We start from the raw sequence: 72,089 nt of genomic DNA, 5'->3' as shown, positions 1-72,089 counted from the left end.
TACGACGTACGATTCTCAGCAGGATCCCTGATCGCAGCTGCGTGTCAGACACAGCGATATCGTATGGATATCGCTGGAACGTCACGAATCGTGCCGTTGTAGCGATCAAAATGGCACTGTGTGAAGGTACCCTAAGGGTAAGTGTGATCTGCTTGGTACTATCACCATTTCAGAACATGAGAAACATTATTTTACTTTTTTGGTTATATTCTGTACTACACAATTTGGTACAGTGGCATGAAAACGTTTGAGCACCTCGGGTCAAAAATACTCCTATTGTGAACATTTAAAGAGAACCTGTCAGCAGGATTGTGCACAGTAACCTACACACAGTGTCAGGTTTTTGCTGTTATACTGAATAAAATGATACCTTGGTTGATGAAATCCATCTTATGGTTGTTTCTTAATCCTTACTTTCAGTTTCAGTTTTGTGTTAATGAGATTCTCGTGCCCTAAGGCGGGGTCGATGTATGTGGTGCTCTGATTACATATTCATAATGCAGACAGCTGATAGGTCACTGATCCCTCACTGACCTGCCCCTTAGTTTACATAATGAATACCATCACATACTGAATAATAAAGAAAAGGTTCTGCAGGCAGGCACCGGCCGTATCTCCTGAGTTGCAGAATAATCGCATGTTTACTGTGCACTTATTCCCTTTTGCTTATTTAATTGAACAAGAAAAAAAGTCAATTTGAAAATGGTCTTGGAGGACGAAATCTTCTTTTCTCTTCTCCAGCAAGATGGCACCGCCAGTGCCTGCACAATAGCAGCTATCGGAAGGGTTGAGCGACTTTTCCTTGTTTGAGGTTGAGTCGGGTTTCGCGAAGAAACCCGAATCTCTCAACAGTCGAGTCGAGTGAAATTGGCCGATCTTCTTGAAAAGTCGGGGTCACGGGAACGGCCGAAACACAAAACCCAATGCAAGTCAATGGGAAATCTATATATTTTTATATTTACTTCAGTGCGATATAGCAGAAAAGCCGGTAATTCAATTGCCGGCTTTTCATTTCTCCTTCCTAAACCCGACATGATATGAGACATGGTTTACATACAGTAAACCATGTCATATCCCCCTTTTTTTGCATATTCCACACTACTAATGTTAGTAGTGTGTATGTGCAAAATTTCGGCACTGTAGCTATTAAATTTAAAGGTTAAATCGTGGAAAAAATTGGCGTGGGCTCCCGCACAATTTTCTCCACCAGAGTGGTAAAGCCAGTGACTGAGGGCAGATATTAATAGCCTGGAGAGGGTCCATGGTTATTGCCCCCCCCCCTGGCTAAAAACATCTGCCCCCAGCCACCCCAGAAAAGGCACATTTGGAAGATGCACCTATTCTGGGACTTGGCCACTCTCTTCCCATTCCCGTGTAGCGGTGGGATATGGGGTAATGAAGGGTTAATGTCACCTCCTTGTAGATTGTAAGCTTGCGAGCAGGGACCTCACCCCTAATGTCACTGTTTAAATTGTCTTAACTTGTACTGAATTTATTGTCTGTACATGTCCCCGCTTATTGTAAAGTGCTGCAGAATTTGTTGGTGCTATATAAATAAAAATTATTATTATTATTATTATTATAAGGTGACATTAAGCCAGATTAATAATGGAGAGGCGTCAATTATGACACCTATCCATTATTAGTCCAATTGTCTGAAATGGTTAAAAAACACACACACATTATTACAAAGTCTTTTAATGAAATAAACACACAGGTTGTTGTAATATTTTATTGCTCTCTCAATCCATCTGAAGACCCTCGTTCTGTAACAAATTAAAAATAATAAACCAACAATATACTTACCTTCCGTAGATCTGTAATGTCCCACGATGTAAATCCATCTGAAAGGGTTAAAATATATTACAGGCAGGAGCTCTGCTATAATGCAGCTATGCTCGTGCCTCTAAAACCCCGGGGAATGAAGGTAATGTAGGTCAATGACCTATAGTTACCTTCAGTCATGGTGATGCGCCCTCTGTTGGATGTCCTCATATGACCTCGAGCGTGGGAAAAATTTTCAGAAAAGTTCCCAGGCTCGAGTTCATATAAGGACATCCAGCAGAGGGCGCATCACCGCGAATGAAGGTAACTAGAGGTCATTGACCTACATTACCTTCATTCCCTGGGGTTTTACAGGCAGGAGCACAGCTGCATTATAGCAGAGCTCCTGCCTGTAAAATATTTTAACCCCTTCAGATGGATTTACATCGTGGGACGTTACAGATCTACGGAAGGTATGGGATATTGTTGGTTTATTATTTTTAATTTGTTACAGGTCGAGGGTCTTCAGGTGGATTGAGAGTGTAATAAAATATTACAACAGCCTGTGTCTTTATTTCATTAAAATACTTTGCAATATTGTGTGTGTGTTTTTTGAACAATTTCATACTATTGGATTAATAATGGATAGGTGTCATAATTCACGCCTCTCCATTATTAGTCTGGCTTAATGTCACCTTGCAATAGCAAGGTGACATTAACCCTTCATTACCCCATATCCCACCGCTACACGGGAATGGGAAGAGAGTGGCCAAGTGCCAGAATAGGCGCATCTTCCAGATGTGCCTTTTCTGGGGTGGCTGGGGGCAGGTGTTTTTAGCCGGGGGGGGCAATAACCATGGACCCTCTCCAGGCTATTAATATCTGCCCTGAGTCACTGGCTTTACCACTCTGTTTGAGAAAATTGCGTGGGAGCCCACGCCAATTTTTTCTGCGATTTAACCCTTAAATTTAATAGCTACAGCGCCCAAATTTTGCACATACACACTACTAACATTAGTAGTGTGGAATATGCAAAAAAAATGGGGATATGACATAGTTTACTGTAGGTAAACCATGTCTCATATCATGTCGGGTTTAGGAAAGAGAAATGAAAAGCCGGCAATTGAATTACCGGCTTTTCTGCTATATCGCGCTGAAGTAAATATATATATATATATATATATATATATATATATGTGTCTCTATGATATATATATATAAAAAACGAAACCCGACTTTGGAGCGAAGATCGCCGACCTCTGACCCGATCCCACAGTGGGATCGGGTCGGGTTTCACGAAACCCGACTTTGCCAAAAGTCGGCGACTTTTGAAATTGGCCGATCCGTTTTGCTCAACCCTAGTGCTGACCTGACACTGTGTGTAGTTTACTATGCACAATCCTGCTGACAGGTTCCTTTTAAGCTAGTTGAAGATGAAATGATCTCTGGTAGGCCTAATGATAAATATTATTATTATTATTATTTATTTATATAGCACCATTTATTCCATGGTGCTGTATATGAAAAAAGTGGTTACGTACATTGTTATAGATAACGTTTACAGTAAACAAATTTACAATGACAGACTGGTACAGAGGGGAGAGGACACTGTCCTTGCGGACTTACATTCTACGTATATTACACATTTCCTTTGTATTTTAGGCAAAAAAATATAAATATTTTGATCTTTTTCATGTTAAAAATTACAAAAGGTCAAATGGGCAGATGTAAAAGCTTGGGCACCCTGCCTGCATAGTATCTAGAAGCACCCCAGTTTGGGCACCCTTTGAGATTTGTGTACTCAGATAACTTTGACAAGGTTTCAGACCACAATTAGCCTCTAAAGGTTCTGTCTTGCTCACTATCATCATTAGGAAACGCAAGGAGATGAAAATTTCCCAGATTTATAAAAATCAGAAGATCAGAAGCCGTGGGTTCTTCTGAGCAGCTGCTTAGCACTCTGACAATGAAAATTGTGGAGGCTAACAAAACAAAAGAAAAATATAAGAAGATAAAGAGTTTTCAAGTTGCCCTTTCTTCAAAATGTAATTAAGAAATGGCACTTCACAGGAAGAGTGGAGGTCAAGATAAGTTCTGGAAGACCAAGCAAAATCTCAGGATTGCTCGAGAAGCACATCAGAACCCCCGCTTGACTGCAAAAGACCTTCGGAAAGATTTAGCAGACTCGAATTGTGATTAGTGTTGAGCGATACCTTCCGATATTTGAAAGTGATGGTATCGGCCGATACCGGCAAAATATCGGATCTCGCTGAACCCGATACCAATACATGTCAATGGGACACAAATATCGGAATGTATCCTCGATGGTTCCCAGGGACTGAAGGAGAGGAAACTCTCCTTCAGGCCCTGGGATCCATATTATTGTAAAAAATAAAGAATAAAAATAATAAATATGGCTATACTCACCCCTCCGAAGGACCCTGGCTGTCACCGCTGCAAGCGTCCGCCTCCGTTCCAGAGAGTGAAGGACCTTCGATGACATCGTGACCGCTCACCTGACCGCGATGTCATCGAAGGTCCTTCACTCACTACATTCTCAGGAACGGAGGCGGACGCTTGCAGCGGTGACAGCCAGGGTTCTTCGGAGGGGTGAGTATAGCCATATTTTTTATTTTTATTCTTTATTTTTTACATGAATATGGATCCCAGGGCCTGAAGGAGAGTTTCCTATCCTCTAGACCCTTGGAACCATACGTACCGCACACTCCGATACCGATTTCCGATATCACAAAAATATCGGAACTCGGTATCGGAATTCCGATACCGCAAATATCGGCTGATACCCGATACTTGCAGTATCGGAATGCTCAACACTAATTGTGATACAGTGTTCTACTGTTTAGAGACACCTGTACACCTGTACAAATATGACCTTCATTTTTTAAACAAGTTCTGTAGACCGATAAGATTATTATAGAGTTCTTTGGCTACAATGATCAAAATTATGTGTGGAGAAAGTCAGAACTTGAAGAGTCAATTTACATGATTCTTACAAATAAATAGATTATCAAAAAAGTGACCCCCAAAATAATGGAGAGGAGCAACAAATCACTGTGAACCCCGGAGCTTATTTGATGATGTGCGTGCTCTGACCACGAATGTGGATGTCAGCTGTATCTTATAGGTAATTTGTATAGTTGGGGGGCTACATCTAGTAATACAAGCGATAGCACAAGACTCGCATCCCAGAAGGGACTTTGAACATGTACAAAACATGATCTACCGATCAATAACCGTGTTACTCCCGAACGCCCTCGCCTATTGATTGGTCTCAGCTGTGTCTAAAGAATATTCTAGATGAACTCTACATTTAATATACTTCTCCTATGAGGAGGAGGGAAACAAATCATGAGTTTGAAGCAACAATGTAGCAACTGTAACATTGTGAAAGAGACAATCTGCCGGTATTACCATTCTAAATTTCCTGTTATTTTACTTTATTCTCATTCCGAAATGGCTGGTAGCAGGAACTACTAGCAAATGGAGATACGAGAGGCTCTGGGGCTTACGTTTTTTTCTTTGCATGTATTTGGGGCTAAAAATCGTTTTTGAAACAAGGTTTTATTCAACTTTGTTGTGATCTTTGGTCATAAATCAGCTGAGAAGAGGACAGAAAAACACATAAAAAGTTACAAACTCTCCATCGGATCATCTCAGTTAATTCATTCTGCGGCAATAGACCATGCCAGCACAGAGGCTATAGACGGAAAATGAAATGATGTAAAATACATTTTTTTTAATGAAACCCATTCATAAAAGTGATTTTTAATCCCAATTAGAAACATTTAAGTAAAATGAAAACTATCTTCAAAGGTGAACGACCTATGTTAGAACAATGTATATGTTAATTTTGACAATTTATTTTTGTATTTGGTGCTTGGTATTTCTAAGACCCCTTTGCTTAAAATATTCTATTTGCATCCAGAGCTGCACCAAATAAGTTGTTATGTCCCTTTTAGCTCTAAAGTTTCACAATCCCTGATTCTGACACTCTTTTCAGTTTTGTGCTGCGTCGTGCCATTGCAGAGATATTCACATTTGTTTCTTCTGGAGGGCATTATGTGAAATCTCAGGTGATAGAGCAACTGGATGTTTCTTCTGTCTTTTCTGGGGTGTGTGCTTTTACTACTTCTTCCAAGACGGTACCAATCACAATTTGGCAATTGATTTAGCAGCCTAGCAGTGTCCAGCATCACTAAGCTGTGATTGACAGTATTTGGGAGCGTAGGGGTGAAAGCACATGTTCGGGTAAGACCGCAAGGTACCCAACCAATCACTAACTTTAGGTTCTAAATATCCCCATCTGAATATAGCAGAGGCAGAAGCTGCGCTCCATCCATTCTCAGTGGGAGCACTGGAGATACCCAAGTGATGCCCTCAAGACACTTGCGATGCTAAAGCAAAAGCCCAAATTTTTTTGGGGGGGAGGGGGCTGTGATCTTCCGACATGGTAAAAATGCTCCAGAAACAATTGATGTTTTAAAAGTGACTTTAGATTTTTTTTTTTTTATCTTGAGGCGTTCATTGCTGTTTTTTTTACATCAACATCATCAAAATTGTGCACATAGGTTTATTAATTTTGCGCAAAATTGAAGATGTTATAATTTTGTTTATTACATTTTTTTAGGTTTTAGGAGGAAAAATGTTGCATGATCTTTTTAAATTTCATAACATAGAAGAAAAATGATGGCACTCACCAACCAGTTAAAATGTATTCTTTTATTACAAAAGCTGAATTTCCTAAGAAGAGGGCAGGTGTGTATCAAAGGAGCACAGCCGGTCAATGGCCGTTTCGCATTGAGATATGCTTCTTCTGGCCTTCAATAAGTGAATACTTTTTAAAAGATTGATGAGTGCTGTATTTTTTTCTATACTATGGACTTTTTCTTTCCTAAAATTTAATTATCAAGCTCAATCATAACTGTTATCTCTTATTTTTGTTTGTCAAAGGCCTTATTGAGCAGTGCCGAATGTTTTTTTTCTCTGTGTAGGACTGATCTTAGTGGTGCTGACCAGAGATCAGGCAAAAGTGTCTAAGTGCTTTCCGATGTCTGCTCTACTTTCTACGACTCCTTTTGTCCTGTGGTTTGCGCCAGTGGTAAGGTAAGGTATTATCGGCACAGCTTTTCAGTCATGAGTAAGACTGCCTACTGCAGTCGAAATGCATCAACTGGGTCATGTCGACCATATAAATTTTTCTTTGTATGCACAATATTTTCTTTTGAAAGATGGGAAGAAAGGGAGGATCCTGTTGAGCCGGACTCCAATTTTTTCTGTTTTCCTTGGTGTGGGGCCGGGGTGGGGCCGGTGTCTGGGCCCCAGGTGGATGAGCGTGGAGCCGCTGGGTGAGCTGGAGTTACGTTTTCATAAAGTGGTATACAGGACCTATACGCTGCTCCATACTCATGCCCTTAGAGACGATCTTATCGCACATAATAAATCTAACCCGTGTGTCCATCACCAGATGTCGTTCAGCAAAAGAGGTTGGAAATGCCACCTCCACTCATCAGACGGGCACTGAAGACACCGACACCTGCAAAGGGATCAAACTAGGAGCGAAGGAGGAGAGGAGGCACCGTGTGCTCTTATCGGGTCTAGTCAGGGGTCGCTGGGCAGTTGTTATATTATCTATCCAGCTAGTTACCTATTTTTAATGTACAGTGTCTCCTTCCTTTCTTCACTATCTATGTATTTACAAAAAAAGGCAGCACTCCAAGAGAGTAGAATAGAAAATGAAGTGATCTATTGACCCACAGTTTGTGCGACATGTCAGCTCTTTATGGTGGCTGAAATGTAGCAGAAAGCATGGGTGAATAATCAGGCTTGCTTCTTTAAATATCTATCTATCTATCTATCTATCTATCTATCTATCAATCTATTATCTATTTATTATCTATCTATTTATCTATCCATCTATCTATCTATCTCTCTATCTATCATCTATCTATCTATTATCTATCATCTATCTAGTATCTATTAGCTATCTATTATCTACCTATCTATTATCTATCTATTATCTATCTATCTATCTATCTATTATCTATCTATCTATCTATCTTTCTATCTATCTATCTATGTATCTATTATCTATTTTCTATTATCTGTCTATCTATTATCTATCATCTATCTATCTATCTATCTATCTATCTATTATCTATCTATCTATTATCTATCTATCTATCTATCTATCTATCTATCTATCTATTATCTATCTATCATCTATCTATCTATCTATCTATCTATCTATCTATTATCTATCTATTATCTATCATCTATCTATTAGCTATCTATTATCTACCTATCTATATATATAATTGTCTAGGGGTTTTTCCGTCTGTCTGTCTGTCTGTCTGTCTGTCTGTCTGTCTTTCTGTCTGTCTGTCTGTCCTGGAAATCCCACCTCTCTGATTGGTCGAGGCCGCCAGGTCGACGTGCACAGCATTGACGTAGAAATCCCGCGTCTCTGATTGGTCGAGGCCGCCAGTCAGCGACGAGCACAGCGACGATGATGTCATAAAGAATGTAGACATCCCGCGTCTCTGATTGGTAGAAATCCCGCGTCTCTGATTGGTCAAGGCCTGGCGGCCTCGACCAATCAGCAACGGGCACAGAGACGATGATGTCATAAAGGACGTAGAAATCCCACGTTTCTGATTCTGCGACGGGCACAGTATCGATGTAGATGTCATAATGGTTGCCATGGCGACGATGATGTCATAAAGGTTGCCTTGACCAATCAGCGACAGGCACAGTCTGCCGCGAATTCTGGAATCATCATTGTCCATATACTACGGGGACATGCATATTCTAGAATACCCGATGCGTTAGAATCGGGCCACAATCTAGTCTATTATATATCTAACTATTATCTATCTATCTATTATCTATCTATTATCTATCTAACTATTATCTATCTATCTATCTATCTATCTATCTATCTATCTATCTATCTATGTATCGTTTATCTATCTATCTATCTATCTCTATCTTTCCATCCTCCTCTATCTTCCACTGCTGCTGACAATAAAGCTTGATTTTCCCTCCCATTCTTTCTTCTTGAGTATCACTTGTTACAATATAAAGGGGGAAGATCTGCAGCAGCTGCTGGAACAGTGGGGTGACGTCTGCACATCAAAGACCCAACTTCCACCCTCCTCCACCTCTAATTTCCTTTAATTCATCATGCCCCATATAGAGAGGCGCTCTTCAGAAGCAGCTTCATACGATTATGTACAAGGAGGATAAATCGACTTCCCGTGTGTAATGCCGGCTGTGTGGATGTAACAGGCAGCTGATATCAGGAACGTCATGTATCTCCTGTTTCCTTTCACTGATCCTTAACAGCCTATTTTCAATACATACATAAGTACATACCTTCCATCCGCGCATGTGCAGGGCCAGCCGGGATTATGCATATCACATACCTGACCACTATTCCCAGGGGAGACCATAGAGAATCCTCGCAATGCGCAGCGTGTGCGCTGGGAGGACTCACAAGTCGGCAGTCACACAGAGTGACAGCAGACTTTTCATTTTAGACCAGACAACCCCTTTAACTGTTGAATGCATAACACATACAGTATGTACTGCCATTTCATGCTCCTCCATCAGCTTACACATTGCCTCTGCTGCAGATTTCAGCTTTCAGCAGAGTCATCAGCATTTAAAGGTTGTGGGAGAATGAATTGATTTAATTTGGATATACAGCAGCCATCATTTGTGCCATCACCAACATAGAGAATTACAGAAAGCACCCCAAAAAAACAAAGAGGTGACACAGTACCGTCCCAAAATAGAAACTCTAATAGCAGTCACATAATTAAAGTCATATGAGCCCCCACCGACATATTGGTCACATGTACAGGCTCCTATAATAATGTCCATCATCCTGGCCCCCATCCTGTAATATTGTTTTCAATTCTGTTATAATGTAAAATGTCTTGGCTTCCACCTTGTCATAATGTTCCCATCCTGACCCCTTCCTTAAATAATGTCCACTTGTCTTGCCCCCAATCAGCAATAATGTTCCCCATCCTGGCCGGGTCCTGTAATAATGTCTCCCGTCCTGGCCTTTCCCTGTAATATTGTTCCCCATCCTGTAATAATGTCTCCTGCCCTGGCCTTCATTCTGTAATAATGTCCTCCATCCAGTAGTATTGTCCCCCCCGTCTTGACCATGTTCTTTAATAATATCCCTCTTCTTAATATATATTTTCCCTTGTCCTAGCCCCTTTCTTTCATAATCTTATTCATCCTTTTCTCTAACACATTTAGAAAAGTAAACTAAACGTTTCTTCTTACCTGTCATCGCTCCCACAGGTGGATGCATCCTCTTCATCCTCTGTAACCAATGTAGGTGGGTTGGCGGTGACTGTCCCTGACATCATGTACCGCTCGAGATGGGCACGCCGACTTTAGCTGCTGGCGTCCAATTGGCCTGTAGCACATATAATGAATCGGGTGCAGAGAGCCTGTGTCTCTCTGCATAGTAATATGTGTTAGGTGTCGAGTTCCCGCGGTTGCGCAGGGGCAATCTCACACCATGTCCTCTGCGGTCTCCCATTCTTCCTCAGCCACACAGGAGCCTGCTCAGCAGAGATATCGGTCCCAGCATCTGGCTCAAGCTGATACTGTGCGTCTGGTTACTGCTGCTGTCCCAGGTTCAGCCATTGTAACCAGCAGTGATCAGCGGCGAGCAGATGCTCCAAGGACTAGGTCCTGCTTTTCGTCTACTGAGCATGCCCGTGGGCCGACCTCTCATTGGAGGCCGGAGGTCACATGCTGAAGTCCTGTAGTGGCTCTGATTGGACCACTGGGAAGGTCCCGTAAGGCTGTTTCTATAAAAGGTTTGCTTGGCCATGCACTAATATAAACCTGACTAGGTGTGTGAGTGCTGTGTGTTTGAGACTGGTGAAAGCTCCTCAATGTTCCCAATCCCCTTGGTTGTTGTTTGGGCATTAGTGTGAGTGGAGCAAACCGTCAGCGCCATATCTAGGTGGCACTGCCGTGTTAATACCACCAGTCAGTGTAGGGTGGGAATTCCCACTTGGACTCTGCATCTGACTCAGGGCGCCCTAAGGCGCGGGCTCAAAAGCCACCGAGGGTCAGAGCGAGTCCAATCACCAGTTTAGTGGGGGTGATTCAGAGGGATTCCACTGGCGTCTGTCAGCTGCATCCTGTCACTGCTAACAGGGCACAGCGTACCGTTAGCGACTCTGTGAAACAACAGAGTTTGCTTCCATTCACACCGGGTGAAGTTTAACCCACGTGTGCACAAGCGTTCATCCGCCATCTTGTTCTGCCATTACTTAACAGCAGGTCCCATCTCTGCAAAGTGGACACCGGGCTGCGAAAGCGCCTTATATCTCTCTTAATATCATTTGGTAAATTCCGCTAGCCCTAACAATATGTTTCACATGTATGTGCATCCTAGGACAGTCTCTTCCCCTGCACGGGTCCTTGTAACAGTTACTGCAGCATTTTCTACATCTGTTCCAGTCCCTCAGTCCCTCATGCATAAGTATGATGCTGTTGTATACCCCAAGTCTCTGTCCCGTATTATCATATATGGGAGATATATGTATCTAAATGTACCAAAATTCAAGCCCAAATTGAGCCCCAAAAAATGGCTTTTGCATTTGCTATTGGTTTCAGAAGCTTCTTACATTTTTTCTGACAAGTGCAGTGGAAAGTAAAGCTGAGAAGACGTGGCTTAATTAAGGTGGGTTTCTTTAAATATAATGTAACTAGCTGAAGAGCCCGGCGTTGCCTGGGCATAGTAAATATCTGTGGTTAGTTATAGCACCTCACTTCTCTTATTTTCCCATCACGCCTCTCATTTTCCCAATCACATCTTTCATTTTCCCCCTCACACCTCTCATTTTCTCCCTCACTCCTCTCATTCCCCCCTAACACTTGTCATTTCGACCTCACATCTGTCATTTTCCGATCACTCCACTATTTTTCCTCACTTCTCTCATTTTGCACTCACACCTTTTCATTTTCACCTCACACCTCTCATTTTCACCTCATCACCTCAGTATATACATGTTTGTCATCTCCCTTATATATAGTATACACCTGTATGTCATCTCCTGTATATAGTATATACCTGTATGTCATCTCCCCTGTATATAGTATATACCTGCTGTGTGTCATCTCCCCTATATATAGTATATACCTGAATGTCATCTCCTTCTATATATAGTATATACCTGTATGTCATCTCCTCCTGTATATAGTATATACCTGTGTGTCATCTCCCCTGTATATAGTATATATCTGAGTGCCATCTCCTCCTGCATATAGTATATACCTGCATGTCATCTTCTATATATAGCATATACCTGTATGTCATCTCCTCCTGTATATAGTATATACCTGTATGTCATCTCCTCCTGTATATTTATGTACCTATATGTCATCTCCTCCTCTATATAGTATATACCTGTGTGTCATCTCTCCTGTATATAGTATATATCTGTGTGTCATCTCCCCTGTATATAGTATATACCTGCTGTGTGTCATCTCCCCTGTATATAGTATATATCTGAGTGCCATCTCCTCCTGCATATAGTATATACCTGCATGTCATCTTCTATATATAGCATATACCTGTATGTCATCTCCTCCTGTATATAGTATATACCTGTATGTCATCTCCTCCTGTATATTTATGTACCTATATGTCATCTCCTCCTCTATATAGTATATACCTGTGTGTCATCTCTCCTGTATATAGTATATATCTGTGTGTCATCTCCCCTGTATATAGTATATACCTGTGTGTCATCTCCTCCTGTATTAGACCTCGTTCACACGTTATTTGCTCAGTATTTTTACCTCAGTATTTGTAAGCTAAATTGGCAGCCTGATAAATCCCCAGCCAACAGGAAGCCCTCCCCCTGGCAGTATATATTAGCTCACACATACACATAATAGACAGGTCATGTGACTGACAGCTGCCGTATTTCCTATATGGTGCAATTGTTGTAGTTTGTCTGCTTATTAATCAGATTTTTATTTTTGAAGGATAATACCAGACTTGTGTGTGTTTTAGGGCGAGTTTCGTTTGTCAAGTTGTGTGTGTTGAGTTGCGTGTGGCGACATGCATGTAGCGACTTTTGTGAGATGAGTTTTGTGTAGCAACATGCGTGTAGCAACTTTTTGTGTGTCGAGTTACATTTGACAGGTTAGTGTAGCAAGTTGTGTGCAGCAAGTTTTGCGCATGACGAGTTTTGCGCGTTGCGAGTATTATGTGTGATGCCTTTTGAGTATGTGCAAGTTTTGTGTGAGGCAACTTTTGCATGTGTTGCAACTTTTGTGCATGTGGCAATTTTTCCACGTGTGCAAGTTTTGCGTGTGGCGAGTTTTTCATGAGGAGAATTTTGCACTTGTGGCGAGTTTTGCAAGAGCCTAGTTTTTGCATGTGGCGAGTTCTGCGCGTGGCGAGTTTTGAGCGGCGACTTTTGTGTTTTGACTTTTATGTGGCGAGGTTGGTGTATTTGTGGTGAAATGTGTGCTGAGGGTGGTATATGTGTTCAAGCACGTGGTAGTGTGTGGCGCATTTTGTTTGTGTTCATATCCCCGTGTGTGGTGAGTATCCCATGTCGAGGCCCCACCTTAGCAACTGTACGGTATATACTCTTTGGCGCCATCGTTCTCATTCTTTAAGTCCCACTTGTTCACATCTGGCAGCTGTCAATTTGCCTCCTACACTTTTCCTTTCATTTTTTCCCATTATGTAGATAGGGGCAAAATTGTTTGGTGAATTGGAAAGCGCGGGGTTAATATTTCACCTCACAACATAGCCTATGACGCTCTCGGGGTCCAGATGTGTGACTTTGCAAAATTTTGTTGCTGTAGCTGCGACGCTTCCATCACTTTTCCTTTCACTTTTTCCCCATTATGTAGATAGGGGCAAAATTGTTTGGTGAATTGGAACGCGCGGGGTTAAAATTTCACCTCACAACGTAGCCTATGACGCTCTCAGGGTCCAGATGTGTGACTGTGCAAAATTTTGTTTCTGTAGCTGCGACGCCTCCAACACTTTTCCTTTCACTTTTTTCCCCATTATGTAGATAGGGGCAAAATTGTTTGGTGAATTGGAAAGCGCGGGGTTAAAATTTCACCTCACAACGTAGCCTATGACGCTCTCAGGGTCCAGACGTGTGACTGTGCAAAATTTTGTTGCTGTAGCTGCGACGCTTCCAACACTTTTCCTTTCACTTTTTTCCCCATTATGTAGATAGGGGCAAAATTGTTTGGTGAATTGGAACGCGCAGGGTTAAAATTTCGCCTCACAATATAGCCTATGACGCTCTCCGGGTCCAGACGTGTGACTGTGCAAAATTTTGTGGCTGTAGCTGCGACGGTGCAGATGCCAATCCCGGACATACACACATACACACATTCAGCTTTATATAGTAGATATACAGTTAGGTCCATATATATTTGGACAGAGACAACATTTTTCTAATTTTGGTTATAGATATTACCACAATGAATTTTAGACAAAACAATTCAGATGCAGTTGAAGTTCAGACTTTCAGCTTTCATTTGAGGGTATCCACATTAAAATTGGATGAAGGGTTTAGGAGTTTCAGCTCCTTAACATGTGCCACCCTGTTTTTAAAGGGACCAAAAGTAATTGGACAGATTCAATAATTTTAACTAAAATGTTCATTTTTAGTACTTGGTTGAAAACCCTTTGTTGGCAATGACTGCCTGAAGTCTTGAACTCATGGACATCACCAGACGCTGTTTTCTCCTTTTTGATGCTCTGCCAGGCCTTCACTGCGGTGGTTTTCAGTTGCTGTTTGTTTTGGGCCTTTCTGTCTGAAGTTTAGTCTTTAACAAGTGAAATGCTGCTCAATTGGGTTGAGATCAGGTGACTGACTTGGCCATTCAAGAATATTCCACTTCTTTGCTTTAATAAACTCCTGGGTTGCTTTGGCTTTATGTTTTGGGTCATTGTCCATCTGTAGTATGAAACGACGACCAATCAGTTTTGCTGCACTTGGCTGGATCTGAGCACACAGTATGGCGGCTCTGAATACCTCAGAATTCATTCGGCTGCTTCTGTCCTGTGTCACATCATCAATAAACACTAGTGACCCAGTGCCACTGGCAGCCATGCATGCCCAAGCCATCACACTGCCTCAGCCATGTTTTATAGATGATGTGGTATGCTTTGGATCATGAGCTGTACCACGCCTTCGCCATACTTTTCTCTTTCCATCATTCTGGTAGAGGTTGATCTTGGTTTCACCTGTCCAAAGAATGTTCTTCCAGAACTGTGCGGCTTTTTTAGATGTTTTTTAGCAAAGTCCAGTCTAGCCTTTCTATTCTTGATGCTTATGAGTGGCTGCACCGTGCAGTGAACCCTCTGTATTTACTTTCATGCAGTCTTCTCTTTATGGTAGATTTGGATATTGATACGCCGACCTCCTGGAGAGTGTTGTTCTCTTGGTTGGCTGTTGTGAAGGGGTTTCTCTTCACTATGGAGATTATTCTGCGATCATCCACCACTGTTGTCTTCCGTGGGCGCCCAGGTCTTTTTGCATTGATGAGTTCACCAGTGTTTTCTTTCTTTCTCAGGATGTACCAAACTGTAGATTTTGCCACTCCTTTGACCGCATGTTTACTTCACAGCAAAACCTTCCAAATGCAAGAACCAACTCCAGGCCTTTTATCTGCTTAATTGAGAATGATATAATGAAGGGATTGCCCACACCTGTCCATGAAATAGCCTTGGAGTCAATTGTCCAATTACTTATGGTCCCTTTAAAGACAGGGTGGCACATGTTAAGGAGCTGAAAATCCTAAACCCTTCATCCAATTTTAATGTGGATGCCCTCAAATGAAAGCCGAGAGTCTGAACTTCAACTGCATCTGAATTGTTTTGTTTAAAATTCATTGTGGTAATGTCTGTAACCGAAATTAGAAAAATGTTGTCTTTGTCCAAATATATATGGACCTAACTGTACAATAAAATTCTGACAAACAATTTTGTCGCAAAGTAAGACAACTAATAGGTTTAGTATAGGTTTTGAATAAATATCTATTTATCAAACAGCATGAACCACTGTGATAAATAGAGAATATTTTTGGGTTTTCCAGTCCAGTCCAAGTTTTCGCTGTTTAAAAATTAGACAATAATGATAATTTGGCCACATTATATCTCGAATACACCGAATTTCACTTTACATTATTCTCCAGTTTAATACACACTTTTTATTTAATGCATATAAAATAATAACAAAAACACTTCGTAGGCAGGATAGCCAAGACATGAGGATGGTCTGTGTAAAGAAGACGCTGCAATAATGTACAGCAGTTTTAGATGATTTTAGTATAGCTTCAAGAAAGCTACAGCTGCTGATACCTCTCGATACTTCTACTTATTCTCCTTCCGATTCTCCTCTCAGTTCTCCTTCTGAAATTCCTCCCGATATTATTCCCAGTACTCCTCCCACTAGTCCTCCCACTAGTCCTCCCAGATGTCCTACTGATATTCCTCTGCATAGTCATTCCAGTGCACCTACCAGTACATCTCACAATAATCTTTCAGGTTCTCTTCTCAATACTCTTTCAAGTACTTATCCTTCACTCCTTCCTGTACCCCTCCCATTACTCCTCCTGTTTCTCCTCCAAATACTCCTTCAAGTACTCCTACTTATACTCCTCCCATTACTCCTCCTGTTTTTCCTCCCAATACTCCTTCAAGTTCTCTTCCTTATACTCCTCCCATTACTCCTCCTGTTTCTCCTCCTAAAACTCCTTCAAGTACTTCTCCTTATACTCCTCCCATTACTCCTCCTGTTTCTCCTCCCAATACTCCTTCAAGTGCTCCTCCTTATACTCCTCCCATTACTCCTCCTGTTTTTCCTCCCAATACTCCTTCAAGTACTCCTCCTTATACTCCTCCCATTACTCCTCCTGTTTCTCCTCCTAATACTTCTTCAAGTGCTCCTCCTTATACTCCTCCCATTACTCCTCCTGTTTTTCCTCCCAATACTCCTTCAAGTTCTCTTCCTTATACTCCTCCCATTACTCCTCCTGTTTCTCCTCCCAATACTCCTTCAAGTGCTCCTCCTTATACTCCTCCCATTACTCCTCCTGTTTTTCCTCCCAATACTCCTTCAAGTACTCCTCCTTATACTCCTCCCATTACTCCTCCTGTTTCTCCTCCTAATACTCCTTCAAGTACTCCTCCTTATACTCCTCCCATTACTCCTCCTGTTTCTCCTCCTAATACTCCTTCAAGTACTCCTCCTTATACTCATCCCATTACTCCTCCTGTTTCTCCTCCTAAAACTCCTTCAAGTACTTCTCCTTATACTCCTCCCATTACTTCTCCTGTTTCTCCTCCCAATACTCCTTCAAGTGCTCCTCCTTATACTCCTCCCATTACTTCTCCTGTTTCTCCTCCCAATACTCCTTCAAGTACTCCTCCTTATACTCCTCCCATTACTCCTCCTGATTCTCCTCCCAGTACTCCTCCCATCCACCCCCAGTACTCCTCTTGAAACCACTTCCAGTACTCCTTCCGATACTCACCCATTCTCCCCACCAATACTCCTGGCGGAAGCTAGTGTAAAAGACAAAACTGATACAACTTTGCCATTTAAAAAAAAAATATTAGTTGTGTTTAATAGACGATGCATTACACAGCTCAACAACATTTAAAAAAAAAGAATTGTTGCTACAAAGGAGGTTGTCTGAAATCTTTTTTAACAGTTGCAAAAATTTTTTTCAATCTCTCTCAGCTGCTTTAGTGATATTTACTGTTCCTGCATCGACAGCATGGCCTCTGTAGCCGATTAGTAGCCTGTGTTGGTTGTCGGCGCATGAGCACTCTCCATTCCCTCACATTCATCATGAGTCGTATATGTATGACAGATGTCAGAAAGGGGTAAATTAAGTTAATATTGTAGAACATTTTTTTGCTGTTGAGAAACTTTAAAAAAAAATGAGACAACACTTGTAAACTTAAAAATATCTTTCAATCCTAGTTATTTTGTCCTACTGGTGGTCATAATAAAAAAAAATCAACTAGACTCCAAAAACATGGCCTTCCACATTAGATGAATGCCGGCTTAACCTTGCGATCTTGGCAGGACCAGATCACTATCTAAGAATGGGGTCACACTTACGAGTGTGATACGAGAAATTTGCGAGAGTCTCTTGCATCAACACCCGACACTGCCGCCGGCACTCAGCACCGGAGTGTGCGGCTGCATGTATTTCGATGTAGCCACATACTCCGCTCCCGCGTGCCGGGTATTGATGCGAGAGATTCACACAAGTTTCTCGCATCTCACTCGCAAGTGTGATCCCGGCCTAAGCCTATGTTTACCCAGAGTTTTTTTTTAAGCCCCAAAAACAAGTTTTTCATGCACAAAATACATTGGGACACACTCATTTATTGGGGAAGTTATCAAAGAGGTTTTTTTTATTCCTATTCTTTTAGAAGGGTTTAAAGAGTTTTAGGAGAGCTTTTTTTTTTCCTGAAGCAGTCTTGACTTTTTCACTTTGTATGAGGGTGTCCCAATCCTTCCCTGACTGCAAAATTTGAAGTAAGACATAAACGTCTCTCATGTTGAATTTAAACATATTCTATCCTTGTTCCCACCGGAGAAAAGTTACGACAAGAGGAATCAGGTAGCTTCCTATGTCCCTCTCCCCACTGAAATGTCTTGCGTGCTGCATGTGCTCAATGTTCTTGTTTATGGGGATGATGGGAGAATTTGCTCCTGACCAATTCAGTCAATGGCTATGTAATGTTTATTGGCAATGTAAATGTTTATCTCCTATTCCGGTCATCATATTCCTGATATACTATATCTGAGGTCCTCCCTGTATGCACAGCTGTAGATGAAGACTCTATGTAGATTTATGAGTAACTATGTACTCTAGACACATTACTATGTCAACCACTGGACCCCTGGTGGCCATTGTATCATCGGTCTTCTGACAGATTACTTCCTCTGGAGAGTTTGTTCAGGCTGATATAGTGCATGGAAATATTCGAGTCACTTCCCCCAGACAGGAGTTTGTAAATAACCAGTAAATAACATAGATAAATCACAACGATGTCCGCGAGGAGAGCCGCAAGATGGAAAAAACCGCTTGTGCTGGTAGGAAGAATTGTGGACGTTAACTTATAATGGATGAGGCTTCATTTTATACACTAAGCTGTATCAAAAAAAAAATATGCAGAAGACATCAATGTTCTGGCCACTGATGTTAACAATTTAAAGGGGCTGTCCAGGATTTTAATATTGGTGACCAATCCTGAGGGTAAGTCATCAATGTCTAATCAATGGGGGTGCGACAGCCAGAAACCCCATTGATCAGCTGTTCCCGGTGTTGGCAGATCGGCACAGCCCAGGTCCATCAACTATATAGTATTCGCGACCAGGTACTTTAATCTGCCACCTATGGAAATACAGAACTAAGCAGTTCTGGCCGATGATACCGAGAACAGCTGATTGGCCGTGATGCTGGGAGTTGAGCCCCCTTTATCAATCAGGCACTGATGACCTATTCTAAGGATAGGTCATCAATGTTAAACTCCCAGATAACTCTTTTAAACTCCAATGACAACATTTAAATTGAACATGCGCAGTTGCGCGCTTATTGACTGCTTCCTTTGGCACCTTGTAATGCCAATGGGTTAGTAGGGTAGCCAGGGGCGTCCTGAAGGACCATGTAGCCATTATCCTGGTGTGCTATTAGTATGCAATTTGCTGGGGTTCAAAGGAGACCAAGATTATTATTATTATACATTTTTATAGCGCCATTTATTCCATGGCGCTTTACATGTGAAAAAAGGGGCATAGATAGGAAAGTACAATCGACATGAGCAATACAAGGCACACACAAGTACAGAAGGAAGAATGACCCTGCCCGCGAGGGCTCACAGTCTACACGGGATGGGTGAGGATACACTAGGAGAGGGTAGAGCTGGTCGTGCGGCGGTTCAGTAGACTTGAGGATCACTGCAGGCTGTAGGCTTGTCGGAAGAGGTGGGTCTTCAGGTTCATTTTTACACTGCATACTGCAATACTGTTCTATTGCAATAGAAAGTATGAGCAATCGGATGATCATAGGTTCAAGTCCTTTGAGGAGGTTAAAAAAATAAAGTAAAAAAAAGTTTTTAACGATAAAAAAAAGTTCCAAAAATTCAAATCATCCCATTGTTCCCACATTGAAAAATAGTTAATTGTTTTTTTTTTGTTTGTTTTTTTTTAAAGAAACAAATTTGGCATCACTGCGATCATAATAGTCTGATATGTCAAAATATAAAATTAAGCTAACACAATTGGTTAAAGACATAACTCGAAAGTAAATTCAAAATGCCAGAAAGGTGTTTTTGCAGTCACTACTCCTCCCTACAAAAAAATTAAACAGGAGCAGATTAAAACATCGCACATAGCCAAAACACTACAAAAAGTGTTAGGTCATCATCCAAAAAAAAAAGAACAACCTAATCAGCTTAATCGATGGCAAAACAAAAGTGATACGGGTAAAAGAGTATGGCGACACAAACCCCCCAAATTTTTTGGGAGCTTTCTCAATTTTTCCCCATGTAAAGGGAATCTGTAGATTTTTGCTTTGTAACCTGAAAACAGCATGAAGAGAGAGTTAAAACATAGATTTTAGCTATTATCAAGTTTAGTGCTGTTCTTTACATGCAATGATTGTTTTAGCACCAGGAACTTATAATTGCTGTGACACAACAGAGCATGCCTGGTTGTCCGCCACACCCCCTTCTGCGATAAGCAGCTCAGGGTCTATGGACATTGTATATGCGAGCCTGGAGTGGGCGGGGTTGGCTTTCTCAGCTCTGCTTCAGGCTAAATCTAAAAACTCTGATTTTGTCAGAACTGCTAAACCCAGAAAACTAAGTGATACATCATTGGATTCAGGGTCTCCTTGCCTACACCAGGCTGAGGTAGCAAAAACCTGCTGACAGATTCCCTGAAAAGAAAAAAAAGATCTATACAAGTTTGGTATTGCCCTAATAATACTGACTTGGAGAATTTATGATTCTAAATAATTTTTACTGTAAAAAAAAAAAAATCACTTGCATTTATATTTCAATTTAACCACACATTTTTTTTTCAATTGATAGGTAAAATAAATGGTGTCATTCAAAACGACAACTCATCCTATAAAAAAAGCTATCCTACAGCTAGGTGGATGAAAACATAAAAAATGATCACTCTTGAAAGAAGGGGATAGGAGAAAAGCTCAAAAAATGGAAATTATTTGGAAGGAAGAGTTTAAAGGGGTTGTCCAGAATTAGAAAAACATTGCAGCCTCTTTAAAAAAAACAGCACCGCCCCTGTCTTCGAGTTGTCTAGTATTGCAGCTCAGCTCCATTATTAAGCTGCGATGCCACACGCAGCCTGTACACAGTGGAAGAAGGCTGCAATGTTTCCCTCAGCTCAAGATTTTATGTTGATCCACGTTGTGTTTTCAGTTAAATGTTTTCCTCTTTCATTTACTGTGCTGAAATTTTAAACCAATTTTAATATGTTGTAGGCGATGTTTAGTTGTGTTGATCAACTGGGATCTGGTTCCTGATATCATCACTGATCATTCACATTAAGGGCACAGTCAGATGGCCATATAAATCGGACTGTGATAGGAACAAAGTCTTGACAGCGGCCCTCCCGACCCGAGAATGACATGTATCTCTATGCAGCAGTCATACCCGAGTCGGGAAAGCCACCGGCCAGTCCAAACATTGAATTGTGATCTCGGTCCAATTTATATGACCATCTGACTCTGTCGTACGGAACAGAAATGTCCAACTTTTCCTCAAGCATGAGAAGAGCAGTGCACAAGTTCAGACTTTCTGCTGAGCTTCTCTGTTCACTCTCTCATGAGTTTATGCAATCGGTAGAGTACTTATGACCTACAATTACACTTGTGAACACTCAAACTGGGCAGATCGATAAATTAAAAGAATGAAAAAATTAAGATGAATGAAGAAGAAGGTAGAGAAGGAGAGGAGGATTTTTTTCAATCTAAAGCTAGGAGCAGACAAGCGTATTTTTTGTCATTCGAGAAAATTGGGTCAATTATGCTAGTCACACTCTGATAAGAGTTCAATCAAAGTGATATGATTTTCTAGGATGAGAAAATGGAGAAAAAATTTCTCCATTCTGTCAGTTTGAGGAAATCAGGGCACACTCAGGTGTCATCCGAGTGGAGTCCAATGTTTTCCAAAAACTCATTGACTTGCATGGTCATGTGCAGTTTGAATATCGGGTAAAACTGGGGCATGCACAGCTCCAAAGAATAACATTTGTCTGATGTTTAGCTGGGTCAAACTAAGACCAAAAAATATGGTCATTTGCATGAGCTCTAACGGGCAGAAGATCCCAGATTAACCTCAGCTTATCCACTGAGTCGGTACTTCGCTCTGTGGACTCTACCATTGGTTTAGGCAATCGGTAGAGTTCTTATGACCTGCAGTTACACTGGTCAATACTCATAAACTAGGGAGAGGGAGAAGAAGAAGAAGTTTTCAATCTCTGATCCAGGACATAGGACACTGAACAAATCCATGTGCATGAAATCCTGAGCGTCATGGAGCATACAACATATGATTGAGAAAATTGATTTTGAATGAATTCATTCAGATTTTCACAAAATTAGTATATCTTAGAGACTACAAAATTTGGGAAATTTTATTGCTTGAATCCAGCCAAATAATGGCCATTCCGTTACCATTTGGCTGGATTCCAGTGGGCTAATAAGGAGTTTAAAAAATCAGACTGAAATTGGCTTCCTAAGCCCCAGTTCTGCTTCAGTGTCAAGAACACAGGACTCTTTCCAGGAGCATAGGATTCAGTAGAAGACTGGTGGAGAGCTGCATCGACATCAACAGGCGAACGCTAAGAGTATGACTTTTTTATATTGTTGGTCCATATCTGTTTATTACTATAAAACTGCTGATACTTCTCTTGTCTTTGCCTTCCTTTTCTTGGTTTGCTTCTATTCAGGTGTTCCTCATTTCCCCATTTTGTTCTGTCCTATCACATCTCAGGAGGGGTATATTTACAGGTTATTCACCTTGCACCTATCTTCTTTCCTGGCTATACTTCAAGACTGATGGGTGTTTGGAGTTGCAGTGTCAGGCTGCTGCAGTACAGTACAGTGCAACCTCCACCAGGGGGAGCTTGAGAGGAAAGTGAGACTGCACACACAGGACAGCAGAACAGACGCCACCAAGTGGCGAGAGAGTGGTCAGACAAGCCGAGTCAAAAACACGAGATGGCACGACAGTATAATAGGATTAGACAGATGGATAGTCAGAACGTAGCCAGAGATCAGTAAACCAGAACGGGCAATATACGGTACAATAGGGACAAACAGCAACGAAGTAAATAAGCAAGCCAGGAGATCAGAACCGGAGAATCAAGCAGACAAACAGACAGAGAAATACTGGAAACAAACAGCAACGAAGTAAATAAGCAAGCCAGGAGATCAGAACCGGAGAATCAAGCAGACAAACAGACAGAGAAATACTGAAAAAAGGGCAGACAGAGGGGGATAACAGACAAAGGACAAGTCAGGGTTCACAGCAGGGCAAATCAAGAGCTACCAGCAGAGTCAAGTTAACATGCCGAAGGCAGAACTATAGCTGACACTGCAAGCAAGATTCATGGGAGCTAAATAGCAAACCTGAACCCAGAATGAGGCAGAGCAAAGTTAACCCTTGACATGATCCATCCAGAAAAAAGGGCAGACACTAATAAACCCTGGAACGGATCATGACATGCAGCTTCTTAGCTAGAGATTATCTCGCTTTAGTAATCTCGGTAGCTTTTCTTCGGTCTACACGTGAGCTATCCTCCCCAGCACCCTTTCCTTTCTTCCACCTTTGGGGTCTGGGAGGTTTTTACTTAGTCTGTTAATAATTTGGTTCTCATCTGTGTGGATTCCCTCTAGCTCCTCACAAGGTACGAGAAACCCCTTGACGGCCTTTTAGGGAGCAAGGTCCGAGGAGGTGTTTTTTTTAGCTGTGTGGCTAAGGACTTTTCTAGTCTGTATAGTGACCAGTTGAGTGTAGCTATGGCATCTTCTTTTATTAGCCCTTCATTATTTTGCATGAGTGTGTGAAGACGTTCATAACAATTGCACTTTATGGTGGCGAGACTCCAGGGCGTAATAAAAGGCTCTTTTAACATCAATCGGCTTGAATACATTTGACCCAAATTGAATTTCCTGGGCCAATCTACAAAATTCAAGTTTTGGTAGACTCACTTATCTCTTATCCCATTTCATTGTTAATGTTGTGCTCCTTTACAGCAGCTGTTTTGGGAGAATATATTTCTAGTAAGCAATGAAATGGGTTGCATCCAAGTTTTCGGCAATCCCTAAAACAATAAACTAAAATAAACTATTTTATATAACACCAATACATTATAGACCCATATAATCTTGTAGGTACAATTGTGATGTGTTAAAAAAGTGCGTAGATAACTAACTTTATTAATTACTGTATAATGCATAGTAAAGTCTAGGAGGGTAATTTAACATCCCACTATGACAATTTTCTGGCATCAAAAATATTTCAAAATCTATTGAAACTCTTCTTGTGCAACTTTTTAGTCCATTTCAATCCGCCCCAGCACTTTTTTTTTACCAAGTGGATGTAAAATAGCAAAAACAGATGTGGCTTACAACAAACAGACAAATTTACCATAATATTTGCCATAAAAGTCATTATGATGCCAAAGCCAGAGAAGATTTTTTTTTTCATTACTTTTTTGCTACTTGTAGTTCTGTAAATGCACATTGTGAACTTCCCACCTACAGTGCCCCTTGTGGTAAGACGTGGTAGTGAAAACATGAAGGGGTTCTAATCTAAAAGGTTATTGTTGCTCTGAGGGCAATCAGGAGGTGTGAATTATACAACGTGACAGAATGTTAAAGTGATAAAACATGAATTTACACATCTGTAGGGAGATCTGGAGCTCAGCAATTACCTTTCAGAGATCAATATTAATGAGGGAGCTGATTTACATTCTGTTTCCCCGTGCTCCATTTAAGGTGTTTTAATAAATTGTAGCCCTCTTTAAACACTTGAGGATTACAGATGCCCTCATCAAAATTAAACGAGGTCAAATGGTGCAAATCAATAGACATAAAGCTAAGGGGTGAATTATCTACTGAGCCTAAATGTTACATGTGGGGAAAGAACTGTATGTGATACTGCGGGAAAACTGGATGGATGGATAGATAGATAGATAGATAGATAATAGACAGATAGATAATATATAATATATAGATGATAGATAGATATAAAGTTAATAGATAGATAATAGATAGATGATATATATATATATATATATATATATATATATATATATATATACAGTTAGGGCAGAAATATTTGGACAGTGACACAAGTTTTGTTATTTTAGCTGATTACAAAAACATGTTCAGAAATACAATTATATATGTAATATGGGCTGAAAGTGCACACTCCCAGCTGCAATATGATAGTTTCCACATCCAAATCGGAGAAAGGGTTTAGGAATCATAGCTCTGTAACGCATAGCGTCCTCTTTTTCAAGGGACCAAAAGTAATTGGACAATGGACTCTAAGGGCTGCAATTAACTCTGAAGGCGTCTCCCTCTTTAACCTGTAATCAATGAAGTAGTTAAAAGGTCAGGGGTGGATTCCAGGTGTGTGGTTTTGCATTTGGAAGCTGTTGCTGTGAGCAGACAACATGCGGTCAAAGGAACTCTCAATTGAGGTGAAGCAGAGCATCCTGAGGCTGAAAAAAAAGAAAAAATCCATCAGAGAGATAGCAGACATGCTTGGAGTAGCAAAATCAACAGTTGGGTACATTCTGAGAAAAAAGGAATTGACTGGTGAGCTTGGGAACTCAAAAAGGCCTGGGCGTCCACGGATGACAACAGTGGTGGATGATTGCCGCATACTTAATTTGGTGAAGAAGAACCCGTTCACAACATCAACTGAAGTCCAGAACACTCTCAGTGAAGTAGGTGTATCTGTCTCTAAGTCAACAGTAAAGAGAAGACTCCATGACAGTAAATACAAAGGGTTCACATCTAGATGCAAACCATTCATCAATACCAAAAATAGACAGGCCAGAGTTAAATTTGCAGAAAAACACCTCAAGAAGCCAGCTCAGTTCTGGAAAAGTATTCTATGGACAGATGATACAAAGATCAACCTGTACCAGAATGATGGGAAGAAAAAAGTTTGGAGAAGAAAGGGAACGGCACATGATCCAAGGCACACCACATCCTCTGTAAAACATGGTGGAGGCAACGTGATGGCATGGGCATGCATGGCTTTCAATGGCACTGGGTCAATTGTGTTTATTGATGACATAAGAGCAGACAAGAGTAGCCGGATGAATTCTGAAGTGTACCGGGATATACTTTCAGCCCAGATTCAGCCAAATGCTGCAAAGTTGATTGGACGGCGCTTCATAGTACAGATGGACAATGACCCCAAGCATACAGCCAAAGCATGAGTGCCAAAAAGTGGAACATTCTGCAATGGCCAAGTCAATCTCCAGATCTAAACCCAATTGAGCATGCATTTCACTTGCTGAAATCCAGACTTAAGACGGAAAGACCCACAAACAAGCAAGACCTGAAGGCTGCGGCTGTAAAGGCCTGGCAAAGCATTAAGAAGGAGGAAACCCAGCGTTTGGTGATGTCCATGGGTTCCAGACTTAAGGCAGTGATTGCCTCCAAAGGATTTGCAACAAAATATTGAAAATAAAAATATTTTGTTTGGGTTATGTTTATTTGTCCAATTACATTTGACCTCCTAAAATGTGGAGTGTTTGTAAAGAAATGTGTACAATTCCTACATTTTCTATCAGATATTTTTGTTCAACCCTTCAAATTAAACGTTACAATCTGCACTTGAATTCTGTTGTAGAGGTTTCATTTCAAATCCAATGTGGTGGCATGCAGAGCCCAACTCGCGAAAATTGTGTCACTGTCCAAATATTTCTGGCCCTAACTGTAGATAATAGATAGATAATAGATAGATAGATGATAGATAATAGATAGATAATGGATAATAGATAGATAATACATAATATATAGATGATAGATAAATAATAGATAGATAGATAGATAGATAGATAGATAGATAGATAGATAGATAGATAGATAGATAGATAGATAGATACCGTATATACTCGAGTATAAGCCGACCCGAGTATAAGCCGACCCCCCTAATTTTGCCACAAAAAATTGGGAAAACTTATTGACTCGAGTATAAGCCTAGGGTGGAAATGCAGCATTTACCGGGGGAATTTCAAAAATAAAAATAGATCATTATTTCCCCATAGCTGTGCCCCATATAGTGCTCTGCACCGTTCATTGTGCCCCATTGCTGTGCCATATACAGTGCTCTGCACCGTTCATTGTGCCCCATTGCTGTGCCATATACAGTGCTCTGCACCGTTCACTGTGCCCCATTGCTGTGCCATATACAGTGCTCTGCTCTGTTCATTGTGCCCCATTTCTGTGCCATATACGGTGCTCTGCACCGTTCATTGTGCCCCATTGCTGTGCCATATACAGTGCTCTGCACCGTTCATTGTGCCCCATATCTGTGCCCATATACGGTGCTCTGCTCCGTTCATTGTGCCCCATTGCTGTGCCATATACAGTGCTCTGCACCGTTCATTGTGCCCCATATCTGTGCCCATATACGGTGCTCTGCTCCGTTCATTGTGCCCCATTGCTGTGCCATATACGGTGCTCTGCACCGTTCATTGTGCCCCATATCTGTGCCCATATACAGTGCTCTGCTCCGTTCATTGTGCCCCATTGCTGTGCCATATACAGTGCTCTGCACCGTTCATTGTGCCCCATTGCTGTGCCATATACAGTGCTCTGCACCGTTCATTGTGCCCCATTGCTGTGCCATATACGGTGCTCTGCACCGTTCATTGTGCCCCATTGCTGTGCCATATACGGTGCTCTGCTCCGTTCATTGTGCCCCATTGCTGTGCCATATACAGTGCTCTGCTCCGTTCATTGTGCCCCATATCTGTGCCCATATATAGTGCTCTGCACCGTTCACTGTGCCCCATTGCTGTGCCATATACGGTGCTCTGCACCGTTCATTGTGCCCCATTGCTGTGCCATATACAGTGCTCTGCTCCGTTCATTGTGCCCCATATCTGTGCCCATATACGGTGCTCTGCTCCGTTCATTGTGCCCCATTGCTGTGCCATATACAGTGCTCTGCACCGTTCATTGTGCCCCATATCTGTGCCCATATACGGTGCTCTGCTCCGTTCATTGTGCCCCATTGCTGTGCCATATACGGTGCTCTGCACCGTTCACTGTGCCCCATTGCTGTGCCATATACGGTGCTCTGCTCCGTTCATTGTGCCCCATTGCTGTGCCATATACAGTGCTCTGCACCGTTCATTGTGCCCCATATCTGTGCCCATATACAGTGCTCTGCACCGTTCATTGTGCCCCATTGCTGTGCCATATACAGTGCTCTGCACCGTTCATTGTGCCCCATTGCTGTGCCATATACGGTGCTCTGCACCGTTCATTGTGCCCCATTGCTGTGCCATATACGGTGCTCTGCTCCGTTCATTGTGCCCCATTGCTGTGCCATATACGGTGCTCTGCACCGTTCATTGTGCCCCATATCTGTGCCCATATACGGTGCTCTGCTCCGTTCATTGTGCCCCATTGCTGTGCCATATACAGTGCTCTGCACCGTTCATTGTGCCCCATTGCTGTGCCATATACGGTGCTCTGCACCGTTCATTGTGCCCCATTGCTGTGCCATATACGGTGCTCTGCACCGTTCATTGTGCCCCATTGCTGTGCCATATACGGTGCTCTGCACCGTTCATTGTGCCCCATTGCTGTGCCATATACGGTGCTCTGCACCGTTCATTGTGCCCCATATCTGTGCCCATATACGGTGCTCTGCTCCGTTCATTGTGCCCCATTGCTGTGCCATATACGGTGCTCTGCTCCGTTCATTGTGCCCCATTGCTGTGCCATATACGGTGCTTTGCACCGTTCATTGTGCCCCATAGAAATCTCTGCCGCCGCTGCTGCAATAAAAAAAAAAAACACATACTCACCTCCCTTGATTGCAGCTCCCGGCGTCTCGTTCCGGCGCCTCCATCTTCCCGGCGTCTCTGCTCTGACTGATCAGGCAGAGGGCGCCGCGCACACTATATGCGTCATCGCGCCCTCTGCCTGAACAGTCAGAGCGCAGACGCCGGGAAGATGGAGGCGCCGGCCGGGAAGATGGAACGACGCCCGGCGGCTGGAACGCGGACAGGTGAATATGCTATACTTACCTAGTCCTGGCGATCCTCGCGCTGTCCCTCTGCCTGGTCTTTGGTGCCGCAGCTCTTCCTGTCAGCGGTCACCAGCAACGCTGATTAGAGGAATGAATAGGCGGCTCCGCCCCTATGGGAGGTGGAGCCGCTTATTCATATCTCTAATGAGCGGTCCCACGTGACCGCTGAAGAGGGGAAGAAGCTGCAGCACAGAAGCCCGTGGGACGGCAGGGACAGCGCGAGGATCGCTGGGACTAGGTAAGTATACCTCAGCGCCCTCACCCCCTCACCCGCCGACCCTGCCACCCACCTTGACTCGAGTATAAGCCGAGAGGGGCACTTTCAGCCCAAAAATTTGGGCTGAAAATCTCGGCTTATACTCGAGTATATACGGTAATATATAGATAGATAATGGATAATAGATAGATAATAGATAGATAGATAGATAGATAATAGATAGATAGATAGATAGATAGATAGATAGATAGATAGATAGATAGATAATAGATAATAGATAGATAATAGATACATAATGGATAATAGATAGATAATATGTAATATATAGATGATAGATAAATAATAGATAGATGATAGATAGATAGATAGATAGATAGATAATATATAGATAGATAATGGATAATAGATAGATAGATAGATAGATAGATAGATAGATAGATAGATAGATAGATAGATAGATAGATAGATAGATAGATAATGGATAACAGATAGATAATATATAATATATAGATGATAGATAAATAATAGATAGATAGATGATAGATAATAGATAGATAATGTGTAATATATAGATGATAGAAAAATAATAGATAGCTGATAGATAGATAGATAGATAGATAGATAGATAGATAGATAGATAGATAGATAGATAGATAGATAGATATAGATAATAGATAGATAAAGCTTTCACAAATACTGTTAATGAAGATGTTAATGAATTCAGACAAACAAATAATTCATTTAAATATCCAAATTTTACTTGTATGGAAAATGCAGCATTGTGTGAATTGGTCCATGATGGCGACGTCACCATCAAACCTGCAGTTAAGGGTGGTGGTGCTATATTTGTATCAATACATATGCCCTGCCAGTTATCACATACCCTGCTGGCCAAAAGAAGAGATGGAAGCTGCAGATGTGAAGACATGAAAGCTCCTCACAATGCATGGAGGTCTTCACCCTAAGTTTAGCACCTAAAGATTGTATACCAACAGAAAGGTGAGTGGGCGAGGCTTGATAAGTTTCCAAGCCACCTTCTTGGATGAAAAAAGGATTATCCAGGAATACATCAGAAAATGGCACCAAAAGATGAGCTGCTGTGAGAAAGCCTAAGGCAGCAACAACAACAGATCTGGAAGGAAGAACAGGAACATGAAGCGTTATGGAAAGACAAGCCACTGCATGGGATGTACCATCAACAGATAATGGGGGTGGCTGACATGGAGAAATACTATCAATGGCTGGACAATGCTGGACTCCGAGACTGCACAGAGGCAGTAATCATAGCGGCACAAGAGCAAGCACTAAGTACCAGATCCATAGAAGCAGGAATCAACCACAAAGACAAGACCCAAGGTGCAGACTATGCAAAGAAACCTCAGAAACCGTCCAGCACATAGTGGCAGGATGCAAATGCAAGCAGGAACAGTGTATACTGGACGCCACACCCAAGTAGCAGGAATTCTATACAGGAACATCTGCACAGCATATGCGCTAAGTCCCCCTAAGTTCAGATTGGAGAACTCAGAAAAAGTGGTGGAGAACGAAAGGACTAAAATCCTGTGGGACTTCAATATCCAGGCGGATAAGCAGATTTTGGCTAACCAACCAGACGTTGTGATAGTAGAAAAGGATCAGAAGACAGCAATGATAATAGAAGTGACAGGAGCATCAGATGGAAGGAATATGAGAAGCTGGAGAAATTCCAAGGCCTCAAGGAAGAACTGGAGAACATGCGGAAGGCAAAGTCAACAGTGATTCCAGTGGTGATAGGAGCACTTAAAGCAGTAAACCCTAAGTTGGGAAGATGGCCACAACAGATCCCAGGAGCAACATCTGAGCTCTCTGTCCAGAAAAGCGCTGTGACTGGGAACAACTAAGATCCTGTGAAGAACCCTCAAACTCCCAGGCCTCTGGTAGAGAACCCGAAAATGGGAAAGGAAAAAAAGACCACCCCCATTGGGGGGCGAGAAGGAAGTTTTTTTTTTATATATAGCACCATCACTAGATGAAGGGAGTGGTGGGTACAACGCCTCGCAGGTGAAGCCAAACATCAATTATGTCTAAAAGATTGAGGCAGCACTCCACAGACTAAACATATGAGTTATTTATAGACCCCTAGTGATGACGGTGACGTTTTGTTCCAAATTTAGAAGTTTATCAAGCAGTGCAATGGTGTTCAGGTGATACATAAATCACTTATAAGATAATATAATAATTAACAAACATTCTGATATTTCATCAAAAATTCAAAGACAAAGTGCTGTGGTAATGCTACTCACACAGCTGGTCACAGAGGTAGAAACAGGAATATTTCTTCTGCTGGTATATGTAAAACATGGCATAAAGTAGTGCGGGGCTCAATATAAAAAAAAAATATGTGCCTGCGGGGATCTGCCTGCTCAGGAAACAACAAAAGAGTACGTAGTTCTGCCCAGGTTTCACATTTCTCTGGGGCTCTGACTCCCAAGACACAGACAGAAGAAAGGCTCAGTGGCTGAACATTTAACCGGCCGAACCACGCCCTTGAGGTAGAGATATGGTGAGTATGCTTCCCGCCCATCTCTTACAACTACTCACAAAAAACCCAACCCTATCATGGCCAATTATCCCCTCAGCACATAACATGCTGGAAAAAAACTTCTTGATCTGTGGTCTCGCTAAACGGTGCTGACACAATGGTCCTCCTGTCGTTTTTTCAAGGCGCAGCGCAGGGTGTGTCCTTGGCCTTATATATTATGTATGGAGAGTGTACTTGGCTGACAAATTTTGTAAATTATTGGCAGTCAACATTCAAGCCCTTTACGATTGTCCGATTTTGTTCATCATTTGTGGATTCGTTTGTTCCACCCCCTCTTCCAAGAGCCATAACTTTTTTATTTGTCTGTCGACACAGCCTTACAATGGCTTCTTATTGGTAGGATGAACTATAGGTGTGAAGGACAGCATTCACTGTTCCATATAATGTAGTAAAAAAACAGGAAAAAAATTCCAAGAGCAGTGCAATGGAGAATAAATGCAATTCTGCCATAGATTTAGAGTTTTGATTTTGCGACGTTCAATTGACCTGACAAACGGATTTTTTAATTCTGCAGAATCATAGAATGGTAGAGTTGGAAGTGACCTCCAGGATCATCGTGTCCAACCCCCTGCTCAATGCAGGATTCACTAAAACATCTCAGACAGATGTCTGTCCAGCCTCTGTTTGAACACTTCCATTGAAGGAGAACTCACCACCACTCCTGGCAGCCTGTTCCAGTCATTGATCACCCTCACTGTCAAAATGGTTTTTCTAATAGTTAAAGTTCCTCTGTCAGCAGGAGATTGTACACAGTAACCTACAGACAGTGCCAAGTCGGTGTCGTTATACGAATTAAAATGATACCTTGGTTGTTGTTTAGTCTTTATTTGCAGTTTTCAGTTAATGAGATTCTTGTGCTTTGGGGCAGCCTGTGGGGGGCTGTGTGCGTAGACATATATGTGGTGCCCTGCTTAAAAAAATATCTTAAACAAAATTGCGTTCCGATAGATGCTACTGTGCCGGCTTGCAAAATGGCGCCGCCGGTGGCATCTATCGCAACGGGTTAGATGTTACTGCGCAGGCGCGACCGTCGGTGCCATTTTGATTATTTAAAAAAAAAATGCCTAAATGAAATGAATATATGCATATTATCCTCTGTATCATGCTGCAGCACAGGCACCTACATGATCATGATGAAAGTTACTTTATATTTTTTCAAACAATAGTATATTATGTATGTAAAATGGGTACTGGTCAGTGGATCAGTGACGTGTCATAAGCCCATAAGGATGAATACGTAAGCAGAGCACCACATAAAGCCCTGCTCACAGGCCGCCCAGGAGCACGAGAGTCACATTAACTCAAAATTACAAATAAATGATTAGACAAAAACCACAAGACGGATTTCATCAACCAAGGTTTCATTTTAATTAGTATAACTGCACCCACCTGACTCTGTCTGTAGCTTACTGAGCACAATCCTGCTGACAGGTTCACTTTAATCTGTATCTTCTCCCTTCCAGTTTCATTAAATTGCTTCTCGTGTTTAAATGTATAAATGAGAATAAGGATGAATCCTTCTACACTGTGACAACCCTTCAGATATTTGTAGACAGCAATTAAGTCTACTTTCAGCCTTCTTTTTTGCAAGCTAAACATTCCCAGATCCTTTAACCGTTCCTTCCAGGACATACTTTGCAGTCTCCTCACCATCCTGGTAGCTCTTCTCTGAACTTGCTCATTTTTCAATGTGTTTTTTAAAATGTGGTGCCCAGAACTGGACGCAGTATTCTAGATGAGGCCTGACCAAGGAGGAGTAAAGGGGGATAATTACTTCACATGATCTAGCCTCTATGCTCCTTGTAATACATCCTAGAATGGTTTGCCTTTTTGCTGCTGCATCACACTGTTGACTCATGTGCAGTCTGTGATCTATTAGTATACCCAAGTCTTTTTCACACGTGCTACTGCTTAGATCTATTCCTCCCATTCTGCAGATGTCATTTTTGTTTTTCTTGCTCAGATGTCAGTGCAGCAACAAAAAAAAAGCCAATTCTAGCATTTTTTTAACTTTTTTATCGCCTTTACTGTACAAGTAAAAAAAGTTATATTTTAATATGATGTGAAATATGTTTTTTTTAATTTTGAAACTAAAGAAAGAAGAGGGAGATGATGGATTTATATATATATATATATATATATATATATATATATATACATATATGTTTTTAATTCCTATTAAGGGTTTTTAAAATTATTTATCATTTTTTCTATCTACTGTAAAAGAACAGTATTGCTGTATATAGGGAACATTATAGACTTATATGAACCTAGACCATGGCTGGCATTCACGAGAGTAAAAATAATGGCAGCCTCGGGGGTCTTACAGAGATTGTGTCCTGGAAGATGGAAACAAAAAACAGCATGAGGGATGGATTATTATCAGATATTGACAGCAGCATTTAAGGGGTTAACAGTGGTGACTGAATTTGGCACATTGGGAAGGGGCCAATAGACCTCAATTAGTAACAGTGCTACACTCTACAATACACAATCTTGTCCTGGGCAACCACAGTAAGAAATATAAAAAGAAAGACCATTCCAGACTAAATTATGAGTCCAGTCAGCCATATTCATTCTACCGGCAAATGGTGAAGTTGACTGATTTCTCAAAAGGGTCTCGTTCAGGCAACCAAATCACAGAAGAAGAGCTCGCCTCTCCGTTTGCTAAACATACAAAAAAGAAGAAATGTTGATTTTCAGATTTTCCCTTCATGTGTGTCGATTCCGCTCATAAATGATGACAATCTCTGATATATTCTAACATGTGTAGAGGTTGTGAGAATGAATATGTATCACCAAAGGCGAGCTAATCTTTCATTTCTTGACATCTGCTATCTCCAATAACTACAGTCGACTGTTGTATAGTAAAACTCTGGAGTAACTGGGAAAACAAATTCATGCGGAGCAGAAGCGAAGGTCTATATATGTAAATGGAAGTGCATATGCCCACATTTCCCAGGGAGCTCTTGGGAATTCATATGAAATATGTTCTGTAATTGACTCCTGCATGAGGACTGTTACTGCCTCGGAAGAACAAAGCTTTGCTGATGTTGTATTAAATGGTTGATAGTGTTATATGGGGGAATAGCTACAAGGTTACATAGTATGATCGAAAAGAGATAAATCTCCATCAAATTCAACTGAGGGATGAGAAAAAACAAAGGGAAGGGGCACTTTCAAAACCACAATACATGCTCCAGTCCGTCTCAATGCAACTAATATACTTCCTGATCCAAAGTGTCGTTCAATATTACCAAATATTAAAAAAAACATTACAATTTTACATAATGATTCATGTTATTTTCACCTAAAAAGCATCTAAACCTTTTTTGAAACTATTGACAATTTCCGCTGTGACCGAGTAGACCATTCCACAGATAATACTTCTTGTGGTGAAGAAGCCTTGCCTCCTCCGGAGATTGAACTTTCTTTCTCCAGGCAGAGGGAATTCCCTCTCCATTTTTGGGAGTGTTTCTAAGAAGCAGCTTTTGATCTTTTTTTCGCACAGGCCATTAATATAAGTTTTGCAAGTTAATCATGCCCCCCTTTAGAACAAATAAATGTATTTTTTTAGACTTTGTTCATTATTAATATCTTCCATGTCCCTTATCAGTTTGGTTTCATTTATTTGTATTTTTTCTAACTCCAGAACATCATTTGTATAAACTGATGCCAAGAATTGAACAGCTTATTCCAGGTAAGGCTGCAATAATGCTTTGTAAAAAGTATTATGTCCCTGCCCTGAACATCTTTGCCTCTTCTAATACATGACAACAATATCTTGTTGGAATTTAAACCGCTGATTGACATTGTATGCTGTTTTTTAGTCTGTGATCTACAATATGTCCAGAGCCATCCCGAAAAATGACTCTCATAGTTTTACTTCCCCCACTGTGACCGCCTCTTGAGGTAGACTATTCTACATCTTAGCAAGAAAAGCTAAAATTACATTGACAGACTGGTAGGAATAAAACTAAGCAACAGTACGTGTGAGAAAGACTTAGGTATACTAAAAGATCACAGACTGAATATGAGTCAACAGTGTGATGCAGCAGCAAGAAAGACAAACACCTATCTTTCTCTGCTCCTCCTTGGTCAGGCCTCATCTGGAATACTGTGCCAAGTTCTGGGCACCAAATTTAAAAAAAAGACATTAAAAAACTAAAGTAAGTTCAGAGAAGAGCTCCCAGGATGGTGAGCGGACTGCACTGTATGTCCTATGAGGAACAGATAAAAGGAATGTGGGAATGTTTAGCTTGCAAAAAAGAAGGTTAAGAGAAGACTTAATAGCTGTCTGAAAATTTCTGAAGGAAGGTCACACTGTAGAGGGATCATTCTTATTCTCATTTGCACATAGAAACACAAGAAGCAATGGAATTATACTGAAAGGGAGAAGATACAGATTAGATATTAGAAAAACTTTTTGACAATGAGGGTAATCAATGAGTGAAGCAGGCTGTCATTAGAGGTGGTGAGTTCTCCTTCAATGGAAGTCTTCAAACAGAGGCTGGACAGACATCTGTCTGAGATGGTTTAGTGAATCCTGCATTGAGCAGGAGGTTGGACATGATGATCCTGGAGGTCCCTTCCAACTCTAACAGTCTATGATTCTATGGTGAGCTCTCCTTTAATGGAAGTCTTCAAAGAGAGGCTGGACAGACATCTGTCTGAGATGGTTTAGTGAATCCTACATTGAGCGGGGGGGTGGGGACACGAGAACCCTGGAGGTCACTTCCAACTCTAACAGTCTATGATTCTATCATTCTTTAGTGACTCTCCTAGTTTTTCTTCCCCTGGAACAGTGATACTGATTATAAGATCAATTCACTTGTGCAGTAGAACACAATGACAGTGGAGCCAAGCTCCAACATAGAAATAATGATGACATTGTGTTATACCTTCCAACACTTGAATTCTAAATGATAGAACTTTTTCACTGTTGAGGATCCACAAGGTCTCATTCAGTGGACAACCTGTTAGTTTTCCAATCTGGTCTCCAGCTTTCTAATGCAAGTAAATATGGGTTCCAGAAACCCCAGTCATGGTTTGGACCTTTCACAAATCAGAATTTGAAGTGAAATAAACAGTATGTCAAGTCCAATCTGTGTGAACAAAGTCTTATCTGTCCTTTTCATCTTTTTGGTTCATTTAAATTCACTTGAATCAATACGTTTTTTTCTTATCCTTATCTCAAATGTTCCTTGATTGATGTAGCAACTATTCCTGTGATCCTGGACCCCGAGATCCTTGAGAAACATGGACTTGATATTTCTACATAGAGTAGGGAACTTTTATGAAATGGTGTGCCATGCAATATAGACATTATTTTCTTACTTTAATGCATATATTTGTTTTACTAAAAATATTTGCTGCACTTGGGTTTTATGTTTAGTTTTGTACTGTTTGCCTTCTATAGCATTGTCTATTGCTAGCTACTGAATGAGTTAAAGAAGAACTTCCTTACACTAGAAATCTTACTCCAGTCGGGGACTGGAGTAAGAATTCTGGAATTCTACACCAATCATCAGAGGCTCCAGATTCATTAAGAGGCCTGCATTTCTTAATGAGTCAGAAGCATCTGATTAGAAATACGCACCCTTGAAGAAATCGCCATTCTTGATGAATCAAGGTCACAGGGAAGAATGTGATCTGGAGAGCGTGAATTGTCGTCACTAAAAAAAAAAACAAGCTCGCTGACAGATTTTCGTTAACTCATTTTGCAGCCTGTGATAGAAAGTGCAAACTAGAGGATTTGGAAGACAAACAGTGCACAATTTTTAAGGAAAATCAGTTGCAATATTTTAATTATTTACATACCTATTCATCCTATGATTTCCAGAATTTCAAGACTTTCCATTCTCGGTGTAGCAATTTTTAATTTTGAGGATTTAAATGGACATTAGCAGAAATCATTTTTTCTTTGCAGTTAATCTACAGCTAGTCTCTCACCCAAGTGTGTTTGTGTCGCTGATTTCAGATGAAATCATGGAGTTTGGAGTCCAGATGGAGAAGGTCATGAGGGTTATAGAGATGAGCACAAACATAAGTGGAGCCTACAGTGAACAATTTGATTCAGATTGTCATATTGCCAGGGCTGCTTGGAAAAAAAAAAAGAAAGAAAACATCTGTTTGTGCGTATAACTCTTCTACTTTCCTGCAAACTTGTCTCAGTACAGTAACAAGCCTAAAGTATATCCTGCTCATGCAAAATCAGAGTGGATCTTCAGAGACCGGTAAAGAAAAAATAAAGCTGTACAGTTTAATAGAAGCGAGGAAGAAAACGAGTCCATCAGTTCTTAGAACAATTAAAATTGTTAGAATAGTTCCCTGGATCCCTGGATGCTCCTATCTTCTGAATATAGTACTAGAGATGTGTGAATACACTGAATAAGCTTAAAAGATTTCCCACTAGCAAAGCTAAATTTAATCAATAGATCTTGTAATAATAATAAGTTCCACAATTGGATGTGTTTAAATAAATGTTCCTGTACAGAGATAATCTCATAAATGGGCCCCTCCTGTGTACTGTGTAATGGCTGTGTCTGACCGTGCAGGAACATAGTCTGATCATACCACAGCTCCTGGGCAGGGTAGGATGCAGAAAAGAGTATACAGACAGGACAGCACGGGATCATATGAGAGTATACAGATAGTACAGCATAGGATTACATGAGAGTATACAGACAATTCAGCATGGAACCCCATGAAAGTGTACAGACAGGACAGCATGGGATCATATGAGAGTATACAGACAGCACAGCATGGGATCACATGAGTATACAGATAGGACAGCATGGAATCACAAGAGAGTATACAGACATTACAGCATGGGATCACACGGTATACAGATAGGACAGCATGGGATCACAAGAGAGTATACAGACATTACAGCATGGGATCACATGAGAGTATACAGACAATTCAGCATGGAATCATATGAGAGTATACAGACAGCACAGCATGGGATCACATAAGAGTATACAGACAGTACAGCATGGGATCATATGAGAGTATACAGAAAGGACAGCACTGGAATCTCATGAGAAGCCTACAACCTGCATTAACCACCGATCGACCAAACCGCTGCATGACCAGCTCTACCCTCGCCTCCTGTATTCCCACCCATCCCTTGTAGATTGTGAGCCCTCGCGGGCAGGGTCCTCTCTCCTCCTGTACCAGTTGTGACTTGTATTGTTTAAGATTATTGTACTTGTTTTTATTATGTATACCCCTCCTCACATGTAAAGCGCCATGGAATAAATGGCGCTATAACAATAAATAATAATAATAATAATGAGAATATACAGACAGGACAGCATGGGATCACAAATAATTATTTCTTTGAGGAAAAACTTTTTTTTTAAATGGGCAAGGAAATGTTTTGCCTGACAAAAACAATCATTTGCGATCCTCTGCTGTCCTATCTGTATACTCTCATGTGATCCTATGCTGTAATGTCTGTATACTCTTTTTTGCTTCCTCCCCTGCCCAGGAGCTGTAGTATGATCAGAACATGTCCGTGTACGGTCAGACACAGACTACACAGCACACAGCATAGTCACATTTATAAGATTTTCTCGGTGGTGGAACGTTTTATTTAAACACATCCAATTGTGGAACTTATTATTATTCAAAGATCTATAGATTAAAATCACCTTTAAAGGGAACCTGTCACCAGGTTTGGCCAATACATGATATGGCCACCATCTTTCAGGGCTTATCTACAACATTCTATAATGCTGTAGACAAACCCCCTATCTGACCTGAAAGATAAGAAAAATAAGTTTTATCATACTCACCCGGGGGGGCTTTCCAGTCCTATGGGTGTCACAGGTCCTGGTCCGACGCCTCCTATCTTCTTACGATGCCAGGCACCGGACCCAGACGTGCAACAACCATCAGACCGGACCGCCCCTTGGGGGAGTATAATAAAACTTATTTTTTCTATCTTTCAGGTCGGATCGGGGGCTTATCTACAGCATTATAGAATGCTGTAGATAAGCCCTGAAAGGCGGTGGCCATATCTTATATCGGCCAACCCTGGTGAAAGGTTGGCTTTAAAATTTTATTTTGTTCCAACAAAAATCCCTGTAAATGGAAATTGCCAAAATGCTGAATTTTTTGTAATTCAGTTCCATAAGTATTAATCAAAATGAAGGCTTCTGGCCGTTATTTTTTTGGAACCATAATATGCAATCAAATAGTTGAAAAATAAAATAATCAAATTTCCTGTTTTCTCTCCAATCAGGTACCATGCATAGATAATTGGCCAACAGATGTGACCATAAATCCCTCAAACTTTCTTCAACAACACCATGTTCGACATATTTTAATGAGATTTAGAACTGAGCGGACACAATCTACGAACTGGCTCTGACTCGAGTTTCTGGTTAAGCTAAAATCCCCAATATCTAAATTAGTTTCTAAGATATATATGAATCTCCTCAAACCTCCAACTCAATTTAAGCCTCTATACTTTCGGAGTTAAAAATCTCCTTATCCCCTCAAGAAACTAAGCAAGTTCTTACCAACTCACACGGGTTTTCAAGGTGCATCCTGTTGCAAGAAAATGCGTTTAAAATTCTTTCTCGATGGTACAGAACCCCGGAACGCTTGTTCCATCTAGACCTAACTCCATTATGTTTGGAGATGTTCTCAGTCCATAGGCACCCTATCGCATATTTTCTGGCAATGCCCAGGGTTGATGAAATTCTGGACTGACATAAATAAAACTCTTCGTTGTATGGGTTTATTAAACTGTAATCTTACTCCCCAAGATATCTTACTTTCCTTGCCCTCGGCCGATTTTAACCCAAGGAAACATGGTGTACTTCCTATTTTGCTGGCAGCTGCAAAACATCTGATTTCTACGCATTGGAGGCAACAGACCCCTTCTACAATAAAGGAATGGACCAATAAGGTACATGACCTATACCCGGTTAGAAGAACTATCCAGCTGGGAAACTCGGACGCATGCAAAATTTCAATCCTCTTGGCATCCTTGGCTTAAATTCTCCCACTCCCTTCCACAGATCCCCTAAGGGTCCCCTCATGCTGCTTTCTTGTAGTTTCTCTGATGTTTTCCTTACTACTCCATGCCTTTGATTCCTCGTCTGATACTCCTCAAGCACACTCCGCAGTGACCGTGCCTGCCACCTTGCACCGTGCCTGTTATTTTTTTTTTATCAGCCTTACATATGCTACCAAAGTCCCTCCTCTTTGTCATACTCTACTTAATTGATTTTGTACTTTACGAAATCTGACAGTGACATCCATTGAAATAATTCATTTAACCTTTCTTCCTCTCTCTGTGTGGAGGAATAATTGGGGTTCTTATCTCTTGACCTGAATTTGTTTTCACTGTTACTTTATTATTTTATGTTTAACATGCTCAATAGTTTTCTATTTTCTAGCTGAATCCTCAACTGCTACTTGCTATCTTGCATCTTTATTTGTCATGTTTTCTGCACCTGAGTTCAGATTCAATGTTTTTGAACTTATTTTTTTCCTGTTCTGTATGGCTAAAACCTAAATAAAGAAAAAAAAAAGAAAAAAAAATCATTATACTCACCTCAGCTCTCACCTCTGTGGCCATTCTGTTTCTCAATGCCTCCAATCTGGTCCTCACTAGATCTTATGATCCCACACCACTTGCACTAGAATCTCAATATTCTTGATTTGCGCCATATTCTGGATGTCATAGTAAAGGTAGACGAATGATTTCATGGTGTCATGACGCTCACTGTTGACATTCTGTGCCCCTGGTCAGAACCATCCCTCCCAGGCACCAATGAGACCAAAGAGTCCAGCACGGTGCGAGAAAATTACAGATTCCAAGCAGCAGGGAGTAAGCAAAATACGACGAGGAGCGGACGGTTGGAGGTGAGTAATGAAAGGACCGGAGGAGTGAATATAATAATATTTTTAATTTTTTACATGCTACATTTATTATGCTCTGAGCCCCTTGAAGAACCAAAATCATATTAAGGAACATTACATTTGTGGAGAAAAACTTGTTAGTGAATTACATTTCCCATGGAAAAATACGCTATCAGGCGAATTTGCATTTTACTTGATCCAGTCATCTCCATCTATTACCCATAACCTGTAATATTATTTTTTTTTCTCGAAAGGCATCTGTTACGGCTGGCAGAACGCACCGAGTAAATATATGAGTTGTTATAGGTGCGCTCGCAGCCCGGGGTCCACCGTGCAGAAGAGAAGCCTGCTGCTAGAGAAATGGCTGCCCCACTAGCTGCCTGCCTATGTTATTTCCCACTGCTAACGGACACTGGCCTGAGTGGCAGAGTATTACTGGTGACAAGCACAAAACACAAATGATACTAGCGTATGGCCGTGCGGCCATGCAAACCTTTTATAGTTGCAGCTCCTCAAGACCTTCCTGTTGGACCAATAGGAGCTGCTACAGGGCCTGAGCGTGTGACCCCCGACCTCCAATGAGAGGACCTTCCATGAGAGGACCTCCCGTGGGCATGCTCAGTGTGTGAAAAGTAGGACTTAGTCCCAGAAAAGCCTGCTCGCCGCTGACCAGTGCTGGCTACAAAGGCAAAGCCTGGAAAGGAAGCAGTAACCATTTGCGCAGTATCAGGCTGAGCCAGACTGCTGAACAGGTTCCACTGCGGCTGGAGGAGGATAGGAGACCGCAGCAGACATGGTTCGAGATTCCCCCTGTGCAGCGGCGGGAACTAAAGTACTCCAAAAAGTAAAAATATAACAATATTATACATGTAATATAACATTCAATTCTTTCCTTTTTTTAAGGTTCAGACAAACGCTGTTTGCTTTATAAAATTGTACAAAAAGGTCTTAAGAAAATGCAGGCAGATACTTATCCATCATTTAACATCATCAGAGAGGCGTCTGATTGGCTCCAAATTTGTTCTAAAATTGGGAAGTAGCCACAAAACATCCAGGCAATGTTATTAGGAATGATCTTCAGTGTAAACCAGAACAAGAAGTATTGGAAGTGATGATCTGGCCCCCAAAGAGTCCTGATCTCACATCATCCAGTCTATCTGGGATCACACAAAGAGACGGAAGGATCCACACAAGTGAAATCCACAGAAGATCTGGGGTCAGATGTCCAAGATGTTTGGAACAACCTCTTGCCGAGTTAATGCATAAACTGTGTGCAAATGTAAAGTGTCTAGAAGAACTGATGAAGACGATGGACGGTCACCAAACATTGATGGGATTTAGATTTTTCTTTTCTTCTTTCACTTTCGATTTTTGTCAGTGGATGAAAATAACCTATTAGCATTTCTATATTTGAAAACTTCTAACAATGTACATTTTTTCACACCCACCTAAAACTTTTGCACAGTCTTGAATTTTGATAAAAGGTTTTTACCTATTAAATGATTTTTTCAATTTACGGTAACTGACATTGAAAGACTCGAAAACCTTCCACCTGTAATTATCCAGATCCCCTGCCGCTGATATCCACCATTAGAAATGTTAAACTGTGAACATTTTCCATAAAGATTTAAACACATTGCAACAAATTCGAAGAAAAAAAAATGTTTAACCGTGAAAAAAAATTCAAGTTCACACCATGAGAACCTCTGTCCCCCAAATCTCCGGGAAGTAAGGAGTAGAAAGAATAGTTGCTCAGCTATGGTGGAGAAGACAATGCAGAAACCAAAACTTTCAATTATCTCATTATTTTTTCTAAATGGAGATTTTATTCCTATTTTTTCTTTTTAAAATGTTACATTTACATTTTTAATATATAAAAATACAATGATTGTTTTACTTCTCTGGCTAAAAGGCCTAGAAAGACCAGAATGTCCCATGAAATAATTACATTTCAAACATAATAATTTTCGCTACCAAATTGGAAACGTGTGCTAGATGTAGTGGTGTGGGGTCATAATAATGTGCATAAGGGGGGACTGTAGAGGAAATTCACTGTGGGGGTATCATGCAGTATGGGGGGCACTTTACTTTAGAAGGGCCATGAAAGGGTTATAGTAGGGGGTGACAACACTAAGGGGCTTCAGTATTGGTATAATTACTGTGTACCTGTCATATGTGTTCATCTCCCTAATTTTGAGGGGTATAAACACACTTCCTCCACCGAATATTTCTTTTTTTTTTTAGGGGGGGTGCAGAGGCTAAAAGAGTACTTTTTATGGGGCCCAGATATTTTTATGCATGCCACTGTACCGGATTGTCCCGGTGAAATAAGGATGGTTGGCAAATATTGGTGATGATGATGCAGGACTATAATGCTGAAATATAATAATCTTTATCTTTATTTTTTTTATATAGCGCTAACATATTCCTCAGCGCTTTACAGGTTGCGGTTACTGAGGACTCTCAATTCTAAATATTTTACAGGTTGCGCACATTATCGTCGCTGTCCCTGTTGGGGCTCACAATCTAAATTCCCTATCAGTATGTCTTTGGAATGTGGGAGGAAACCGGAGAACCAAGGACCCCAGCGCTGCAAGGCTGCTGTGCTAACCACTGAGCCACCGTGCTACCCCTAATATATATATGCATGGATCTGAGACAAACACCAAACCACCCTTCTGTCCTGGGTCCAGGCCACAAGAAAGTTGAGTTAAATGTTATATTCCTAAATCAGCTGAGAGGAGTTCAGAAGAACAAAGGTATGGATTATGAACTTCTCTTGACAAAATCTCACTGATGGATTGTCTTTAACTCATCTACTATATAAAGCTGAATGTGTGTGTGTGTGTGTGTGTGTGTGTGTGTGTGTGTGTGTGTGTGTCCGGGATTGGCATCTGCACCGTCGCAGCTACAGCCACAAAATTTGCACAGTCACACGTCTGGACCCCGAGAGCGTCATAGGCTACGTTGTGAGGTGAAATTTTAACCCCGCGCGTTCCAATTCACCAAACAATTTTGCCCCTATCTACATAATGGGGAAAAAAGTGAAAGGAAAAGTGTTGGAGGCGTCACAGCTACAGAAACAAAATTTTGCACAGTCACACGTCTGGACCCTGAGAGCGTCATAGGCTATGTTGTGAGGTGAAATTTTAACTCCGCGCTTTCCAATTCACCAAACTATTTTTCCCCTATTTACATAATGGGGAAAAGTGAAAGAAAAAGTGTTGGAGGCAAATTGACAGCTGCCAGATGTGAACAAGTGGGACTTAAAGAATGAGAGCGATGGCGCAAAAGAGTATATACCGTACAGTTGCTAAGGTGGGGCCCCGACATGGGATACTCACCACACGGTGATATGAACACACACACAAAATGCGCCACACACTACCACGTGCTTGAACACATATACCACCCTCAGCACACATTTCACCACACATACGCCAACCTCGCCACATAAAAGTCGAAACACAAAAGTCGCCGCTCAAAACTCACCACGCGCAAAACTCGCCACATGCAAAAACTAGGCTCACGCAAAACTCGCCACAAGTGCAAAACTCACCTCATGGAAAACTCGCCACACGCAAAACTTGCACATGCGGAAAAATTGCCATATGCACAAAATTTGCAACACATGCAAAAGTTGCCTCACACAAAACTTGCACATACTCAAAAGGCACCAGACATAAAACTCACCACGCGCAAAACTCGCCATGCGCAAAACTTGCTGCACACAACTTGCTACACTAACCTGTCACATGCAACTCGACACACAAAAAGTTGCTACACGCATGTTGCCACACAAAACTCATCTCACAAAAGTCGCTACATGCATGTCGCCACACACAACTCAACACACACAACTTGACAAACGAAACTCGCCCTAAAACACACACAAGTCTGGTATTAGCCTTCAAAAATAAAAATCTGATTAATAATCAGACAAACTGCAAGAGCAACAAATGTACCATATAGGAAATACGGCAGCTGTCAGTCACATGACCTGTCTATTATGTGTATGTGTGAGCTAATATATACTGGCAGGGGGAGGGCTTCCTGTTGGCTAGAGATTTATCAGGCTGCCAATTTATCTTACAAATACTGAGGTAAAAATACTGAGCAAATAACGTGTTAATGAGGTCTAATACAGGAGATCACACAGGTATATACTATATACAGGGGAGATGACACACAGATATATACTATATACAGGAGAGATGACACACAGGTATATACTATATAAAGGAGGAGATGACATACAGGTACATACTATATACAGGAGGAGATGACATACAGGTATATACTATATACAGGAGGAGATGACACACAGGTATATACTATATACAGTAGCAGATTACCTACAGGTATATACTATATACAGGAGGAGATGACATACAGGTATATGCTATATACAGGGGAGATGACACACAGGTATATACTATATATAGAAGGAGATGACATACAGGTATATACTATACATAGGAGGAGATGACATACAGGTATATACTATATATTGGAGGAGATGACATACAGGTATATACTACATATAGGAGGAGATGACATACAGGTATATACTGTTGTGGATTCTGTTTTTGGGCTCCCTCTGGTGGTTACAGATGGTACTGGGTGACTTGTGTTTTCTGCGGTCTCTGGTGTCCACCTGTTCTATCAGGATATGGGAGTTTCCTATTTAACCTGGCTTTCTTGTCATTTCCTCGCCGGCTATCAATGTAATCAGTGTGTCTTGTTACCTCTGCTTCCCGCTTCTGTAATCTTCAGGACAAGCTAAGTTTTTGATTTTCCTGTTCCACGTTTTGCTTAATTTTTGTCTTAGTCCAGCTTGCAGTTATGTGATTCCTTTTTGCTGGTTGCTCTAGTGGGCTGATATTACTCCTCATGTTCCATGAGTTGGCACACGAGTTCAAGTAATTTCAGGATGGTTTTTTGTAGGGTTTTTCGCTGACCGCGCAGTTCACTTTTGTATCCTCTGCTATCTAGCTTTAGCGGGCCTCATTTTGCTGAATCTGTTTTCATAACTACGTATGTGCTTTCCTCTCATTTCACCGTCATTACATGTGGGGGGCTGCTATTTCTGTGGGGTGTTTCTCTGGAGGCAAGAGAGGTCTGTGTTTCTTCTAATAGGGGAAGTTAGTCCTTCGGCTGGCACGAGACGTCTAGGAATCATCGTAGGCACGTTCCCCGGCTACAGCTAGTTGTGTGTTAGGTTCAGGATCGCGGTCAGCTCAGTTTCCATCACCCTAGAGCTTGTTTTGTTTTTTGTGCTTGTCCTTTTGTGATCCCCTGCCATTGGGATCATGACAGTATAGCCGGCCAAAAAGTGGTAATCGTATTGGCTGAAGTAGGAGGAAAAGTAGTCTGAGGAAGTTTTTTTTTTCAATTTTTTTTCCCTCAGAGTTTGCTGCCTAGCCTTAATTGCAGCCTGGCTGCGTCTTACCTCCTCTTAATCCCTGAATGGCTCTGACCTCAGCTGTTTATCATGGACGTCCAGAGTTTGGCTTCCAGCCTGAATAATCTTGCTGCTAAGGTTCAAAATACAGTGGGGCAAAAAAGTATTTAGTCAGTCAGCAATAGTGCAAGTTCCACCACTTAAAAAGATGAGAGGCGTCTGTAATTTACATCATAGGTAGACCTCAACTAGAGGAGACAAACTGAGAAAAAAAAATCCAGAAAATCACATTGTCTGTTTTTTTTAACAATTTATTTGCATATTATGGTGGAAAATAAGTATTTGGTCAGAAACAAAATTTCATCTCAATACTTTGTAATATATCCTTTGTTGGCAATGACAGAGGTCAAACGTTTTCTGTAAGTCTTCACAAGGTTGCCACACACTGTTGTTGGTATGTTGGCCCATTCTTCCATGCAGATCTCCTCTAGAGCAGTGATGTTTTTGGCTTTTCGCTTGGCAACACGGACTTTCAACTCCCTCCAAAGGTTTTCTATAGGGTTGAGATCTGGAGACTGGCTAGGCCACTCCAGGACCTTGAAATGCTTCTTACGAAGCCACTCCTTCGTTGCCCTGGCGGTGTGCTTTGGATCATTGTCATGTTGAAAGACCCAGCCACATTTCATCTTCAATGCCCTTGCTGATGGAAGGAGGTTTGCACTCAAAATCTCACGATACATGGCCCCATTCATTCTTTCATGTACCCGGATCAGTCGTCCTGGCCCCTTTGCAGAGAAACAGCCCCAAAGCCTGATGTTTCCACCACCATGCTTTACAGTAGGTATGGTGTTTGATGGATGCAACTCAGTATTCTTTTTCCTCCAAACACAACAAGTTGTGTTTCTACCAAACAGTTCCAGTTTGGTTTCATCAGACCATAGGACATTCTCCCAAAACTCCTCTGGATCATCCAAATGCTCTCTAGCAAGCTTCAGACGGGCCCGGACATGTACTGGCTTAAGCAGTGGGACATGTCTGGCACTGCAGGATCTGAGTCCATGGTGGCGTAGTGTGTTACTTATGGTAGGCCTTGTTACATTGGTCCCAGCTCTCTGCAGTTCATTCACTAGGTCCCCCCGCGTGGTTCTGGGATTTTTGCTCACCGTTCTTGTGATCATTCTGACCCCACGGGGTGGGATTTTGCGTGGAGCCCCAGATCAAGGGAGATTATCAGTGGTCTTGTATGTCTTCCATTTTCTAATTATTGCTCCCATTGTTGATTTCTTCACTCCAAGCTGGTTGGCTATTGCAGATTCAGTCTTCCCAGCCTGGTACAGGGTTACAATTTTGTTTCTGGTGTCCTTTCACAGCTCTTTGGTCTTCACCATAGTGGAGTTTGGAGTCAGACTGTTTGAGGGTGTGCACAGGTGTCTTTTTATACTGATAACAAGTTTAAACAGGTGCCATTACTACAGGTAATGAGTGGAGGAAAGAGGAGACTCTTAAAGAAGAAGTTACAGGTCTGTGAGAGCCAGAAATCTTGATTGTTTGTTTCTGACCAAATACTTATTTTCCACCATAATATGCAAATAAATTGTTAAAAAAACAGACAATGTGATTTTCTGGATTTTTTTTTCTCAGTTTGTCTCCCATAGTTGAGGTCTACCTATGATGTAAATTACAGACGCCTCTCATCTTTTTAAGTGGTGGAACTTGCACTATTGCTGACTGACTAAATACTTTTTTGCCCCACTGTATACAAGATTTTGTTGTACATGCTCCTATGTCTGAACCTAGAATTCCTATCCCAGAGTTTTTTTCTGGAGATAGATCTAGTTTTCTGAATTTTAGGAACAATTGCAAGTTGTTTCTTTCCTTAAAATCTCGCTCCTCTGGAGACCCTGCTCAGCAAGTCAAAATTGTTATATCTTTCCTGCGGGGTGACCCTCAGAATTGGGCATTTGCATTGGCACCAGGGGATCCTGCGTTGCTCAATGTGGATGCGTTTTTTCTGGCATTGGGTTTGCTCTATGAGGAACCTAACCTAGAGATTCAGGCTGAAAAAGCTTTATTGGCTCTCTCTCAGGGGCAAGATGAAGCAGAAATATATTGTCAGAAATTTCGGAAATGGTCGGTGCTTACTCAGTGGAATGAGTGCGCCCTGGCTGCAAGATTCAGAGATGGCCTTTCTGAGGCCATTAAAGATGTTATGGTGGGGTTCCCTGCGCCTACAGGTCTGAATGAGTCTATGACTATGGCTATTCAGATTCATCGGCGTTTACGGGAGCGCAAACCTGTGCACCATTTGGCGGTGTCTTCTGAACAGGCACCTGAGACAATGCAATGTGATAGAATTCAGTCCAGAAGTGAACGGCAAAACTATAGGCGGAAAAATGGGTTGTGTTTTTATTGTGGTGATTCAGCTCATGTTATATCAGCATGCTCTAAACGCACAAAAAAGGTTGATAAGTCTGTTGCCATTAGTACTTTGCAGTCTAAGTTCATTCTGTCTGTGACTCTGATTTGTTAATTATCAGCCATTTCCGTCGATGCCTATGTGGATTCAGGCGCTGCCCTGAGTCTTATGGATTGGTCATTTGTCAACCGCTGTGGGTTTAGTCTGGAGCCTCTGGAAGTCCCTATTCCTTTGAAAGGAATTGACTCTACACATTTGGCTATGAACAAACCTCAGTACTGGACACAAGTGACCATGCGTATGACTCCCGTTCATCAGGAGGTGATTCGCTTCCTGGTACTGTATAATTTACATGATGTCTTAGTGCTTGGTCTGCCATGGTTACAAACTCATAACCCAGTCTTGGACTGGAAAACGATATCTGTGTTAAGCTGGGGATGTCAGGGGGTTCATGATGATGCACCTCCGATTTCTATCGCTTCATCTACTCCTTCTGAGGTTCCTGTATTTTTGTCTGATTATCGGGATGTTTTTGAGGAGCCTAAGCTCAATTCGCTTCCTCCTCACAGGGATTGCGATTGTGCTATAGATTTGATTCCTGGCAGTAAATTTCCTAAAGGACGTTTGTTCAATCTGTCAGTGCCAGAGCATACTGCTATGCGGGATTATGTTAAGGAGTCCTTGGAAAAGGGACATATCCGTCCATCTTCGTCCCCTTTGGGAGCAGGTTTTTTTTTCGTGGCCAAAAAAGATGGTTCTTTGAGGCCTTGTATAGATTACCGTCTTTTGAATAAGATTACAGTCAAATATCAGTATCCTTTGCCATTGTTGACTGATTTGTTCGCTCGCATTAACCCTGCTGTTCTGTTCGGTCTGGGGAGACCTATTTTGAACTTTGGTATTTTTTGGGGTGTTCAAGATGCGGTTCTGAAACTTGTGGTTGATTGACTTAAATGAGGATGGGTCGGTCGGCCACGGGTTTCAGAGCCGCATCTTGAATATTTTAAAGAATATTGAAGTTCAAAGTCGGTCATTTTTGACCAACAGAACAGCAGGGTTAAGGGGGCTAAATGGTTCACTAAGATTGATCTTCGGGGTGCGTATAATCTTGTGCAGATAAAGCAGGGTGATGAGTGGAAAACCGCATTTAATACGCCTGAGGGCCATTTTGAGTATTTGGTGATGCCTTTTGGACTTTCTAATGCTCCTTCTGTCTTCCAGTCCTTTATGCACGATATTTTCCGTGAATATCTGGATAAATTTATGATTGTGTATTTGGATGATGTTTTGGTTTTTTCTGATGACTGGGAGTCCCATGTTCAGCAGGTCAGGAAGGTGTTTCAGGTCCTGCGGGCCAATTCTTTGTTTGTAAAAGGTTCAAAGTGTCTCTTTGGAGTCCAGAAGATTTCTTTTTTGGGGTATATTTTTTCCCCTTCTACTATTGAGATGGATCCCGTCAAGGTTCAGGCTATTTGTGACTGGACGCAGCCTACATCTCTTAAGAGTCTACAGAAGTTCTTGGGCTTTGCTAATTTTTATCGTCGTTTCATAACTAATTTTTCTAGTGTTGTTAGGCCTTTGACGGATTTGACTAAGAAGGGTGCTGATGTTGCTGATTGGTCTCCTGCGGCTGTGGAGGCCTTTCAGGAACTTAAGCGCCGGTTTTCTTCTGCTCCTTTGTTGCGTCAGCCAGATGTTTTGCTTCCTTTTCAGGTTGAGGTTGATGCTTCCGAGATTGGAGCGGGGGCGATTTTGTCGCAGAGAAGCTCCGATTGCTCAGTGATGAAGCCATGTGCGTTCTTTTCTAGAAAGTTTTCGCCCACTGAGCAGAATTATGATGTTGGTAATCGGGAGCTTTTGGCCATGAAGTGGGCATTTGAGGAGTGGCGTCATTGGCTTGAGGGTGCTAGACATCGTGTGGTGGTCTTGACTGATCACAAAAATCTGATTTACCTTGAGTCTGCCAAGCGTCTGAATCCTAGACAGGCTCGTTGGTCACTATTTTTCTCCCGTTTCGATTTTGTGGTTTCATACCTGCCAGGTTCAAAGAATGTGAAGGCGGATGCTCTTTCTAGGAGTTTTGTGCCTGACTCCCCTGGAAATTCTGAGCCCACTGGTATCCTTAGGGATGGGGTGATTTTGTCGGCTGTCTCCCCAGACTTGCGACGTGCTTTGCAGGAGTTTCAGGCGGATAAACCTGATCGTTGTCCGCCTGAAAGACTGTTTGTTCCGGATAATTGGACCAGTAGAGTCATCTCCGAGGTCCATTCTTCTGTGTTGGCAGGTCATCCTGGAATATTTGGTACTAGAGACTTGGTGGCCAGGTCTTTTTGGTGGCCTTCCTTGTCGAGGGATGTGCGTTCTTTTGTGCAGTCTTGTGAAGTTTGCGCTCGGGCTAAGCCTTGCTGTTCTCGAGCCAGTGGATTGTTGTCACCTTTGCCTATCCCGAAGAGGCCTTGGATGCACATTTCCATGGACTTTATTTCGGATCTCCCTGTCTCTCAAAAAATGTCCGTCATCTGGGTTGTGTGTGACCTCTTTTCTAAGATGGTTCATCTGGTACCCTTGCCTAAGTTGCCTTCCTCCTCTGAGTTGGTCCCTCTGTTTTTTCAGAACGTGGTTCGTTTGCATGGGATTCCAGAGAACATCGTTTCTGACAGGGGATCCCAGTTTGTGTCTAGATTTTGGCGGACGTTCTGTGCTAAGATTGGCATTGATTTGTCCTTTTCATCTGCATTCCATCCTCAGACAAATGGCCAGACGGAACGAACTAATCAGACCTTGGAAACATATTTAAGGTGTTTTGTTTCTGCTGATCAAGATGACTGGGTTACCTTTTTGCCGCTTGCCGAATTTGCCCTTAATAATCGGGCTAGTTCTGCTACTTTGGTTTCTCCTTTCTTTTGTAATTCGGGGTTTCATCCTCGTTTTTCCTCTGGTCAGGTGGAGCCTTCTGATTGTCCTGGAGTGGACATGGTGGTGGATAGGTTGCATCAGATTTGGAGTCATGTGGTGGACAATTTGAAGTTGTCCCAGGAGAGGGCTCAGCAGTTTGCTAATCGCCATCGCCGCGTGGGTCCTCGACTTCATGTTGGGGACTTGGTGTGGTTGTCTTCTTGTTTTGTTCCAATGAAGGTCTCTTCTCCTAAGTTCAAGCCTCGGTTCATCGGTCCCTATAGGATCTTGGAAATTCTTAACCCTGTGTCGTTTCGTTTGGATCTCCCGGCATCGTTTGCTATTCATAATGTGTTCCATCGGTCGTTGTTGCGGAGGTATGAGGTACCTGTTGTTCCTTCGCTTGAACCTCCTGCTCCGGTGCTGGTGGAGGGAGAATTGGAGTATGTTGTGGAGAAGATCTTGGATTCTCATGTTTCCAGACGGAAACTCCAATATTTGGTCAAGTGGAAGGGTTATGGTCAGGAGGATAATTCTTGGGTGGTTGCCTCTGATGTTCATGCTGCTGATTTGGTCCGTGCATTTCATAGGGCTCATCCTGGTCGCCCTGGTGGTTCTCGTGAGGGTTCGGTGACCCCTCCTCAAGGGGGGGTACTGTTGTGGATTCTGTTTTTGGGCTCCCTCTGGTGGTTACAGATGGTACTGGGTGACTTGTGTTTTCTGCGGTCTCTGGTGTCCACCTGTTCTATCAGGATATGGGAGTTTCCTATTTAACCTGGCTTTCTTGTCATTTCCTCGCCGGCTATCAATGTAATCAGTGTGTCTTGTTACCTCTGCTTCCCGCTTCTGTAATCTTCAGGACAAGCTAAGTTTTTGATTTTCCTGTTCCACGTTTTGCTTAATTTTTGTCTTAGTCCAGCTTGCAGTTATGTGATTCCTTTTTGCTGGTTGCTCTAGTGGGCTGCTATTACTCCTCATGTTCCATGAGTTGGCACATGAGTTCAAGTAATTTCAGGATGGTTTTTTGTAGGGTTTTTCGCTGACCGCGCAGTTCACGTTTGTTTCCTCTGCTATCTAGCTTTAGCGGGCCTCATTTTGCTGAATCTGTTTTCATAACTACGTATGTGCTTTCCTCTCATTTCACCGTCATTACATGTGGGGGGTTGCTATTTCTGTGGGGTGTTTCTCTGGAGGCAAGAGAGGTCTGTGTTTCTTCTAATAGGGGAAGTTAGTCCTTCGGCTGGCACGAGACGTCTAGGAATCATCGAAGGCACGTTCCCCGGCTACAGCTAGTTGTGTGTTAGGTTCAGGATCGCGGTCAGCTCAGTTTCCATCACCCTAGAGCTTGTTTTGTTTTTTGTGCTTGTCCTTTTGTGATCCCCTGCCATTGGGATCATGACAATATACTATATACAGGGGAGATGACACACAGCAGGTATATACTATATACAGGGGAGATGACATATAGGTATATACTATATACAGGAGATGACATACAGGTGTATACTATATATAAGGGAGATGACAAACATGTATATACTGAGGTGAAAATGAGAGGTGTGAGGTGAAAATGAAAAGGTGTGAGTGCAAAATGAGAGGAGTGAGGGAAAATAGTGTAGTGATCGGAAAATGACAGATGTGAGGTCGAAATGACAAGTGTTAGGCGGGAATGAGAGGAGTGAGGGAGAAAATGAGAGGTGTGAGGGAGAAAATGAGAGATGTGAGGGGGAAAATTAAAGATGTGATTGGGAAAATGAGAGGCGTAATGGGAAAATAAGAGAAGTGACGTGCTATAACTAACCACAGATATTTACTATTCCCAGGCAACGCCGGGCTCTTCTGATAGTCTACTATATAAAGCTGAATGTGTGTGTGTGTGTGTATGTGTGTGTGTATGTCCGGGATTGGCATCTGCACCGTCGCAGCTACAGCAACAAAATTTTGCACAGTCACACGTCTGGACCCTGAGAGCGTCATAGGCTACGTTGTGAGGGGAAATTTTAACCCCGCGCTTTCCAATTCACCAAACAATTTTGACCCTATCTACATAATGGGGAAAAAAGTGAAATGAAAAGTGTTGGAGGCGTCGCAGCTACAGGCCCAAAATTTGCACAGTCACATGTCTGGACCCTGAGAACGTCTTAAGCTATGTTGTGAGGTGAAATTTTAACTCCGCGCTTTCCAATTCACCAAACTATTTTTCCCCTATCTACAAAATGGGGAAAAGTGAAAGGAAAAGTGTTGGAGGCGAATTGACAGCTGCCAGATGTGAACAAGGGGGACTTAAAGAATGAGAGCGATGGCGCCAAAGAGTATATACCGATCAGTTGCTAAGGTGGGGCCCCGACATGAGATACTCACCACACATGGGGATATGAACACACACACAAAATGCGCCACACACTACCACGTGCTTGAACACATATACCACCCTCAGCACACATTTCACCACACATACAACAACCTCGCCACATAAAAGTCGAAACACAAAAGTCGCCACTCAAAACTCGCCACGCGCAAAACTCGCCACATGCAAAAACTAGGCTCACGCAAAACTCGCCACAAGTGCAAAACTCACCTCATGGAAAACTCGCCACACGCAAAACTTGCACACGTGGAAAAATTGCCATATGCACAAAATTTGCAACACATGCAAAAGTTGCCTCACACAAAACTTGCACATACTCAAAAGGCACCAGACATAAAACTCACCACGCGCAAAACTCGCCATGCGCAAAACTTGCTGCACACAACTTGCTACACTAACCTGTCACATGCAACTCGACACACAAAAAGTTGCTACACGCATGTTGCCACACAAAACTCATCTCACAAAAGTCGCTACATGCATGTCGCCACACACAACTCAACACACACAACTTGACAAACGAAACTCGCCCTAAAACACACACGAGTCTGGTATTAGCCTTCAAAAATAAAAATCTGATTAATAAGCAGACAAACTACAAGAGCAACAAATGTACCATATAGGAAAGACAGCAGCTGTCAGTCACATGACCTGTCTATTATGTGTATGTGTGAGCTAATATATACTGCCTGGGGGAGGGCTTCCTGTTGGCTGGGGATATATCAGGCTGCCAATTTATCTTACAAGTACTGAGGTAAAAATACTGAGCAAATAACGTGTTAACGAGGTCTAATACAGGAGATCACACAGGTATATACTATATACAGTAGAGATGACACACAGATATGTACTATATACAGGACAGATAACACACAGGTATATACTATATAGAGGAGGAGATGACATACAGGTACATACTATATACAGGAGGAGATGACATACAGGTATATACTAAATGCAGGAGGAGATGACACACAGGTATATACTATAGACAGGAGCAGATTACCTACAGGCATATACTATATACAGGAGGAGATGACATACAGGTATATACTATATATAGGAGGAGATGACATACAGGTATATACTATATATAGGAGGAGATGACATACAGGTATATACTATATACAGGGGAGATGACACACAGCAGGTATATACTATATACAGGGGAGATGACATACAGGTATATACTATACACAGGAGATAGGATATAATGAGAGGAAAAGTCTTCTTAGAAACCCCTTCTAAATCTGATAACCCATTGGAAAGAGCATCTTAAGGCTACGTTCACATTTGCATTGTGCGGTGCTGCGTCGGCGACGTAAAGCACAACGCATGCAAAAACGCATGCAAAACGCAGCTTTTTGTGACGTATGCGTTTATTTTTTCATGATTTTTGATGCAGAGAAAACTGTAACATGCAGCGTTTTCTGTTGCGCCAAAAAGACGCATGCGTCACAAAACGCAAGACAACGCATGTCCATGCGCCCCCCATGTTAAATATAGGGGCGCATGGCGCATGCATCGCCGCGGCTGCGCCCGACGCAGCCCCGCACAACGCCAATGCCTTAGATGTTGAAGATTCAGCAGGGGCAGAATTGGGGGAGGAACAGAATTTTAACTCAGGGGTTGTCCTACCAGGAAAAATAATTGACAAAGTAACTACAGAGATTTACATATACTTAAACTTTGCAAGGCAGATCAATAATTAAAGTTAGAAGGTCTATTACATGATGTTTCACATGTGATGCAATTTTTAAAAGATATGGACAACCTCAGGTCTATTTCATTCATACAAAAATGCATGTGTTTGTGGTTATTGTTTGTAAAGTGTGTTTCATTAAAAATGTGGTGATGTCTGCCTTCTCAGCCTCTGTGTTCCACAGTTTGTTTTTATGTGGAACTAGCTGAAGAGCCCGGCGTTGCCTGGGCAAAGTAAATATCTGTGGTTAGTAGTGTTGAGCATTCCGATACCGCAAGTATCGGGTATCGGCCGATATTTGCGGTATCGGAATTCCGATACTGAATTCCGATACTTCCCGCGTATCGGATACCGGAATCGGAAGTTCCCAGAATTCAAACTGAACGCAGCAGCCAATGAGGAATGATTGGAAGTGTGGGCACATCCTGTTTAGCATGGTGGGCATGTAAGTACTGGCAAGGCTGGGATTGGCTGCTGAAATGATGTCACTCTGCACTATAAAAAAGCGCTGCCGCCATTTTGCGCTCACTCTGCTGTGATTTCAGTTAGGGACAGGACGCTGTGTTCTAACTGAGGGCCAGTTGAGCTTGCTAATTGCTTTATTTTCCTTTCCAAAGGCTAATTTAGCAAAACGCTGTGTGTTCTTCACTGTTCACCTTGCTCTTGCCTTGCAGCGCTGTTTTAACAGCGTTTTGCAAGGTCTCTGTGTGTGTGTGTGTGTGCAGCTCACTCTGTAGTCTGTGTGCAGCCATATACCCGGTTGTATTCAGCTCAGGGGGGGTTCACACTGCCTCACACAGTTGTTCTTTTTTGCTCTTAGTGCAGCCTGCTGCACATTTTTTCTCAAATTTCCTATTAGTGTTTTTCCACCAGTCTCCAGCTCTATTGTGGAAAAACACTACATAGGATAACCTAGAGGGGGGTTTTTGGGCCTTGCAGCGCCGTTTACGGCTGTCTGCACGGTCTCCGTGTGAGCCCAGCTCGCCCTGTAGTCTGTGTGCAGCTATAGCCGGTTGGATTCAGCTCAGGGTTCGTTACTGGCTCATACCTTGAGAAAAATTTTCCTTTTTTTTCAAATAGTGCAGCCTGTTTAAAATTTGAGAAAAAAAAATCCTATAAGTGTCTTTCCACTCGTATCCAGCTAAATAGTGGAAAAACACTATATAGGATAACCTAGAGGAGGGTTTTTTGGCCTTGCAGCGCCGTTTACGGCTGTCTGCACGGTCTCCGTGTGAGCCCGGCTCGCCCTGTAGTCTGTGTGCAGCCATAGCCGGTTGGATTCAGCTCAGGGTTCGTTACTGGCTCATACCTTGAGAAAAATTTTCCTTTTTTTGAAATAGTGCAACCTGTTTAAAATTTGAAAAAAAAAAATTCCTATTAATGTCTTTCCACCAGTCTCCAGCTCAATTGTGGAAAAACACTACATAGGATAACCTAGAGGTTTTTTTTGGGGCCTTGCAGCGCCGTTTACGGCTGTCTGCACGGTCTCTGTGTGAGCGCAGCTCGCCCTGTAGTCTGTGTGCAGCCATAGCCGGTTGGATTCAGCTCAGGGTGCGTTACTGCCTCATACCTTGAAAAACAATTTCCTTTTTTCAAATAGTGCAGCCAGTTTAAAATTTGAAAAAAAAAATTCCTATTAGTGTCTTTCCACTTGTATCCAGCTAAATAGTGGAAAAACACTATATAGGATAACCTAGAGGAGGGTTTTTTGGCCTTGCAGCGCCGTTTACGGCTGTCTGCACGGTCTCCGTGTGATTTAAACTAGCTCTGTAGCCCGATCTGCACCAAAAAAAAAGTTAAGTTCACCAAACACAACTTAACACTTGTGTAGGCCACATTTGAAAAATAATAAAGTTTAGTCCACAATTTACAACATTAGTGTTTCTTACACCTGTTAGGAGGAGCATTACAGGAATAAGCACACTAAGGCCTTAGTACTTTTCTGCTTATCTTTATCTGTCAACCAAGATGAAGAGGGCAGGGAGTAAGGCACGTGGGCGTGGGCGCGGAGCAGGGAGAGGAGCAGGGAGAGGACGTGGTGATTCTGTGCCTGCTGCGGGCGCCGGTGACTCGTCGTCACTCAGTTTCAGCAGGGAACAGTCCTTCATGCGCAGCTTTGTCGGAGAGCGCCGTGCACCGCTGCTGCGTGAAGACCAAATTGAAGCCGTTGTCGGGTGGATGGCAGCTAACGCCTCGGCATCGACTTCAGTTAGTGCCACATCCTCTCAGGCACAGAGCACTGGAGAGCAGCCATCTGTCTCTTCACCACCTGCCAAATTGGCCAGGCAGTCAGAGAGCCCAGGACAGGAGCCGTCTCTACTTCTGTTCTCTGAATCTCTTGGCTTGGAAACAGGGGGCCAGCCAAGCAGCATTGGAGAAATGGAAGAAGAGGCAGTGTGCAGTGATGCCCAACACCTTTTTCTCTCTGACTCTGAAGAGGCAGGTGGGCCAGTGCCTCCGGTGACCACAGCGCAGTACGCATCTGATGATGAAACTCAGGTGCCGCTTTCTCGTGCGTACTGTGCTGCTGAGACTACCCAGGAGGAGCAGTTGGTGGCAGAGGGTAGTGGAGATGATGAGGTCCTTGACCCATCGTGGCGTGAGGAACAGGAAGGTGGTGGGAGCAGCTCAGAGGAAGAGCTTCCTCTTACGGGCCAAAGAGGGAGAGGGAGGGGGAAGACTGCGGAGCCTGTAGCCTCCACTTTGGCACCCGTTAGGAGCCTGTCTCTTTCCAAAGCCAAAAAGGGCGCTCCCAAGACTTGCAGTGCCTGGTCCTTTTTTGACACAGTTGCAGATGACATTTGTTTTGTCAAATGCAAGCTGTGTCATCATAAAGTAAAAAGAGGGAAAAATGTCAGCAACCTCAATACCACAAATATGTGGAAACATGTGCGGACCAGGCACGCGGTGGAGTTACAGAAACACACTGAAGATGTAGGCCAACCAACAGCGGCAGCTACCACCTCTTCATCTCGTGTTGCCTCTTCCTCCAGCTCACGCACAGCTGGTTTGGCTTCCTCCCAGAGACCTTGTGTAATTCCACCCACAGCACCACCTTCCCAGTCATCCTCACACTCCCAGTCTACTCTACAGCCATCGGTAGTACAGGCATGGGAGAAAAGGCGGGCATTCTCGGCCAACCACCCCCGAGCACAGGCTCTGAATGCAGGCATTGCCAAACTGTTGTCCCTGGAAATGCTCTCGTTCAGGCTGGTGGAGACTGACAGCTTCCGTGACTTGATGGCATTGGCAGTCCCACAGTACAAGGTGCCCAGCCGCTTTTACTTCAGCAGGCAGGCTGTCCCTGCCCTGCACAGGCATGTTGAGGCAAACATAAAACATGCGCTACTGAACGCCGTCAGTAGCAAGGTCCACCTCACCACCGATGCGTGGACCAGTCAGCATGGACAGGGGCGATATGTTTCCCTCACTGCCCATTGGGTTAATGTTGTTGAGCCAGGTACAGATCGTGCGAGTGGCGCAGGACGTGTCCTGCCCACTCCAAGGATTGCAGGAATCCAGTCTGTACGCATCGACTCCTCCTCTTACACCAGTTCCTCTGATTCCTCTCTGCAGGATCCGTCACAGTCCACCCCCACATGGACCCGTGAACGTTTACCTATGACCGACATGAGCACAGCCGTGGCCAAACGTCAGCAGGCCGTCTTGAAACTAGTTTCATTGGGGCATCGAAGCCACACAGCGCAGGAGCTCTGGAATGCCATAAAGCAGGAGAGCGATGTGTGGTTACTGCCAGCGAATCTCCAGCCAGGCATGGTAGTGTGTGACAATGGCCGAAATCTGGTGGCAGCTTTGGCCCTTGGCAACCTCACTCACATCCCATGTCTGGCACATGTGCTCAATTTGGTTGTGCAGAGTTTTCTGAGGGACTATCCGGATCTTGATGCCCTGCTGCACAAGGTCCGCCTAGAGTGTGCTCACTTGCGGCGTTCCAGCTTGGCCAGATCCCGCATTGCTGCTCTGCAGCGCCGATTCCGCCTTCCGGAACACCGCATCATATGTGACCTACCTACCCGGTGGAATTCCACGTTACATATGTTGGAGCGGTTGTGTGAGCAGCAGCAAGCAGTTATGGAGTACCAGCTGCATCAGGCGCAAAGAAGTCGCAGTCAGCGCCGATCAGACTTCACAACCACAGAGTGGGCCACTATGAAGGACGTCTGCCAGGTTTTGCGTCCTTTTGATTATTCGACGCGGATGGCAAGTGCAGATGATGCACTAGTCAGCATGACTGTCCCCCTTATCTGCCTGCTTCAGCAAACTTTGCAAGGGTTAAGGGATGATGTGGTGGAAGAGGTGGAGGATGAGGAGTCACCTTTTCCATCAGCTTCTGGAGAGTCAGCGCCACGTGGTTCCTCACAAAGGGGTACGCAGGGGCCAATTTGTGAGGAGGATGAGGAGGAGTCAATGGAGGAGGAAGAGCTCCGTCCAGAGGAGGGAGCGACACAATTGTCCAGTGGTCAGTGTGTACAGCGAGGGTGGGGTGATGACGAGCGGGCAGAGATCATGTCTCAAGCAGGGGACAGCGTTTCTGGGCCAGTTGGCACTCTGCAGCACATGGTGGATTTCATGCTGCAGTGCCTGAGAAACGACCGCCGCATCGACCACATTCTCAACATGCCTGATTATTGGGTGTTCACCCTCCTCGATCCTCGCTACCGGGACAACGTCCAAAACCTCATCCCTGCGTTGACCCGGGAGCGTAAATTGCGGGAGTACCACGACACACTGGTGAATTCCATCATCTTCTCCTGTCCAACTGAGAGGAGTGCTGCTAGTGCTTTACAAAGCAGCTCAGTGCGTCGAGGCAGTGGGGGAGGCTCTGCCCAAAGAGGGAGCAGAAGCAGTGCCTCTGCCCAAGGCAAGCCCAGTATGGCACAACTCTGGCACACTTTTGTGTGCCCGCCCCAAATGTCTACACCATCACCGGCGGCTCCAGTCAGCAGGAGGCAACGGTTCCGTCAGATGGTGACAGACTACATGGCTTGCCCTCTTACTGTACTCCCAGACGGCTCTTCCCCGTTCAAGTTTTGGGTCTCTAAGCTGGATACATGGCCAGAGCTAAGCCAGTATGCATTGGAGGTGCTGGCTTGCCCTGCGGCTAGTGTCTTATCGGAACGTGTCTTTAGTGCCGCAGGTGGTGTACTAACAGACCGTCGCATGCGACTATCCTCCGATAACGTTGACCGGCTTACTTTCCTGAAAATGAACCAGGCCTGGATCTCGCAGGAATTTGCCACTCCTCTGCCTGATTAAGTAATTGGGTGTCATCCAGGTCTCCTGCTGTGTTCATCTTTCTACCACCTGAACTGCTATTCCTGGGCTCCAACACCGCCAGTTGCGGCTCAGAAGTGCAGGCTGCACAGTAAAAACATACGACCCAGTGTTATTGGGTTTCAGTAACGTCAGCTGATCCCCAGCTGTGTAGCCGGCAATGTGTCCTGCGACCGCCACGCTGGCACAACAACCTAAATGTAAGGGAACCTGTCCCCCCCCCCCCCGTCGTTTGTTACTGAAAGAGCCATCTTGTGCAGCAGTAATGCTGCACAAGGAAAAGGTAGCTTTTTTTTTTAGCTCTTTGCACACGCAGAACTTAACACTTATAAAATGTGTTCACTGATACCGTTATACCGTCCCGGAGCTGGGACTTTCCTTCGTAATGTGACGCAGCACAGCCGTCATTCCTACCCCCTTGGTGCCATGCGCTGCCTCCTCAGCGTTGTTTTAAGCTGTCACGGAGCCTGCGCTGTTCTGTTATCCCTTGGGCATGCCCTATTTGCGCTGCCTGTCTTCTGACATAATTTGGTGTCAGGCTGGCTGCGCCTGTGCGGCCGCGGTGCCCGAGATCCCGCCTCGCAGTGTCTTCTGATTGAGTCACACTGCGGGCCTGGGATCCATGGGCATGCGCAGTGCATATCTTCCCCTCGGGCTCTCGCTCATTTCCCTCCGCCTTCTTTAGACTGTGCGCCGTCAGCTGATCCCTAGCATGCCACGGCCGTGACACCGCACAGTCTGAAGAAGAGGGAAGAAGGGGAATGAGAGTCGAGGTTATGCACTGTGCATGCCCATGGTTCCAAGGCCCGCAGTGGGATTACGTTAGATGAGACTGCGAGGTGGGATCTGGAGCAGCGTGGACGCACAGGCACTGACAGCCTGACACCAAATTATGTCAGAAGACAGGCAGCGCTAATTGGGCATGGCCAAGGGCTAACAGAACAGCGCAGGCTCCGTGACAGCTTAAAACAACGCTGAGGAGGCAGCGCACGGCATCAAGGGGATAGGAATGACAGCTGTGCTGTGTCCCATTACGAAGGAAATTCGCACCTCCGGAACGGTTTAACGGTATAAAGGGACACATTTTTAGTGTTTACTTCGGTGTTTGCAAGGAGCATAATTAAAAGAGCAACCTTTTCCTTTTGCATCCTTAGTGCTGCACAACATGGCTCTTTCAGCTACAAACGTCTTGGGGGGGGGGTTAAAGGTTTCCTTTCAACTTGCTCCAATCAGGCTTCGGCCTACACTCTGTTCCTCTGCTCCTCCTGCTGTCCCTGGGCTCTAACACCGCCAGTTGGTGCCTGGAAGTGCTGTGTGCACAGTCAACAGTCGCTCCTCTGTTATTGGGGTTCAGTAACGTCAGCTGATCCCCAGCTGTGTGTGCGGCAATACCTCCAATCTGCTCCTCCTGCTGTCCCTGGGCTCTAACACCGCCAGTTGGTGCCTGGAAGTGCTGTGTGCACAGTCAACAGTCGCTCCTCTGTTATTGGGGTTCAGTAACGTCAGCTGATCCCCAGCTGTGTGTGCGGCAATACCTCCAATCTGCTCCTCCTGCTGTCCCTGGGCTCTAACACCGCCAGTTGGTGCCTGGAAGTGCTGTGTGCACAGTCAACAGTCGCTCCTCTGTTATTGGGGTTCAGTAACGTCAGCTGATCCCCAGCTGTGTGTGCGGCAATACCTCCAATCTGCTCCTCCTGCTGTCCCTGGGCTCTAACACCGCCAGTTGGTGCCTGGAAGTGCTGTGTGCACAGTCAACAGTCGCTCCTCTGTTATTGGGGTTCAGTAACGTCAGCTGATCCCCAGCTGTGTATCCGGCAACGTGTCATGCGACCGCCACGCTGGCACAACTAAAATGTAAGGGGACCTGTCCCCCCCCCCTAGGTGTTTGTTACTGAAAGAGCCACCATGTGCAGCACTAATACTGCACAAGGGAAAGGTCGCTCTTGAAATTATGCTCCTTGCAAACGCTGAACTACACACTCATGTAATGTGTCCCCTCACACCGTCCAACCGTCCCGGAGGTGGGACTTTCCTTTGTAATGTGACGCAGCACAGCCGTCATTGCTACCCCCTTGGCACCGTGCGCTGCCTCCTTAGCGTTGTTTGATTCCGTCATGGACCCTGCGCTGTTATGTTATCCCTTGGCCATGCACAGTTTGCGCTGCCCGTCCTCTGACATCATTTGTTGTCATCCTGGCTGCGCCTGTGCGTCCACGCTGCCCGAAATCACACCTCGCAGTGTCGTCTAATGTGATCCCACAGTGGGCCTGGTATCCATGGCCATGCGCAGTGCATATACTAGCCTCTCACTCCCCTTCTTCACGCTTCTTCAGACTAGGCGGCGTCAGCTGATCCCTAATAGCATGCCACGGCCGTGACGCCGCACAGTCTGAAGAAGCAGGAAGGAGGTGAGTGAGAGGCGATGATATGCACTGCGCATGCCCATGGATCCCTGGCCCGCAGTGGGACTACATTAGATGACACTGCAAGGTTGGATCTCGGGCAGCTTGGACGCACAGGCACTGCCAGCCTGACACCTACATGATGTCAGAAGACGGGCACCGCTAACTGTGCATGGCCAAGGGATAACATTACAGCGCGGGCTCCGTGACAGAACCAAACAACGTTGAGGAGGTGGCGCCCGGCACCAAGGGGGTTGGAATGACGGCTGTGCTGTGTCACATTACAAAGGAAAGTCCCACTTCCGGGATGGTTTGACGGTGTGAGGGGACACATTATATGAGTGTGTACTTCAGCGTTTGCAAGGAGCATAATTTTCGGAACAACCATTTTCCATGTGCAGTATTACTGCTGTACAAGATGGCTCTTTCAGCAACAAATGCCTGGGGGGGGGGGTTAAAGGTTCCCTTTCAACTTGCTCCACTGCAGGCTTCGGCCTACACTCTGCTCCTCTTTGATTCCCTGGGTTTCAACACTGTCAGTTGCCACCTGGAAGTGTTGTCTACACAGAAAAAACACTAGGTGATGTGTCAGTGGGGTTCAGCACCGCCAGCTGTTCCCCTGCTGTGTAGTCGGCAACGTGTCCAGCACAAGCCACGCTGGCACAACAGAACAAAAGCTGCCACCAGTGCAGGCTTCGGCCTACACTCTGCTCCTCTCCTCCTCCTGCTGACCCTGGGCTCAAACACCGCTAGTTTTTGCCCGGAAGTGCTAGCTGCACAGAGAAAAACACCAGCCAATGTGTTAGTGGGGTTCAGCAACGCCAGCTGTTCCCCTGCTGTGTAGCCGGCAACGTGACCTGCAAACGCCATGCAGGCACAGGAACTGAAATTAAAAGGGAACCTGGCCCCACCCCCCCAGGTGTTTCTATGTATAACAGCCACCTAGTACAGCAGTACTGCTGCATTTGTACAAGGTGGCTGACTTTTTCTCCTTGCCCACGTGGAAATCAACACGTACAAAATGTGTCTCATTGAGACCATTCCACTGTCCCTGAGGTGTGACTTTCCTTTGTAATGATACGCAGCACCCCCCTTGGTAGCGTTTCCCGTCTTTTGTCATCATGGTTAGCTGGCTGCGCCTGTGCATCCGCCCTGCTAGAAACAACGCCCCTCGTTGTCATATTTATTTTGTCATCGAGGGTGTGGTTTATGGGCACGAGCAGTGCATATGTTCGCCTGTCTTAACTCATCTCCTTCCGCCTTCTTCAGACTGTGCGGCCTCCTGGCCGTGGTAGGCGATAAGGGATCAGCTGAGGCCGCCCAGTCTGGAGCAGGTGTAAGGACATGTGTAAGCGGCAAACCTATTTACTGCACAAGGCCACGAATCCCAGCCACGCAGTGTGATTTTTTGAAAACACACTGTGGGTCTGGGATTCATGTCCATCGCTAACCGCAACGGCCGACATGAAATGAGGTCAGAAGACAGGAAGCGCTCACAGCGCATGGCCAAGGGATCACAATAGCGCAGACTCCTGTACAGCAAATAACAACGCTCAGGAATCTGCGCCCAGTACCTAGGTGCAAATTTTGACACCTGTGCTGCGTCTCGTTAAAAAGACAAGTCACGCCTCCACAACTGTTTGACAGTATAATGGGCTAAATAGTGTACGTGTTTTAGTCAGCGTGTGCAAGGAGCAAAACAAATAGAGCAACCTTTTACTTGTGCAGCATTAATGCTGCACAAGGTGTGGCTCTTGTACCTTGCAACACCTGAGGGGGGTTAAAGGTAACCTTTGAAATTGGTTCAACTAGGCTTCGGCCTACACTCTGCTCCTCTACTCCTCCTGCTGACCCTGGGCTCAAACACCGCTAGTTTTTGCCCGGAACTGCTAGCTGCACAGAGAAAAACACCAGCCAATGTGTTAGTGGGGTTCAGCACCGCCAGCTGTTCCCCTGCTGTGTAGTCGGCATTGTGTCCAGCACAAGCCACGCTGGCACAACAGAACAAAAGCTGCCACCAGTGCAGGCTTCGGCCTACACTTTGCTACTCTCCTCCTCCTGCTGACCCTGGGCTCAAACAACGCCAGTTTCTGCCCGGACATGCTAGCTGCACAGAGAAAAACACCAGCCAATGTGTTAGTGGGGTTCAGCACCGCCAGCTGTTCCCCTGCTGTGTAGCTGGCAACGTTTCCTGCAAACGCCACGCAGGAACATGAACTGAAATTGAAGGGAGCCTGCCCCCCACCCCCCCAGGTGTTTCTATGTATAACAGCCACCTTGTACAGCAGTACTGCTGCATTTGTACAAGGTGGCTGACTTTTTCTCCTTGCACACGTGGAACTCAACAAGTACAAAATGTGTCTCATTACAGACCATTACAATGTCCCTGAGGTGTGACTTTCCTTTTTAATGACACGCAGCACCCCCATTGTTAGCGCTGCCCGTCTCCTGACATCATTGGTTGGCTGGCTGTGCCTGTGCGTCCCCCCTGCCCGACACAACACCCCCCGTTGTCTCATATATTTTGACTGCGAGGGTGTGATTGATGGGCACGAGCAGTGCATATGTTCCCCTGTTTTCACTCCCCTCCTTCCGCCTTCTTCTGACTGTGCGGCCTCATGGCCGCGGCATGCGATAAGGGATCAGCTGAGGCCGCCCAGTCTGAAGCAGGTGTAAGGACATGTGTGAGCGGCGAACATATTTACTGCACAAGGCCACGAATCCCAGCACCGCAGTGTGACTTTAGGAAAAGCCACTGTGGGTCTGGGATTTATGGCCATCGTTAACCGCACCGGCCAACATGAAATGAGGTCATGAGACGGCCTGCACTAACAGGGTATTGCCAAGGGATAACACAAGAGCGCAGTTTCCTGTACTGCAAATAACAACGGTAAGGAATCTGCGCACAGCACCTAGGTGTAAATTTGTACACCTGTGCTGCGTCTCCTTAAAAAGACTAGTAGTCACGCCTCCACTACTGTTTGACAGTATAATGGGCTAAATAGTGTACGTGTTTAATTCAGCGTGTGCAAGGAGCAAAATTAAATAGAGCAACCTTTGACTTGTGCATCATTAATGCTGTTCAAGGTGTGGCTCTTGTACCTTGCAACACCTGAGGGGGGGTTAAAGGTAACCTTTGAAATTGGTTCAACTAGGCTTCGGCCTACACTCTGCTCCTCTACTCCTCCTGCTGACCCTGGGCTCAAACACCGCTAGTTTTTGCCCGGAAATGCTAGCTGCACAGAGAAAAACACCAGCCAATGTGTTAGTGGGGTTCAGCAACGCCAGCTGTTCCCCTGCTGTGTAGTCGGCAACGTGTCCAGCACAAGCCACGCTGGCACAACAGAACAAAAGCTGCCACCAGTGCAGGCTTCGGCCTACACTTTGCTCCTCTCCTCCTCCTGCTGACCCTGGGCTCAAACAACGCCAGTTTCTGCCCGGACATGCTAGCTGCACAGAGAAAAACACCAGCCAATGTGTTAGTGGGGTTCAGCACCGCCAGCTGTTCCTCTGCTGTGTAGTCGGCATCGTGTCCAGCACAAGCCACGCTGGCACAACTGACCAAAAGCTGCCACCAGTGCAGGCTTCGGCCTACACTTTGCTCCTCTCCTCCTCCTGCTGACCCTGGGCTCAAACAACGCCAGTTTCTGCCCGGACATGCTAGCTGCACAGAGATAAAAAAAACAGCCAATGTGTTAGTGGGGTTCAGCACCGCCAGCTGTTCCCCTGCTGTGTAGCTGGCAACGTGTCCTGCAAACGCCACGTAGGCACATGAACTGAAATTGAAGGGAGCCTGCCCCCCACCCCCCCAGGTGTTTCTATGTATAACAGCCACCTTGTACAGCAGTACTGCTGCATTTGTACAAGGTGGCTGACTTTTTCTCCTTGCACACGTGGAACTCAACAAGTACAAAATGTGTCTCATTACAGACCATTACAATGTCCCTGAGGTGTGACTTTCCTTTTTAATGACACGCAGCACCCCCATTGTTAGCGCTGCCCGTCTCCTGACATCATTGGTTGGCTGGCTGTGCCTGTGCGTCCCCCCTGCCCGACACAACGCCCCCCGTTGTCTCATATATTTTGACTGCGAGGGTGTGATTGATGGGCACGAGCAGTGCATATGTTCCCCTGTTTTCACTCCCCTCCTTCCGCCTTCTTCTGACTGTGCGGCCTCATGGCCGCGGCATGCGATAAGGGATCAGCTGAGGCCGCCCAGTCTGAAGCAGGTGTAAGGACATGTGTGAGCGGCGAACATATTTACTGCACAAGGCCACGAATCCCAGCACCGCAGTGTGACTTTAGGAAAAGCCACTGTGGGTCTGGGATTTATGGCCATCGTTAACCGCACCGGCCAACATGAAATGAGGTCATGAGACGGCCTGCACTAACAGGGTATTGCCAAGGGATAACACAAGAGCGCAGTTTCCTGTACTGCAAATAACAACGGTAAGGAATCTGCGCACAGCACCTAGGTGTAAATTTGTACACCTGTGCTGCGTCACCTTAAAAAGACTAGTAGTCACGCCTCCACTACTGTTTGACAGTATAATGGGCTAAATAGTGTACGTGTTTAATTCAGCGTGTGCAAGGAGCAAAATTAAATAGAGCAACCTTTGACTTGTGCATCATTAATGCTGTTCAAGGTGTGGCTCTTGTACCTTGCAACACCTGAGGGGGGGGTTAAAGGTAACCTTTGAAATTGGTTCAACTAGGCTTCGGCCTACACTCTGCTCCTCTACTCCTCCTGCTGACCCTGGGCTCAAACACCGCTAGTTTTTGCCCGGAAATGCTAGCTGCACAGAGAAAAACACCAGCCAATGTGTTAGTGGGGTTCAGCACCGCCAGCTGTTCCCCCGCTGTGTAGCCGGCATCGTGTCCAGCACAAGCCACGCTGGCACAACCGACCAAAAGCTGCCACCAGTGCAGGCTTCGGCCTACACTTTGCTCCTCTCCTCCTCCTCCTGCTGACCCTGGGCTCAAACACCGCTAGTTTTTGCCCGGAACTGCTAGCTGCACAGAGAAAAACACCAGCCAATGTGTTAGTGGGGTTCAGCACCGCCAGCTGTTCCCCCGCTGTGTAGCCGGCATCGTGTCCAGCACAAGCCACGCTGGCACAACCGACCAAAAGCTGCCACCAGTGCAGGCTTCGGCCTACACTTTGCTCCTCTCCTCCTCCTCCTGCTGACCCTGGGCTCTAACACCGCTAGTTTTTGCCCGGACATGCAATCTGCACAGAGAAAAACACCAGTCAATGTGTCAGAGGGGTTCAGCAACGCCAGCTGTTCCCCTGCTGTGTAGCTTGCAACGTGACCTGCAAACGCCACGCAGGCACATGAACTGAAATTGAAGGGAGCCTGCCCCCCACCCACAGGTGTTTCTATGTATAACAGCCACCTTGTACAGCAGTACTGCTGCATTTGTACAAGGTGGCTGACTTTTTCTCCTTGCCCACGTGGAACTCAACACGTACAAAATGTGTCTCATTAGAGACCATTACAATGTCCCTGAGGTGTGACTTTCCTTTGTAATGACACGCAGCACCACCCTTGTTAGCGCTGCCCGTCTTTTGACATCATTGGTTAGCTGGCTGCGCCTGTGCATCTCCCCTGCTCGAAACAACGCCCCACGGTGTCTTATTTTTTTGGACAGCGAGGGTGTGATTGATGGGCATGTGCAGTGCATATGTTTGCCTGTGTTCACTCATCTCCTTCCGCCTTCTTCAGACTGGGTGTCCTCATGGCCGCGGCAGGCGATAAGGGATCAGATGAGGCCGCCCAGTCTGAAGCAGGTGTAAGGACATGTGTGAGCGGCAAACATATTTAGTGCACCAGGGCACGAATCCCAGCACCGCAGTGTGATTTTTTAAAAACACACTGTGGGTCTGGGATTCATGTCCATCGCTAACCGCAACGGCCAACATGAAATGAGGTCATAAGACAGGAAGCACTCACAGCGCATGGCCAAAGGATTACAAGAGCGCAGACTCCTGTACAGCAACTAACAACGCTCAGGAAGCTGCGCCCATGCAAAAAGGTGTTGTTTTCGACACCTGTGCTGCTTTTCTTTAAAAAGACAAGTCACGTCTCCACTACTGATTAACAGTATAATGGGCTAAATAGTCTACGTGTTGCATTCAGCTTGTGCAAGTAGAAAAATTAATAGAGCAACCTTTTACTTGTGCAGCATTAATGCTGCAGAAGGAGTGGCTCTTGTACTTTGAGGGGGGGTTAAAGGTAACCTTTGAAATTGGTTCAACTAGGCTTCGGCCTACACTCTGCTCCTCTCCTCCTCCTGCTGACCCTGGGCTCTAACAACGCTAGTTTTTGCCCGGAAATGCTAGCTGCACAGAGAAAAACACCAGCCAATGTGTTAGTGGGGTTCAGCACCGCCAGCTGTTCCCCCGCTGTGTAGCCGGCATCGTGTCCAGCACAAGCCACGCTGGCACAACCGACCAAAAGCTGCCACCAGTGCAGGCTTCGGCTTACACTTTGCTCCTCTCCTCCTCCTCCTGCTGACCCTGGGCTCAAACACCGCTAGTTTTTGCCCGGAAATGCTAGCTGCACAGAGAAAAACACCAGCCAATGTGTTAGTGGGGTTCAGCACCGCCAGCTGTTCCCCTGCTGTGCAGCTTGCAACGTGACCTGCAAACGCCACGCAGGCACATGAACTGAAATTGAAGGGAGCCTGGCCCCCACCCCCAGGTGTTTCTATGTATAACAGCCACCTTGTACAGCAGTACTGCTGCATTTGTACAAGGTGGCTGATGTTTTCTCCTTGCCCACGTGGAACTCAACACGTACAAAATGTGTCTCTTTGAGACCATTCCACTGTCCCTGAGGTGTGACTTTCCTTTCTAATGATACGCAGCACCCCCCTTGGTAGCGCTTCCCGTCTTCTGACATCATTGGTTGGCTACTTGCGCCTGTTCGTCCGCCCTGCCTGAATAAAATGCTCCTCGTTGTCTTAATTATTTTGACTGCGAGGGTGTGATTGATGGGCACGAGCAGTGCATATCTTCGCCTGTCTTAACTCATCTCCTTCCGCCTTCTTCAGACTGTGCAGCCTCATGGCCGCGGCATGCAAGAAGGGATCAGCAGAGGCCGCCCAGTCTGAAGCAGGTGTAAGGACGTGTGTGAGCGGCCAAAATATTTACTGCTCAAGGCCACGAATCCCAGCACCGCAGTGTGGCTTTATGAAAAGACACTGTGGGTCTGGGATTTATGGCCATCGTTAACCGCACCGGCCAACATGAAATGATGTCATAAGATGGGCAGCGCTAACAGGGCATTGCCAAGGGATAACACAAGAGCGCAGACTCCTGTACAGCAAATAACAACGCTCAGGAAGCTGCGCCAAGCACCAAGGCGTTATTTTGGACACCTGTGCTGCGTCTCATCAAAAAACCAAGTCACGCATCCACTACAGTTTGACTGTAGAATGGGGTAAATTGTGTATGTCTTTCATTCAGCGTGTGCAAGTAGACAAATTAATAGAGCAACCTTTCACTTGTGCAGCATTAATACTGCACAAGGTGTGTCTCTTGTACTTTGTAACACCTGAGGGGGGGGGTAAAAGGTTTCCTTTGAAATTGGTTCAACTAGGCTTCGGCCTACACTCTGCTCCTCTCCTCCTCCTCCTGCTTCAACACGGGCTCTAACATCGCTAGTTTTTGCCCGCAAGTGCTAGCTGCACAGAGAAAAACACACGCCATTGTGTTAGTGGGGTTCAGCAACGCCAGCTGTTCCCCCAGTGTGTAGCCGGCAAAGTGTCCT

The sequence above is a fragment of the Ranitomeya imitator genome, chromosome 6, assembly GCF_032444005.1.
Source record: "Ranitomeya imitator isolate aRanImi1 chromosome 6, aRanImi1.pri, whole genome shotgun sequence".
NCBI classification, from domain to species: Eukaryota; Metazoa; Chordata; class Amphibia; order Anura; family Dendrobatidae; genus Ranitomeya; species Ranitomeya imitator.
Note: the sequence above shows the minus strand (reverse complement) of the source record.